The sequence below is a fragment of the Phodopus roborovskii genome, unplaced genomic scaffold (assembly GCF_943737965.1).
Source record: "Phodopus roborovskii unplaced genomic scaffold, PHOROB, whole genome shotgun sequence".
In the NCBI taxonomy this organism is placed as follows: Eukaryota; Metazoa; Chordata; class Mammalia; order Rodentia; family Cricetidae; genus Phodopus; species Phodopus roborovskii.
This window is the reverse complement of record NW_026126434.1, coordinates 30,968,615-31,034,600: the sequence shown is the minus strand read 5'-3', so window position 1 is coordinate 31,034,600 and position 65,986 is coordinate 30,968,615. Positions and strand designations below refer to the sequence as shown.

The 65,986-nt window shown below is 42.3% G+C and overlaps 2 protein-coding genes across 2 annotated transcripts in view; both read left to right on the top strand.

Annotated features, from left to right (window-relative positions):
* The first annotated feature begins 6,171 nt into the window (after window positions 1-6,171).
* On the top strand, window positions 6,172-22,130 carry Mog (myelin oligodendrocyte glycoprotein). The gene is made up of 8 exons (XM_051187446.1): window positions 6,172-6,410; window positions 8,698-9,045; window positions 12,882-12,995; window positions 18,184-18,204; window positions 18,528-18,548; window positions 21,034-21,150; window positions 21,433-21,453; window positions 21,969-22,130. Exons 1-8 carry the CDS (start codon window positions 6,323-6,325, stop codon window positions 21,980-21,982), a joined length of 744 nt encoding a protein of 247 aa, XP_051043403.1. The 5' UTR covers window positions 6,172-6,322; the 3' UTR covers window positions 21,983-22,130.
* A 36,330-nt stretch (window positions 22,131-58,460) lies between these two features.
* The window catches only part of LOC127224408 (popy Class I histocompatibility antigen, A-1 alpha chain), a 13,137-nt gene continuing 5,611 nt past the window's right edge, over window positions 58,461-65,986 (top strand). Inside the window, exons 1-5 of the mRNA XM_051187455.1 lie at window positions 58,461-58,583; window positions 58,757-59,026; window positions 59,216-59,491; window positions 60,048-60,323; window positions 60,455-60,562. Coding sequence (XP_051043412.1) covers window positions 58,511-58,583; window positions 58,757-59,026; window positions 59,216-59,491; window positions 60,048-60,323; window positions 60,455-60,562 — 1,003 coding nt within the window. The 5' untranslated portion in view covers window positions 58,461-58,510. The remainder of the gene's footprint in view (window positions 58,584-58,756; window positions 59,027-59,215; window positions 59,492-60,047; window positions 60,324-60,454; window positions 60,563-65,986) is intronic.

The following is a 65,986-nucleotide window of genomic DNA, read 5'->3' as shown; positions in this document are numbered from 1 at the left end:
GGGCACCCTTGGTACAGGGTTCAGACAGCTTTTATAGGGTTACAACAAAGCCTGTGCATTATAAACCAATCATCTCAATAGCATCCAGTGTGGACCAATCAATTTGAACTATCCAAACCCGCACTTTGCCCAGGAAGTCATTCGCTGGGGCTCCTGGGTAGTGTGACAAGCCCACGCTTAGCCCAGGAAGTCTGCTTTCGATAGGACTCCTGGGTAGTGTGGCACGGCTCATTTCCTGTTCTCATTCACTCGCAGGTGCTGTCAGTAACCCACCCTGTGGTAAAACAGTCAAGAATGACCTTTTGCCTACTCACTGCTATGGGGGCAGAGTCTAGGGAAAATTGGGCTAAATTTTTCCATCCTTACAAAAGCAGGGTTCAAGAGGTCAGCATTGGTTGTGAGGAAGACAGGGCTTTAATAGATCAGGGGTAGGGGGTTTACAAATAGGGTAAAATAGGACAGGTTATGGGAACAGACCATAACAGGTGGCCAAAACAAAGCAACAGACAGTTATAGAATATTATTTTAAGATGTGTTACATTTGTTTATGCTTTGGAACATTTCTTTAAAGATGCAAATATGTGTTGCACTCTTTTATGTTATATTTGTTTTACTCTGTGAAACTTTGTGACTTTGCCTGTCTAAAACACCTGATTGGTCTAATAAAAAGCTGAATGGCCAATAGCAAGGCAGGAGAAAGGACAGACAGGGCTGCAGACAGAGGGAATAAAAAAAGAGAGCAATCTGGGAAGAGAGAAATAAAGGAGCAAGAAAAAAAGGAGGACTCCAGGGGTCAGCCACCCCTGGCATAGCAAGCCACCGAGTAAGAAGTAAAGAGGAGTATAGACAAAAATAAAAGCCCAGAAGCAAAAGGTAGATGAGATAATTTAAGTTTAAAAAAAAAAGCTGGCTAGAAATAAGTCAAGCTAAACCCGGACATTCATAACTAATAATTAGCCTCCATACTTGATTTATTTGGGAGCTGGGTGGCAGGCCCCACAAAGAGTAAAGAGTCTAAAACAACCAACTACAGGTAGTCATAACAGGGTAGTCATGGGTGGTTGTATGACCTTTTGAAACAAAGGTAGGGTTGCAAGATGACTATAAACATCTTTTTGAAACAAAGATATGATTGCCATTTCTGGAACAGGCAGTATAGAACATTTTGTAGTTAAGGTCACAGGTGGGCATAGCCCAATCCTTGAAAATAAAACAGAAAGAACCTCATTTATCTTTACAGTAAGGTGGCTTTTAAGCCTATGGTGGAAGCAGGCTTGTTCTTCAATAGTTTCCATTTGATAAATATAGAAATTAATGTTTCTTTAACCCATGAGCAGGACCCTTTAGCTAGTCTCAGACATTCGTCATCAGATAGGAAGGTGTAGACACATAATCTGCATCTGAGAATTCCACTTCTGACAAAGAAACAAGGTCTCTCCTATTAGAATAAGAATTCAAAGAGCTCTAGGAATTCCAGACCGCATAATTACCCGGTTATATAGTTTTCTCTACTAGGAAGATAGACTGGGATGGACTGTAATTAAGAGGTAGAGTGCCTGCCTAGTCTATTAGATCCTGGGTCGATCCCCACAAAAGAAAATAACGGGGAGAGCCTGTAAGGTTCCAAGATGGTCTGCAACGTGACAGCTGCTCAGCTGGGAAACCGCCCTCGCACAGTCGCTGGCGTCAGAGCCACTGTGGTGACTGACAGCTCACTGGGAGTCAGGCCTCCCCTGCTGGGTCTTGATGACCCCCAGGTCCACACTGCACAGAAACAGAAACGAAGAGAGCAGTAGAGGAAAAGCAGGTGACCAGAAGCGGCAAGTCTGAAGCGAAAAGGCCAGGGAGGTCTTGCCTAAGGGGACAGGTGTCACAGTAATGCTGGCAGACACTGCAGGCCCCTCCTAGCAACCAATTCTGGTGGTCAGGCCATGGGCATCAGCTGTTGCTGGGCAGACTAGAAGCTTCTTCTGTCCCCTCCCAGCAAGCACCCGATGTTAAAGCTATCTTGGAGATGCAGAGATGGGGAGGACAGGGAAAAGATACTGAAGGAAAAAGTTCTTTGCTGGTTTTCCGATCCAGAACGGGAAGCGTCTTCAGGCAGTCTTTTCCCACGGTGGCTGCAACTCCAATAAAGACCAATAAAGAAATTCCTTTTTTGTTTGTTTTTGTTGTTGTTGTTTTCGTTTGTTTTGTTAGAGACAGGTTTTTTGTTTTTGTTTTTGTTTTTTTTTTTTCCCTGTGTATCCCTGGCTGTCCTGGAACTCGCTTTGAAGATCAGGCTGAAGAAATTATTTACACTGTGAGGAATAAATAATAAAACGTGCCTTCGAATTCTCATACTCAGCGGTCCTGGATATTCCAGATGTATCCCGCCCCCACCTACCCAACAGCCAATTGCTTCTTTCACAGGACAACCTTTAGTATTGCTTAAAACCCTCACTTCCCCCTCCAGCCACAGTCCCCATTTAGAATGGAAAGCAAGCAAGCTCTTATCCCCCTGACTAAACTATACGATTTTCTCTATAAAACATAAAAATGTGGTAACTTCTCATAATAGTAATTATTATTACAATAGCAGACCACACATACATTTCTTTTTGGTTTTCATTTGTTTTGTTTTATTTGGGGTTTCCGTGTTTTTTAGGCTCAGGCTGTCCTTGATTTCACTGTACTTTGTAGCCAAGTATCAGTTTGTTGCCACCACCATGTGCTGACATTATAACATGCACTACCTTGCCTGCCTTGCTGAGAACACTTGAAATGTAACGTTTTAATCATTACTAGATGTGATGGTTTGAATAAGAATGGTTCTCAGAGGCTCATAGATTTGAATGCTCAGTCACTAGGAAATGGCATTAATTGATAAGGATTAGGGGGTGTGGTCTTGTTGGAGGAAGTATGTCACTAGGGGTGGGCTTTGGGGTTTCAAATGTTCAAGCCAGGCCCAGCTTTCCATGGATACAGATGTAGAACTCAGCTACCATGTCTTTCTGTGTACTGCCATGCTACCTGCCATGCTGATAATGGATGAACCTCTGAACCTGTTAAGCCAGCCCCAATTAAATGCTTTCTTTTATAAGGGCCACCTAGGTCATGTTGTCTCCTCACAACAATAGACCACTAAGACAGTAGAGCATAACTGATTTTTTTTTCTGATTTTCTACACTGAACTTAAAAAACACAAGATAATGAAAGCACAGCCACCCACACACTCACCCCACTTTCAGGACAGCAAGTATCACACTACTATTCTTTTCTTCCATCCTTTAAACCCACTGAATAATTTCCTTTTGTTTTAAAAGAAGTTTGGAACAAACCGACAAATGAAAATAGATTTATTTACAGTTTAGCCAAAGTGCATCTATGACTATCTTAAAATGTATTAAAAGCTGTGCAACAAAGGCTAAGAATAGCCAATTAACTGTGAGATAGGGTAATTTGTCCTTTCCTAGAAGGAAGGGGACCTGGTTGTCTCTTAGACAGTTTTCCAATTTGAGTCCTGGCTGTGGGAAAGAAGTTCTTAAAAGCCCCTCAATTTGAAAAGCAAAAAGTCAGGTTTTGTCAGATAATAGCAGAGTTGTTTTATATATAATTCCATTCCATTTGATAGTTAGAGAGCTTGTGTCTTTTATTTGGAGGTTAGCTTCAATTCCAGACTCTCCATTGGTATTAAGTGTGAAGTGGGAAAAGGTGACACTCAGACCTGTCAAGCATGGTAGTATATTTCTGCAATCCCAGCATCTAGGGGGCAGAGCCTATAGGCTCAGGGAACCAAGGTTATCCTCAGCTACAGAGTGAGTTCCAGGCCAGCTTGGACACAGCAAAAAAGTGACAGTCTGGTAACTAAAGGGAAGGGCATAATTGGAGAGTCACCACTTCCTACCATATGCAGCATCTAAGTGTCTGTTTCTCAAGTACTTGATAGGAAATTGCATCAAACTGGTTCACATTGGTGTATAATTTCTCCAGCAGACTTATGAAGCTTCTGGCTAAATGGATAGCATGAACCTCTGGCAGTCTATCAGTCATTAAGTCTCAATGTACTCTTCAGATTCAAGCACACCAATATAACACAAGCAAAGTAGGCTTCATAGGCATGTTGTCAGGGCAGTTGTTCAGGGTCCCATTGTTAGACAGCTGTTAACAGATTGAAGACATTAGAACTGGACTCCTCCTTCATAATAAACATCTTTATAAGCCTATGACTAGGAACTTCAGGACTCTAATTACTGGTCAGAAGAATGGTACCTGAGTAATTTCAGTCCCTGAAAGGAGACTGGACATCATAATTGGCTCAGGGGGTCATTAATGCATTTCTCTCTTACCCTGCTTCTAGGATCCCTAAACCCTACAAGACTATTGTATTTTATTAAGCCCAGTATATACTATGCTGTTAAATGGTTATTAGTTTAAATTAACCAAATACATTTTTGTTTTAGTCTAGCAAATTATTTTTAATGGAAACAACCTAAACATTGTGGAACAAAAATAGCAACAAACACTGTCTATGATATAAGAAAGAGGCATGCACACACAAATGATAACAATAATAATAATAACAACAACAACCCAACATAATTCTAGGTTTGAAAAAGCAAATAGGCACAGGCCTATAACCCTATCACTCTGAAGACTAAGGCAGGAGGATCATGGGTTACAAGCCAGGTAAGATCCTGTTTCAAAACCATAAAACAAGAAGGTCATGTCTTCATTACAGATACCATTTTCAGCTGTGAACAATACCAAGGCTGGGCATGTGTCTGCATGATGGACCTGTTCCTGCAGCCCATGTTGCCTGACAGTTGCTGAGTCTCTTTCTCATCAGTCAGAAGACTCTCTGGGCAAAAATGACTATCAGCTCTTAATGTTCACCTTGTGACTTTCTCAAATATAATCTTTGAGATCTGGGCACAATGATTCATACCTACAATCTCAGCACTAAACAATTAGAGACAGGAAGATCCCTGCAAATTTGAGGCTAGCCTTGGCTACATAGTGAGTTCCAGGTAAGCCTGTGCTATAGAGTAAGACCCTATCTCAAAATGAAACAAAACAAAAGAGCAATTTTCAACAATAAAAAAAATCACATACATCCTTTGCTGATAAGAAGCTGGCCAAACTCAAGTAAACTTTTCATGTCCAAGCATAAAGATGGGAATTTGGATCTGCTACAGGAGACAGCATGTCTGATATAGAGGACAGACTGGTGCCAGGCGTATGACTCAGTGGAGAAAGCACTCGCCATGCAAGAACAAGGACCGAATGGAGTTCAGATCCCCAGTGCCAACATTTAAAACACTGGACAGATATGAGGCCCTACCTATAATCCCAGCTCAGCAGGTGGGTGTAGTGGGAGACATAGCTCAGTAAATAAAATGAAGAGTGGTTGAGGAAAATATCAGATGTCAACCTCTAGCCTCCACATTTAGGCATATACATTTGAACAAACAATAACAGATACATTTATATCACACTTATAAATAGCTGCAAAAAAAAAAAAAAAAAAAAAAAAAACGAGGCTGGGCATGGTGGTGCACTCCTTTAATCCCAGTACTTAAGACACAAAAGCAGGTAGATCTCTGTGGATTGGAAGCCAGCCTCCAGTTCCAGGGCAGCCAACCATAGGGAGATCTTGTCTCAGAGTGGGGGTTGTAGAGGAGGAAGAGAAGACTAGGCAAGGTGTTATCATCTTAGTAGTCAGGATATAAATACAGGAGGATGGGTAGTTAATGGTCATCCTGTGCTATATTAGTTTGTGACCAGGCTGGTATACATGATACTGCCACACACACAAAGACAATAGATACAGCAACTCAAGACTGAATGGTTTTTGGGTTTTTTGGGGGGTTTTTGTTGTTGTTGTTTTGTTTTGTTTTTTTAAGTCTTCGGTAATCACTCTCCTCCCCCCCCCCCCAGGTAGCTTTTGGCAAGAGGAATTAAACAAACCTTACAGACTCCACAAACAAATCCCTCTGATTACCACTGAGCAGCCACTACATGCCCTTCCCAAGACTAGATCTGGGGAGGGGAAAAGGGAAATGACCCAGTACCAGTCAGCCACTGCTCCAATGCTGTGAGGGGGGTAGAGAGGCAAACCCTGGTCATCAATGGATCTGTAGTCCTTTTGTGCAAATGTCTGGCAGGGGTGACGTGGGGCCATTCCTCTGGGCACAGCTGTGGTAATACCCGGATGGAGGTAGGGCCTGGGCAGTAGTGCCCTCCCAGATTCTCCCTTCAGGCTTCTTGGAGTGAGAGACATGCATCCTGAGGGTCTCAGCTTGGCCTGACCCTGCAGCCAGGGACACGGTCCCCAGTAACCATGAAGATGGTCAGTTTGTGGAGCTTTACTCTATCCAGCTGCCTCCTCTCCCTGCTCATTCTCCTCCAGCTGTCACCCAGCTATGCAGGTAAGCATGCTAATTCCAGCCCTACTTAGACCTAAGAACAGATCTACACTTAGGTCTGCTGGCATGGGTTCTCTCCTTAGACACCTTCCTGATTTCTTGTGGAATCAAATTCAAACTTTCCCCCATTCGTATAGTGCTTGGAATCAAACTCAGGGCCTTGTGCAAGCTAAGTTCATACTTTACTACTGAACTCTATCCCCAGTCCTAGTTTTGGTTTTTCACCTTTCAAAAGAACAAAACAAAATAAAACAAAAAACCCAAATTCTTGGAGTTACTGTCAGAGGTTTTTTTTTTTTTTGCTTGTTTGTTTTTGGATTTTTGAGATAGGATTTCTCTGTAGCTTTGGAGCCTATCCTGGAACTCTGTAGACAAAGCTGGCTTCAAACTCACAGAGACCCAGTCTCTGCCTCCTGATTGCTGAGATTAAAGGCTCGAGCCTCCATGCCCCACCTGCTGTCAGAATTTTAAATGAGAGAAAATGTTTTGTATATTACTGCAGTGCCTGTTTGTGGTAAATCTCAATAAATGTTTGTTGAGGATTAGTAAAATGGCTTGGTAGGTAAAGGTCCTTGCCTCTAAGCCCAATGAACTATCTGAATGATAAAATAAAATAACACAAATAAAATAAAAAAAATTTTAAATAATTGAGTCATAGCATCTCATTGCATTTGAGACCTTGCTCTGCAGAATCAGGCAGCAGTAAGTTTTTATACAGAAACCTGTGCCCCAATTAGGAGGAGAAATAAAAAAGCAAAAGACAGAGTCCTACCTCAGGGAGCCATGTGATTGATGGAAGCCTAGCCCTTGCACCCCCCTAAGGACACCCTGGTATTAGGAAGCTGAGCTTTGCTGGGAAGAGGCTTAGAGAAGGGTCCAGAGCTAGAGTGAGGCTGAAGGTACAGATGATAAAGAAGAGCGAAGCAACTGTTTTCCAGAGTGCATAACTTCACAGTGACAAGGTGTGAGGACAGAAGCACTTAGAAGGAGTGGGCCACATCCCAAGGTAGAGGCAAGAATCAGAGCTGGAGTCAGAGAGGAGCACACCTTCTAGAAAAGTGGAAGCCATTGTCTAGATGGTTTCACGTCATAACACTCTATCCTAGACATTCAGCACATATCTTTAACTAGAGATTGCTTACTTTGTATACATTCAAAGTTTTAAAAGAGTGGCCTGCTGAGGCCCTTGAATTCTATTTAAACTCCTCAACCCAGCATGATGGAAAGCCCCTTAATCACAACATTTGTGAAATGAGCACAAGGACCAAAAATTCAAGTCACCCTCAGCTACATGAAAGACTAAAGCCTTCTTGAACTACAAGTACCATGTCTCAAAAATGGAGAGGAGGCACTGAGGAGATGGCTCGGAAGTTAAGCATGCTTGCTGCTCCTGCAGAGGATCCAAGGTTAGATTCTCAGCACCAATATCCATGAGGAAGCTCATGGCTATCTGTAACCCCAGCTCCAGAGGACCTTACAACCTCTTCTAGCTTCCAAGGGTAGTCACACAAAGGTGACATACATTCACCCACGCTGGCACAGACACAAAATCTTTAAAAGAAAAAGCTGATTTTCTAAGCCAAGCATGGTGACAAATATTGGTAATTCCAGCACTTGAAAAGTTGAGACAGAAGTCGGGTGGTGATAGCACACACCTTTAATTCCAGCATTCTCGAATTCTCGAGGCAGAGGCAGGAGAATCCCTGTGAGTTCGAGGCCAGGCTGGTCTATAAAGCTACATAGAGATACCCTGTCTCAAAAAATAAATAAATGAAAGAAAGAAACAAACAAACAAAAAAGAAAAGTTGAGACAGGAGTATTGCTGTGAGTTCAAGGCCAGCCTGAGCAAGCACTGTATCAGAATTAATAAATAGGGGCTGGGAAGTTGGCTCTGTAGTAAAGAGTATGTACTTCTCTTTCAAAAGACTGGATTTTGGTTCACAATACCCTGAAACTACAGATCCAGAGGTACCAAATGCCTCTGACCTCTGAGGGCACCTGCATTCATAAGCATTAATATGAGTGCTGATGTAGACAAACACACACACACACACACACACACACACAAAATAAATAAAACAAATCACTTGATCCCAGCACTTGGGAGGCATAGAAAGGCAGATATCTGAGTTCCAGGTCTGCCACAGCTACATAGTGAGACCCTGTCTCTAAAATAAGTAAAATAAAAATTAAAAATTGAGTTTCTGTCTCTTATCTATTTTGAAGTAGCTTTCCTTTGATTAACTTGTTACATCTGACTCGTGGTTTCTTCTCTTTGGTGTCTTGACAGGACAGTTCAGGGTTATAGGACCAGGGCATCCCATCCGGGCTTTAGTCGGGGATGAAGCAGAACTGCCATGCCGGATATCTCCTGGGAAGAATGCCTCCGGCATGGAGGTGGGGTGGTACCGTCCTCCTTTTTCTAGAGTGGTTCATCTCTACCGAAATGGCAAAGACCAAGATGCAGAACAGGCGCCTGAATATCGGGGACGCACAGAACTTCTGAAAGACAGCATCAGTGAGGGAAAGGTCACCCTCAGGATCCAGAATGTGAGGTTCTCGGACGAAGGAGGCTTCACCTGCTTTTTCAGAGACCACTCTTATCAAGAGGAGGCAGCAATTGAGTTGAAAGTGGAAGGTGAGTCTGCCAAGGTAAAATGTAGTCCTGGCTGGCCTCAAACTCACAGTGGTTCTCCGGTCTCTTGGCTCTTAAGTGCTAAGAGCTGGGATTAAAAGCATGTGCCGCCACAATTAGTGTATATATATCCTTGGGCAATCCTCCAGCTACAGCCTCTGGTGTGCTGGGACTAAAAGCATGAGTCACCATACTCAGCTTAAAATGATTGTTTTAGAATCATATCGGATAGCTTGGGTGCTTCTCGCGAGAACTTGATGGGTGACACAAGCAAGTCTTAGAATGTAGGGAACAAAAATATGTCCCTGTGTTTGTGTGTATTTACATACATGTATACACACACACATATACTCTCTGTATGTGTGTGTGCATTATATGGCAGAGATATAATTTACATATATATGCATATATGTGTATATATTATATGGCAGGGATATAATCCCCCCCTGTGTGGTGTGTTTGTGTGTGTGTGTGTGTGTGTGTGTGTGTATGTGTGTGGTGTGTGTGTGTGTGTGCATATATGTATGGAAATATATAGCAGGGATAATTCAGTTAGTAGAGTGCTTGCCTAGAATTCAAGTAGACACTGGCTCAGTCCTCATCACTGCATAAACTGATCTTAGAGCCTAAAGCCTGTGATCCCAGCACTTTTAAAGTTTAAAGTCAGGAGGATAAGAAGTTAGACACCAGCCTAGGTTATAAGAGACTGTCTCCAACAAAACAAAACAAAAAAGAGATTGGAAAGATAGCTCAGTAGTTTTGCAGTTCTTCCAGAGGACCAGAGTTTGGTTCCCAGTACCCACATAACTCCAACTCTGGGAGTCTGGATACCTTCCTCTGGCCTTCAAAGGTACCCACACATACCTACACACACACACACACACACACACACACACAATCAAACACACACATGGGGGTGGGGGAGGCCTGCAGTTTTGTCACCATTGCTTCATACTCATGATTTTTCATTTTTAGTGTGTTTTGTGTGATAGCTGATTTTAGAGTCATTTATTATTTGTCCTGCCTTGGTGTGGTTAAAGTGTGGTTAGGAAAATAGAGGGAGTTTTGGAATTTAACTGCTATGTAGTTGAAGAACAAAAGTGTTGTGAGTGCTGGGCCTCTGATCCTTTCCCTTCCTCCTCACCCACCTGCAGCACGAACATCAGACAATCCATCATTTCTGCATCTGAAGTGGGGGTGACTGTTGCCAGGCTGAGATCAGAAGATGCATTGTATGCCCAGTAACAAAGCACTATTTCTAGAGACAGCTTGCAGGGACATGAGAATAGCTGTGTGCTACAGAATGTTCTTCAGACAGCTGTTTTTGCTGGGGAATTTTTACTCACAAAGTAGAGGGTCAGAACTTCTGCATACAGATTTTCCCTCTTCTGCTAACCAAATTCCCAGGTCAACGGCCAACTCCAGCAAGGAACAGAGATGAAAGGGGGGGGGGGGAAGAACACCCTCTACAAACTTTGCCTCAGGGGAGAGTGCTTTTCTTTGAGGGATTTCCACATTCTAAATCCCTCCAGTCATCTCCTGTTTTGCTTGGGGAACAGTAGCATAGACCTGGAATCCCAGCATTTAGGAGCTAGAAGCTAGAGGACAAGGAGACTTCAAGACTTGACCGGTAAAAAACAAAAAACAAAACAAAACAAAAAAAAACCCAAAATCAATAACCACATTATCCCTCTCTAGAAACATGCCCACTCTATTAAATATTAAAAAAAGAAAACAAGAAAAAGAAAAAAGAAAGAAAGGAAGAAAGAAAGAAAGAAGAAAATCCAAGCTTGTTTTTCTATTCTATATTACTTTTTTTTTTTTTTTTTGAGACAGGTCTTGCGGGCTGGCCTGTGACTTTCAGCAATCCTCCTGCCTCAGGTTCCTGAATGCTGGGATTACAGGCTTGTGGCACCATGCCTGGATGTGCCAGCATTGTGTGTAGTTGAACCTTTTTGCTAGAACCACCAACTCCCCAGTAATGACAGAGAGACATATTATTAATTATGAAAGCTCGGCCGGTAGCTTAGGCTTGTTACTAACTAGCTCTTACAACTTAAATTAACCCGTTTTTATCAATCTACTTTTTGTCTTGGGGCTTTATAACCTTTACTCTGTATGCCCATGCTGCTTCCTCTCCTGTCTGGCTGACAACTCCACCCTTCTTCTCTCCAGTGTCCTCTGAGCCTCAAAATCCTACCTAGCTAATGAACATTTAGCTTTTTATTCAGCCAACCAGAGAGACACTGTTAGTATTCAGGCACCTGTGCTGGCCTGGCCTTGGTGTTTGATAGGATGCACCCTCAGCTGCAGCCACTGTGTTCCCACCTCCCATCCTCCTCTCTTTCTTTCTCTCCCTGCCTCTCTGCCTGTCTCTTCTGCCACTCCTATTCCCAGAGGCCAGTACCCTCTCTCCCCCTCTTCCCTTTTCCCATTCAATTTCCACCAATTAAAAAAAAAAAAAAAAAAAACCCTCCACCCAAGCTCTGTCACACGGTGTCTTTCTCTCGAACAGTACTTTTTAAAAATTACAACAGACACATCTTCACAGCATACAAAAAGATTATTCCACATTTCCCCTTTTTTGTCTAATGGAGTATTTTATCCAAATATGCCAAATATAAATGGACTGGATATTTTTACTTTACATATTGATCCCAGTTCCCTCTCCCTTCCTCCCTCCCTCTCTCTCACCCTCCCATGACCCCAACCACCCTCCCATCCCATTCCCCCCACTCACATTCCACATGTACCATGATGCCTTCCAGGAGGGATCATCTAAATCTGTCAAGTCATTTGGAGTAGAGACTAGGCCCTCCCTCCTGCCTCTAGGCTAAGGGATTATCCCTCCATGGGGAATGTGCTCCCATAGTCCTTTTGTGTACCAGGGATACATCCTGGTTCCACTGTCAGAGGTCCCTTAGACTGCCCAGGCCTTCTTACTTAGACCCATGTTTAGGGGGTTTGAGTCGGTCCAATGCTGGATTCCCAGCTGTCAGTCTGAGGGCCCATTAGCTCCTCCATGTTCAGGTCAGCTGTCTCTGTGGGTTTCTGTAGCCTGGTCTTGTCCTCCCTCTCTGCATCTGGATTCCAGTTCAGCTCAGTGTTTAGCTGTGGGTATCTGGACTGGATATTTTAAATGCAATTCTTATTTTGTTTTGTTTTTCCAGACAGTGTTTCTCTGTGGCTTTGGAGGCTGTCCTGGAACTAGCTCTTGTAGACCAGGCTGGTCTTGAACTCACAGAGATCACCTGCCATTGCCTCCTGAGTGCTGGAATTAAAGGCGCATGCCACCACCACCTGGCTTAAATGTAATTCTTACCTGACAATTGTTCTTATTGTATGTAGTTTTACTATGTTAGAGTTAAAACCTTTCCTTTTTTTTTTTTTTTTTTTTTTTTTACATTGTGAAGATTTGTCACTTGGATTGGTTTAGTAAAAAAGGTGAACAGCCAATAGCTTGACAGACTTTTCAGGGCACAGAGGACACTGGGAAGAAGAAGAGCAGAGGTGTGGAGAGCCAGAGACAGTGCAGGGAAGCCGCACAGGCACACAGGCATACACAGTAAAGGTAATGAAGCCACAAAGCAGTAAGTAGGTTAATAAATTAGTTCATTTCAGTTATAAGAGCTAGTTAGAAACAAGCCTAAGCTATTGGTCAAGCTTTCATAATTAAAAATAAGACTGTGAATCTGGAGCTGGCAGGAGGGACAGAAAAATCCACCTACAATTTTGTAAATCTCAAGGTTTATTCCCTTATTCAACTCAACTTACTGCAGCACAGGCTCTGTGTAGGATGTTGAGGAATCATGCTGGATGATGTTACTTCTGCCTTTCAGATCCCTTCTACTGGATCAACCCTGGGGTTCTGGTTCTCATCGCTCTTCTGCCTGCACTCCTCCTGCAGATCTCTGTAGGCCTTGTGTTCCTGTTTCTGCAGCACAGACTGAGAGGTATGGGCAGGGGTTGGGTCTGTCAGGGCCTTTCCTGGTCCTTAAGGGACAGTCCATTGTTCAGGCTTCTGAGCTCAGAACTACATAACAAGTCTTACCGAACACTTTCAGATAGGACTGTGAATTTTCCTGTGAAGTAAGGATGACATGTAACAGCCTCATTGCTGAGAAAGAAATTGAGCCCAGGTGAATTGCTCAAATAGCAGGTTACAGATAGTGGAGCTTAGCCCTCACTACACCTTAGCAGCCTCATGAAATTGGAAGAGTAGTCTTTTCAAAGTCAGATAGGTCAAAAATACTGGGCATTTAAAAAGAAAATCTTCAAGGCTGGAGAGACTGTTCAGTGGTTTAGAGTAATTGCTCCTCTTCTAGAGAATTTACAACCATCTGTAACTCTGTCTCAATGGGATCTAACATTTCTGGCCTCCTCAGGCACCTGTACTCTTGTGTATATACCTACATGCAGACAAACATACCTACACACAGTTAAAAACAAAATAAAATTTAAAATTTTCAAACCTATTTTTGTTTGTGCGTGCTTGATTGTCTGGATGTGCACACATATGTACAGGTGCTGTAAGAGGCCAGAAGAAGAGGTCAGAGACCCTGGAATTAGAATTACATATGGTTGTAAGATGCTCTATATGGATACTAGGAACTGAACCCTGGGTCCTCTGCAAGAGCTACAAGCATTCTTAGCCCTTGAGTCATGTCTCCAGCCCTACTACTTTACATTTTAATAAGGGATTCAGAAATGAAAGTCTTTGCCATATAGAGTGCATTTAAAAATTGTTTCTCCTGTCTTTTCCATTCAACTGTGGATGCAAGTTCAGCTGTTGAAATTTTCTTTTGTGCCCAGAACCTCCAGACAGAGTCTTTCCAGTGCTACAGCATAAGGTCTTGTGTTCCCACCTCCTCTCCTAATAAGAGGGTAAGGCAACAAGGAGGGTTTAAGCCATAGAAAGGAGACAAGTATCAGATCAACAATGGTCTTACCTTGTACATAATAGAAAGTGCTCCACAGTGTACTACATCTCCAACCCCACAGTGAGGTCTTTTCTTTCACTTTAAAATCATCCCAATGTTTGGTTGCTTGCTCCTTATCAAAGAAAAGCCCTCTGCCATTATGGCTCAATAGAACATGAAGACAGGGCTAGGCAGCTTAGGATCCAATTCTATTGTAGACAGCAAACTATGAGGAAAATTCTTAGGTTCTCCAAGTCTCCAAGTAGGGTAGCATTTTCCCTCTTAAACTGTGGGAAGCTTACAATAGGATAATATGGAAAGTGCCTAGTGTAGATGCGCTAAATGTCACTAAATGTCTAGTTCTTCCTTCCAGTAGGGTATAGTGTTACGAGAACTTTCCTGCCAGCTAGGTCCCACAGCCGAGTCAGCCCTAAAATAACATACAGAGACTCTATTAGTTAGAAAGCTGTTGGCCAATGACTAGAACTTCTTATTGACTAGCTCTGTCTTAGCTATTAACTATATCAACCTAAGTGTTTCCACATTGTCTTACTGGGGAGAGAGAGTCCGGACCTCTTACTTCTCTCACGTCCTACATCTTGACTCCTCTTTACTACCTCTCCCAGAATCCTCCTTGTCTCCTAGTCCCACCTATCTTGCTTTCCTATTGGCCAACAGTGCTTTATTCATTAACCAATAAGAGAAACATATTTACACAATGACATCTCCCATCATCTCCTCTTTTCTGTCTAAAATAAAAAGAAGGGTTTTAACTTTAACATAGTAAAATTACATATGACAAAACAGTTTTCAAATAAGAACTATAGTTGACAATATTTAGTCCATTAACATTTACCCTATCTTTGTGAGTCTAAAGTCTTATATGTAACTTATCTTTAGTCCTAACTAAGGAAAACTGTAACCATAGCTATCTGTCTTCAACTCCATCAAAGACCACAGAAGGATAGTATATAAACAGACAACTCCCTGCCTGGTCAGTCACCCAAAGTTCTTCTGTAATGTTCCATCTTCAGCCTATAGGCCGTGGTGTGTCTGGCAGACTCCTCGGCAAAGCAGGAAACTTTAAATTGTCCACCTGTATTGGCAGTTTGTCATTCACTTTTCTCTGTGTCCTGCAGAATGTCTGACAGACGCTTCCATGAAGCAGGGACCCTGTAGCACTGTCCATCTTGTTTCAGCAGTCAACAGTTTTCTGCGGGTCCTGCATGTTTAGTTTATATAGCATAAAGTCAAACAGTCCAGACAAGAGTAATTTCTCATCCACATGAGAATTTTTTTTTTTTTTTGCCATATAGGGAATAAACTCCATAACGAGTTTCTTTGATGTCCATCTTCCTTTGTGACACAGATGGTGTTGCCAGGAGCAGTTATGTCTTACTGTCAAGAAAAACCCTAAACCATTTTAAATGCCATATCCATATTCTGTACATCTTTGAAAGGTTTGAAGAATGTCTATCCAATTGAAATATATGTCTATATATCTAGAAAACATAAACAACCTAACTATAAGCTTTGACTATCATAGGTAACTATTTACAATCTGTACTTAATTACACATTACATTTTTAAATGAGTTATATAAACACAATACCTAAAGAAGAGAAACTGATCTTAAATTTGTATCAATAAATGAAAATCCATTCCAAAACAAAATATTCATTCTATACCATAATCCCCTTTTTACCTTTAAAAAGAGATTGGTTGTGCTCATTAACCATTTATAACCAAGCCCATTTAAATGAAAACAAGCATTTATAGACAATGTTTGGGAACTTGAGTGTCGTTCTTTCCAAACTATTTCCTGCTAGTTGGGGACACTGTAATAGCATGGGACTCATAAGAAGACTCAGAAATCTTGGCTGTAGTCTGCAAGTCTGCCTTGTCCCAGCTGTTTTGAATGTTGGATCACCTGGGATGCTGTTTTAGGGGGTCTTGCTTGATCAAACCATGTTAGTCTGGAAGGAATCCATAGCTTTTCATTTTCTGTGGAAACAAAAATAGAAATTCTTTTCCTCAGTAACCTGTCCTTAGACTTAAATTTTGAAGTCAAAGCATTGTTAAAATATATACACTGGATTAATTTAGCAGCGTTACTAATCAAGTGCATTTTAGCAATTGTTATTCCTTCCTTAGCAATTGAGCAAGTCCAGAACAACACAATAGCATACAGTATCCTGACTCTGTGTATTTCCCATCTTTAGGTGGCTTTTTTATTATTCTATTTCTTTTATTCCTTTTTTTTTTCTTTTTTTCATTTTTTGAGACAGGGCTTTTCTGTGTAACTTTTGCCTGTCCTGGAATTCACTCTGTATACCAGGTTTGCTTTGAAATCACAGAGATTTGCTTGCCTCTGCCTCCTGAGGGCTGGGATTAAAGGCATACACCACCACTGCCCAATCTTTTTTTTTTTTTTAACCAAACATCCTTTTTATTTTCTCTCCCAAGTCTGTGTATATTTTTAACCTTTTAGGTTTTACTTCATCTGAATCTGTCTTTACTGTATATCTCTACCTTTTTTTCTAGCCACGAGTCTTGTATCTGATAAACAGCATTGCTAAAATTAAAGCAGCATCTGTTTGGGCGGCTGGCTTTTCAGTATGGTAGGGGTGCATTTACTGCCAGCACTGAGAGCTGTGCTCACTGCCTTGGTCTATGCTGTCATCAAGCAGCATGCTGCCAGCTTGGAGATGTGGTCACTGCCACTGCCAGCTGCTCGTATACAACATTCTTGTTTGGTAGTAGGGCCTCTTAAAAGAGCCCTGCATTTGTTTTGTTTTGTTTTATTTGTTTGTTTGTTTTGTTTTTGTTTTTGCCACTTTTGCCGAGTGAGGAAGACTCCCTTAAAGGAGCCACACAAGTCTGCTTGTCTTTAGCAAAACAGAGCCCACAAGAAAATGCTGCTACCAAGAAATCTTGCTTGTTGCTGTTGTTTTGTTTTCAAAATCTCTTTTTAAGCTTTTGTCAAGTTTTAAGTGGAATCCTTAGTGCCCACATTGCAGGCGCCATTTTGTCATGATCACTTTTCCACCAGCCTGGTCCCACAGCTGAGTCAGCCCCAAAATAACATACAAAGATTCTATTAGTTATAAAGCTGTTGTCCAATGGCTAGAGCTTCTTATTGGCTAGCTCTGTCTTAAATATTAACCCGTTTCTACCAATCTAAGTGTTTCCACGTGGTCTTATCTTACCAGAGATGATCTGGACCTCTTCTCTCATGTCCTATATCTTGACTCCTCTTTACTACCTCTCTCAGAATCCTCCTTGTCTCCTAGTCCCGCCTATCATCATGCCTTCCTATTTGACAACAGTGCTTTATTCATTAACCAAAAAGAGAAATGTATTTACAGAATGACATCTCCCATTAGTATGGCTTTATATTTTCAAAATAGTGATCTGCTCAGCCATGTGAACTGAGCAAGGAGTAATAGAAGTACTAAAGATTTGTGATACAAGGCTGGAAGGACAGTTCAAGGGCTAAGATCTGTACTGCTCATACAGAGGGCTCAAACTACCCATAATTTTAGGAGCTCTGACAACAATTTCTGGATTCCAGAAACACATGTATTCATCTGTACATACACACACACACACACACAGAGAGAGAGAGAGAGAGAGAGAGAGAGAGAGAGAGAGAGAGAGAGAGAGAGAGAGAGAGAGAGAGAGAGAGAGAGAGAAGAAAAAAACATGATGACATTTGATGGTTTGAGTATTGCTGTCTCCTGAGGAATAGTCCTGAAGACTTTTGCATTCTTGAATGCTGTTTTGGAGGTTCTAGCTAAGAAGTTCCACTATATAGATACCTTTGACCAAAGAACAGCAGGCCCTATCTTCTGCAAGAACATTCTCTCTAGCCAAACAATCAGTTTTGTGAGGGACACATACGGAGTTGTAAGAAAACAAAAGAAGAGAACACTCACCTGGCCAGCTGGATCACCATAATCTCATGGCAATCACTGGGATGATAGACAGCATAGCCAGGTTGCCCTCACACCGGGCTCTTGTTTTCTTTTTTTTCATTATTTTATTTAGACACCACAGAAAGAGCCTAAATCCTTGGTTTTAAATCTAGAGCTCTTCCCAATCTCCAAAGATGCTCCCAACCTATCGAGAAGTTGTCCACACAAAGTCCAAGTGCTGGGTGCAGAAGGGTCCTCATTCAGTAGCAGACCCAGAACTAAAATGTTGCCTTTTTCTATTTTAGGAAAACTTCGAGCAGAAGTCGGTGAGTTCCAGGCACACCCCCTCACCAATTCCTCCTATCTGATCTTTTAGCTTATTCAGAATGTCCCTTTCTTCAGACCATTTCTACCTCTCCCCCAATGATCTGTGCTCCCTTCAATTGGGAACATCAATATTTAAAACTATAAGCATCAGAAAATTGGGAATCTTGTTTCACCTGAGTCCAGCTAGTATAGACATTAAATCCTCTAGCTTGCTTTATTTTGTGTCAGGACTAGAGCCAGCTCTAAGTGGTTTAAATAGATCCAGAGTAAGAAGCCCCTTTCAGTGCCCAGCTGAATCCATTTTCATCTGTTCCTCTTTCAGAGAATCTCCATCGGACTTTTGGTAAGTGCAGACATATCCCTGCCCTCCCAAGTCACTGTGGGATTTCACTTGTGGCCTAGGGGACTAGGACCAGTAGCTCTTTGTAGGGTCCCTCCACCTTTTTTTCTTTGCATTTAAGATCTATAGGAATAGCAAAAACTTATTACCATATTCTAGTGTCAGGCACTGCACTAAATTTCACAAATGTAAACTCCTCCTTATATATATATTTTTCATCTTGTAAATTATAAAAGGAAGGTAAACAGATCCTTTGACTGTGAACTTGGTTGCTTAATGGGGAAAAATATATTGCCTGAAAAAAGATACAACTACTGTAGCTAAAGACATGGCTCAGTGTTTAAGAGCACTTGCTGCTCCTCTGGAGGACATATGTTCTATTTCCTGACTCACAGCAGACACCTATATACACAAGGTATACACCCTGGCTAAGCTGAAATTCACTATGTAGGTCAGGTTGTCCTTGAGCTCACAGAGACCTACTTGCCTCTGCCTCCCCAGAGCTGGGGTTAAAGGCATATGCTGCCACACCCAGAAAAAATACATTTTTGAAAGACACCCACAAAACTTATAAGGCTTTCATGAGTACAACCCAGGCACATGGTTTGTCAGAGAAAACTACTTTGAGGGAAAAGTAAAGCCACACTAATACCTTTTCGTTTTTGAGTGTCTCATGTGGTTCAGGCTGGCCTCAGACTCTATGTCATGAAGGATGACCTTGGGCTTCTGATCCTTCTGCCTTCACCTCCCAAATGCTGGTCAATGCATATGCAACCATGCATGCTAGGTCACCACCCTGGCTATTCTTAAGGTTTTCTTACAGTAATAATACAAACAGCAAGCTAGGGATGTGGTCCGGTAGAGCACTCATCTCACATGGAGAGGCCAGTAGGATCAATTCTCAAAAACACACAGTATTAGCACTGGCTGCATTTATGATTTCAAGATACATGGGAGGGAGGAAGGGGGGAATGGGAAATGGAGGGAGGGAGGAAGGGCGAAGAGAAAAGGAGGGAAGGAGAGAGGAAAGGACGGGGACCTGGGATTGATGTGTAAAATAAGAAAAAAAAGATAAAACTAAAAAAAAAAAAAAGAAAAACGTAATGCTAAAAAATAAAAAAAAATTTTTTTTAAAAATTAAAAAGATACAAAAATAGTTAAGAATTTAGGCATTCAAATCTTATAAGTAAAATCCCAGGGGCTTTTTAATCCTTCAAGAATCATCTTTTTGTTTCTTTACTTCAGACTGCACAGTCCCTAAGGACAACACCAACAACAGAAGAATACCCAAATGTTTGCTGAATAAATTCTATACAAACTAGAAGACAGCATTCGCAGAGCACAGAAAATCCTTGCTCTGAGCAATCTTCCTAAACAGCTTTTCTTTCTGAGGCCAAGAGCAACTCTGTTTAGTTCTCCTGGTACCTGGCACACACCCTAGCATATGACATTGGGCTAGTGTGTGACTGTCACATATGGAGTCTTTGAACAGTCAAAGAAAAATGTAATTATTTTTCATTGTATGTGTGTAGGGGTGAGTGGGTGAGTGGGCAGGTGTTCACACGGAGGTCAGAGGACAATTTTGGGGACTTGGTTCTTTCATTCCATCATGTTGGTTCTGGGGATCAAGTCTTCATGCTTAGCAGCAACTAAGCCATCCCTCTGACCCCATTCACTTATTTTGAGACAGACTCATATATTTCAGGCTAGCCTCAAACTTGCTATGTAGCCAAATGTTACATTGAATTTTGATACCCTGCCTCTACCTACTATGTTCTGGGAGATTATAGATGTGAGCCACCAAGCCTAGTGTATGCTGTGCTGGGGATGGAACTCATAAACTCTATGCATGATAGGCAAGTTACAAAATTGTAGCTCTACAAACTGAGCTACATTCCCAGCCCCTGGGATTTTACTTATAAGATTTGAATGTCTAAATTCTTAACCATTTTTGTATCTTGAAATCATAAATGCAGCCAGTGCTAATACTGTGTGTTTTTGAGAATTGATCCTATTGGACTCAACATGTGAGATGAGCGCTCTACTGGACCACATCCCCAGCCTGCTGTTTGTATTTTTACTGTAAGAAAACCTCAGGAATAGCCAGGGTGGTGACCTGTAATCCCTGGGAGGCTCAGGCAGGATTTCTCAAATTCAAGGACAGCCAGGGATACATGCAAGACACCATATCTCAAAAAAAAAAAAAAAGCAAACAAAAAAGGATAGAGGGAATGGGAGAGTGGGGGAGGATAGTGAGTGGCTGGACAATGTATAAAAATGGGTGCAACCCATTATTTTGTGTGCTAAATAAAATCAGTTAAAAAAGGAAAAAGCTAAATTCGATTAGAAGTTAGTGAAATAAAGGCACACTGCACCTCATCCAAATTTGTGGACTCTAGTTTGTCTTCAGAGTCCTTCGGTATTTGGGGGCTTCAGGTTAAAAAGAGTGGGTGTGGCATAGCAGAAAATACTCTGTTCTACCATTCAGATCCTCACTTCCTGAGGGTGCCCTGCTGGAAGATAGCACTGTTTGTTATTGTGCCTGTTCTTGGACCCCTGGTTGCCTTGATCATCTGCTACAACTGGCTGCATCGAAGACTAGCAGGTGCAGTGTCTGGGCAGCAAAGAGTACTACCAATGCAGCAGGGAACTCAGGCAGACCAGAATAGGAAAGGGTAGAACCAAGGCTCTACACCCCAGGGCTGGGATTGCCTTCCTCCCGAGTCCCCATGTTCACCATCAGAGTCCTCAGAAAAATGAGAGGATCTTAATGAGATGCATGGGTCTTTTAGTGAGGAGGGAGGGTTATCTAGGGAGGATATAAGTGGTGTTGTGGGGGAGGGATTTCCCACTGATCACCCACCCACTCATTTCTCTTTCTTTGCAGGACAGTTTCTTGAAGAGCTAAGTAAGTTCTCCCCAATACCCTTCTCCATTCTTGAGACCAGTCTCAGTCTGCACCTCTGGACTCACTGTGTAGACCAGGAATTGATGGCAATCCTCTTGCCTCTGTCTCTAAGTGCTAGGGTCATAGGCATGTACCACCATACCCAATGTTTTTTCTTTCTTCTAAACTGAACAAAAAAGTCAGCACAGGGAAGATGGTTACTGAGGGACCATAATCCCAGGAAGGACTGGAAGGACTCTTGTGAGGCAAGCTGGAGGGGAATAACAAGTTTTCAGTGCCAGAGAGGCTGCTGGGCCACTCTTACCTGCTGACTTAATATCTTTCAGTGCCCCTTGGCCAGAACCCCACTTCTGCATTCTCCTTTGACATTCTCCATAATAGTTATCCTGAACTTCACCTTCAATACCAACCAAGGGTGTGGGAAAGGCAGAGATAACTTGATCCCTGGGAACTGTCTATCTCCTGGACTTAATGCTTCACTGGCAGATTTTTGAACTTACTTGTCTTTCTTCTAGGAAACCCCTTTTGAGTGATGGTGCAACTTCCTGGCATGAAGGAGAGCCTGGCAGGCCAAGAGACAGGTTGTTGGGGATGTCTCACTGGCCTCTTTGCTGTAGGCACTTTCCAATCTACATCTACAAAAACACTCTGGACTCCAAACAGAATTTGATTTCCCTTAAACTATTTTCCTTTCTTTGGCTCCTTCCTTCTTCTAATTCTGCCTCCCACATTTTTTACTCCTATCCCAGTCTTCCTCCAGGAAGCACCCCATGGCTAAGCCAAGCCATCTATCAGAAGATACCTGTGTATCAGAGTAATACAGGAGCGATTCTGTCAAACAGCATATCCAACACCTCTACATGACAAACTACAGAGCGTCAACTGTACAAATAGTGGATGTTTCTTTCAAGACCACAGCCTTGACTAGGAAGAACAGCAATGTAGATAGTAGGGGGTCAGTGACAGCAGGGCCCACAATATTGAGGAAGCTACATGAGCCATAGTATGACTATGGAGCCTGAACCCAAACCTGAACGTGGGATCTAAAGGATGATCAGAGCACCATCCTGCTTGGGCAGCCTGCGGATGGGAGGACCTTGAGGAACAAGGGTTGAGAACTGGGTATCCTGTCTTTTCCCACCTATTTCCCTTTGCATCCTTTATATTCCTGCCTCTCATTTTCTCCCATCTTTATTCCCCTCAGAATACCCACTGTTTTATTCAACAATTACTACTTGATGGTCCATCAGACACAAACAAGCTAGGTGCTAATTAATAATACAAGTTTCTCTGTGTACACTTCTTTTCCTTTCCTTGTTGAGTCTTTCATCATCCACTCATCTCTCCTATTTGAACCTCCTGAAGCCAGAGGCCAGTCTTCAGAAAAATCAAGATGTAAAGACTGAAATGACCCCCTTTTTGTAGTTTTAAAAATTATATTTATTTTGTGTGGTGGGGAGATATGTGGGAGGTGGGACATGTGTGAGGTCAGGAATAGGTTCTTTCCTTCTGTCACAGGGGTCTCAGGGTTCAGACTCAGGAGGTCAGGCAGGGTGTCAATTTCCTTTGCCCACTAAGCCAGCCCCAAACAGGACTTTATGTTTCAGGAGTTCTCACTGCAATGAATGTTTCATTTTGTCTTCTGGGCTTTCATTTTTTCATCTTTTGTTCTCCTGAGGACTCCTTTACTTTTGAAACACTTCTCAGCTTCAAGGGATCAAGAAAGACAAGTGCACATGTCCCAGGATTCTCCAGCATTTAACGGGACTCCCTGACCCATTTTTATAGCACAAGTAATCCAGCAGACTTTCCTTCCCTCTAAAGCAGATGTCACAGGCAGGGCAACAGTAGATATTTTGCTCCATGTATGTGTTTGGATGATAGTCTATGACCATGGATGACTGGGAGAGATCTTCACTACTGAAATGTTGGGTGGGCTGATTTTGTAAGTGGGACTTGAGGTGGGTTAATAAACCAGTCTTGGTGGGGGAAATGCTTGAAACAATAGGAGCAAATGGTCTTTCCTATTGAGCCTTTCACTGGAATAGAGTTGGAACTGCCATTCAGGGATGAGGCTCTGCCATTACTTGCCTTAGTCCTGGCCACTGACTGGTCCCTGGATCACTTTCACACACTTTAAGATGGGAGCTTGGGATCCAGGTGATGTAAGTGGGACCTCAATACTATGCTCCTGGTTGCCAGCCACTGGCTTCTTGCTTTGGTGTACCTTCTTGTGGCTTTTCACCTCAGACTGATTCCAGAAGCATTTTCCACACTCTGAGCATGAACTTGGCCTACTATAACATAAATGAGTACGGCGGTGACAGCTCATACAGAACTACCACAGTAACTCTTACCACAGATCTTGCAAGTGAAAAACATCTCTCTAAAATCCTGGGGCTTGGAGGCCAGGGCTTTGTGGCTAGTAGTCTGCTGGGCCTTCACAGGAAACTGGTGATGAAAGATGTTGATGAATGTTTTGTAACAGTTGCCTCAGGTCAGGCAGAAATAGAATGATCTACTTCGGAACATTCCTGTGCAAGGAAGGGAGGTTTTCTTCTCATCATCAGTCTCTTCATCTTCCAGGTTGGAGCTAGGTTCTTGAAATTTCCTCTTGCTTCTTGTGGTAGAGGTGGGAAAATATACAGTTCAATATGGCAACATTACCAACACAAGGTTTTTTTACTCAGTACAAGTCACTTTTCCATTTTCCCAACCTTTAAAACTCAACCATTCACCCTTGGCTCTTATAGGCTAGAAACAGGAAAAAAACAGTAAATAAAAACAACAATAAAAGCTAGTAAAAATTTCATAGGAATCTTCTATGACCTCAAATATCTAAATGCTAGCTTACATCTTTGAAATCCATCTTCTCATTCTCAATATTGCTCATATTTCCACAGATGACAAGACCACATAGTAAATAGTAATCTCCCTTCATCTCTGATTTCACATGTGTTAACCACAGTCTAAAAATATTGAAGGGGTAATTCCCTAGTGTAGGACCATATTCACATAACTTTTAAATATATAACTATTCTAATTTCATTAGTATTTTAGTTTAATTTATTGCTGTGTCTAGCATAAAAAACAGGTCTCAGGGGCTGAAGATGTAGCTTAGTATTAAAGCATTTGCTCCCTAGTATACATAAAGCCCTGGGTTCAATCCGCAGCTCTGTAAAAACAAAACAACAACATGAAACACACACACATACTCACAAGTGGGCCCAGGGCTATGTGTGGTTGTAGCTTTGCAAACCACTGAAACAAAACCCCTTTAGAACAGAGAACTCACCCCAGTGTTGGGGAGGCAAACCATGCATGCTAGTGCTCTACCAGTGAGCTAGCCCAAGGGAAGACTATCCTATCATGTAAATTTGAAGTTAAAAGTGATGTTATTAATTATTAATAATTGAACTTGGAGAAGAAGCAACATAGCATGAGTGTCTCAGAGACCTGGAGTAAAAAGGGCCTTTGGGGTCCAGTCCCACTTCCTCTTTAGGGTTCAGTTCAGATGCTACAAGAAGTGAAAGGAATTTAGGGTACCAAGGGCTAATGAACTCTCCACACAGTGCTATTCCAAACAAGTCTCTTTGTTCTTATGCCTCTATTCTAATTCTCCTGTCTTAATTTTAATTCCTCCTAGCTTCTTTTCCTCTAGCCTAAAAACTATCTTCATACAGGAGGCTTGGAACAGTGAAAAAATTACAAGAGTTACCACTAATTGGTCAAAAGCACATTCCTAGGGTAAGTGATAAGTAGCTGAGCCTTTTACCATGGCAACACATGTCTCCAAGGTTATAGGAGTAAGACTGTGACCAGACAGGGTAGGACACAGTATCCAGTAACAAACTTTGAGATATAGGTCTATTGTCTGCAGACTTGAATTGGCATCCTTTCCTTAGGGTGCTTTGTATAGCAATCTTGATTAGATACCTGCAACTCTGACCTTGTGCACAGATGTAAAGCTTTAAACTTTGATCTATTTACAAAACAAAAAACAAACAAACAAAAAACTTTAGTCTAATCTAAACTTGCTCTAAGGTAAAAGTGAGCTAATTGTGTGTTGTTAGTCTGATCAAAAGGAACAAAGCTGGCTTTTAAGTGTCTATAGTCCTCATGGAACAAATAGATCTCATTATTAAGCATGTCCTAGTATGTTTCCTATATATTAAAATTATACTGCTAAATACAAAGTCATCTTTCTGACTATCTACAGATATTTGTGCCCAAGATTGAGATGCAATCATGAGATTACACACTACAATGAAGATATTGGGGAGACACCAGGCTGCTTTAGCAAAAGTGAGCAGCAGTTTCCAGAGTCAATGGTCCTGCAGGCCTTGCTGGACAGTATTAACCTCCATCAGAGTCACTCTGGTGGGTTGACATCTGAACACTAGTTGTCACCTGCAGTAATTCTCATGACCTCTGACCCTGGTGTAATCAACCTATATTAGCATTCTTCTCAATTCCTTACTCTTATCTCAGGAACAAGCTTATCCTTCTCCAGCTTAACATTGTTTCTCCACTTTCCATTGTTTCTTGGGAAAAACTTGTTAATCAAAAGGTAACAAGGACATAAGCAACCCACATGTAATCTCTCAATTCCTAGAAACTAGATTCCTTGTTTTGAAAATCTTGGCTATTCTTTATGAAGTCAGTGACTTTAAACATTCAATCTCAAGGTTTCTTCTAGTCCCAAGTCTAATTAGAATAGAAAGGTATAAAGATATTGAGATGGTATGCTGAGCCTGGATCCTCTAGTACAGCTCACCATTCTACCTTCCTCTCTCCTTTGCATTTTTTTCTATTTTAAAATTACACTTTTATTATTTTGTATGCATGTGTGCATGTATATACATTGCTACAACATGCTTACGGGGTAAGCAGACAACTTGTGGGATTGGTTCTTTCCTTCTACAAGTCACATTCCAATTGTGAGTGTTGGTAGCAGGCAATTTTAACCACTGAACCATTTTGCTGGCCCTTGGTTTTGTGAGGTGATAGGGCCTCAAATACACCATGAAGCTGAGGTGTCAGAATTACAGATTTAAGCTACCATATCTCTATGGTGATAGAGATAAAATTGTCTTGGGGTTGGGGAAGTAGCTCAGTAGATAAAGTGTTTGCCATGCAATCATGAGTTCTTGAGTTTGAGCCCCAAACTCACTGACCAGTCATCCTAGCTGCATCAGTGAGTTCCAGATTAGTGAGAACATAATGAAAATAAAAAGAACAGGGTGGATGGTATCCTGAGGAGTGAAGGCCCAGAGTTGGCCATGGCCTTCACAGATATGAACACACACAAAACATTCTTTGTCTTTCTACAGGATGTTTTTGTTTATTTTCAGGTTTATTGTGTGTGTGTGTGTGTGTTGAGTGTTTTGCCTATATGTATATGTTATGAGTAAGATTTTTCCTGCCAGTCTGAACCCACTACTGCAACAGCCCCAAATAACACACAGAGACTCTGTATTAGATATAAATGCTGTTGGCCAGTTGTTTCTTATTGGCTAGCTCTGTCTTAAATATTAACCCATTTCTATTAATCTAAGTACTTCCACATGGTCTTATCTTACCAGAGAGAGGGACTGGCGTTCTTCTCTCTCCATCCTCCATCTTGGATCTCCTCCCTACTACTTCCCTCTCTCCTCCTCTCTCCTCCTTGTCTCCTAGCCCCACCTATCTTGCTTTCCTATTGGCCAACAGTGCTTTATTCATTAACCAACACGAGAAACATATTTACAGAATGACATCTCCCATCATGTATATATACATGCCTGGTGCCCACAGAAGTCAAAAGACAGTTTAAGACCCCTGGAACTAGAGTTAACTGTTTGTGTGCCACCATGTGGGGGTTGGGAACTGACTGAACTCAGGTCCTCTGCAAGAACAAGTTCTCTCTCAATCCCTGAGCCACTTCTCTGGGCCTATGTAGATTTTTTGTTTTGTTTTGTTTTCCCTTGTAGTCCAGGCAGGCCTTAAAGTTCCTATGTAGCTGAGAATCACCCTTGACCTGGTCTTCCTACCTCCTCTTCCAACCCTTTTGTTTTTACCCCTGAATTTTGTGACTCAGATCTTCCAGGTATAGAACTAGGAACCAGCTTTGATCTATGGGAGTAAAAAAAAATCAATCATATATTCTACAGCTATAGGACAGGGAGAGTGCTGTGGGCCACTTACTCACATATGCCCAGTTCCTACAGAGTTCTGATTGCTTATTCTGGTAAAGGGCCTTCTGCTCATGACTCAAATATTTCCATTCTTCCTGGGTGAAAATCAGTGCTATATCCTCACAGGTGATTTGATTCTGGAGTGGCTAGGCTAGGAGTGGACTTAGGAAAGCAAATACAGAGACTTGAAGTGACTGAGGTAGCCATCTTGTCCTGACTTTGTGTCTACTTAGGGACCCTCTAAGCAATCACATCAGCCTTAGCAACACATTTAGGATTTTCTATGATCCCAACCATAACAAAAATGCATAACCAAAATGTCTGCTGAAGTGTGTAGCCAAAGCAAATATTACCAGGTTCTCCTAACTTATACATGATAATGTGGTTTTTGCCTTTATAATCACAGGATCCTGAATATCCATGCCAAGAGTTTTCCCAAGGTGCTAGCCTGCTCCTGATCACCAGTTTAAATGAAGGACTCTTATTTGACCTTATAACCATGGCAGTGTGTCATGTTCTCACCTTGACTATAAAATACTGACATTCTCAAGATTTAGAGAATTCAGACCCAAGAGAAAGGCGAGACCATGAAAGGAAAGAACAACTATGAAGAGAGGCACAAAGACCGGACCTGTGATCTATAGAAAGAAAAGGTGGGACACGGAAAAAGGAAATCACTGAGCATGATTAAGAGAAGTGAAGGAAAAGAAATTGCTACTCTTATAAAATCTGTGAAGGATACTAGGGTAGTACGGGAGACAGACAAAATCATGCAATTTTCCCCCTATTGTTTGGCCTGGAATAATCTCAAGTTCCACTACATCCACAGGCAGGGGAGTGGGAAAAGACCTCACAGAGTCTAAGGCCTACCATTTCTCTACCTGATCTTCTCCTTCCCTCTGTTGGATTTCACTGGTAATCTCTGTGTTATATTCACATGTGTCTTCCTCTACCTTAGTTGTTTTGTTTTTGTTTTATTGAGAAATCTATCATTGAACCTGGAGCTCAACAATTCAGGAAGAGTATCTGACCAGAAAGCCTCAGGGGTTATCCTGCTGCACCTAGTTTTTTGTTTGTTTGTTTTGTGGGGTTTTGTTTTGTTTTATGTGGGGACTGAAGATCCCAAGTTGGGTTCTCATGTTTGTACAAGTAACTTTACACACTGAGCCATCTCTCAAACTCCTCCACTATATTCTTTCTTCTGGGCTTCTATAGAGCAGCTAACATACACTTCCATGAAGAAGCATGTCATTCGTTGTGTCTCTTTCTGGGTTTAGTCACTTTTGACCTGGTCCCCAAAAGTAACAGAACTCCCTGTGACTCTCTATCTCCCAGCAACTAGGCAAATAGAGAGGTCCTGCAGGGGCCCCAGCATTTGATACTGCTTCCTATAACAGAAGTGTCTACTCTAGAAGACTGTCTTCCTTGAATGTTCAGCTGTCCAAAGTCTCCTCTTTCACAATTGATAGCTTTAGTGGCCTCACTAAAGTAGAGTGCAGGGCTCTTGTTACTTGTCTCTTAGCTTCCACTGTTTGGTAATACCAGGCTGGTGCTAGGCATTTGACATCTATTCCAGACTGCTTCTAGCCACTGTTGGTTGGTGTCCATTTCTAGAAATCTGAGGTTAGGGGAAAATATACAATATCAGCAAAAGGATAAGAAGCAAGTGCTTCCCTAACACAGTCACTAACTTCCTGCCTGTGATGGAACTTCTCAGCAGTGCCACTTGAGTAATAGTTAATGGATCCATCTTCACAAACCTCAAGTGAAGAGATGTTAAGTTACTCATTCAAAGACATTTGATTCATGGGAGAGTTGGGCTTTTAATCTATTTAATCTAGATTCAGCATCACTGAAGAGAACATACCTGAATTTGTCACAAACCTCTTTGAGTCTGTCTCTTCATCCTCCCTGACTTGATTTCACTGGAGACATGAAAGCAAGTATCTCTTCCAGGACCCAAGATTAAAACATAGATTTCTGCGACCTGACTATGTGTAAGGTACCCTGGGGCTCAGACCCAGGGGCTTGTGCATGCTGAGCAAGTTCTGTATACCCCAAGCCTTATGTATACCCCAAGCTCTATGACTTAGATTTTTAATATATAGACACGTCATTTATAATCATTGAGTTATCCCCTGATGACCTCTTAAGCTAAACTATATTAGGTCATACATACAAGTAATGCAACTACCTACAGAACCTCACAGCTTAGTAACATAGCACACAGGAAAGTGTTTTGTTTCCCCTTCTAATCTGTGACCACATAATGTTAGTCTCAGAACAAATTAAATCAAACCCCAAAATACAAACCGAATGAATGTGTAAGGCTTTCCCATCATTTTGAACCATCTTAAGTCTTGGAATCATGAGTCAGGTATCACTTCTACAACAAGGCCCTTGTAAAGCACAGTGATAATAATCCAAACAGCATTTAAGTTCCCTGTTCACTCTGAAAATTTTATGCTCCGGTTTAAAGAAGAATGTGGGGGGGCTCTTCCTGTGGACAGCCACTCACCTATTTCTCCTCTCTCTACATGTTAAGGAAAGCATAAAGGCATAAAAACATGTGGCCCTTTCTTTTCCACTCCTTTGATTGACTGAAAATACCATCAAGGAACAAGGCATCTGAGGAATTGCTAACTGAACCCCCAAGAAGTTGCAGTCCTAGGAGCTTGAGTTGATTCTCTTCCTTCCTTCTCTGTCTTCTTACCTTTCATTGCCCTCTCCCCTTCTTTTAAGATGATTTGCGACTATTGTTTGAGATGTGCAGATCTAGCATCACTCTCCCATTTTTCAGCCATCCACATTGCAAACAGCTCTATACTAGTGTTTTCAAGGGCCTGCCCTTAAGTTTTCAGGAAGACCCTTGCTATCATGAAGTCTTCACAATGGCAGGAAGATGTGAGCATTGTGATCCAGCCTATTTATTACCCAAACACCGAGAAGACTGAGACAGGACATCGGTGAGTTCTAAGACATGCTGGGCTATCAAATAAGTCTCAAAAACACAAAAACAAACAAACAAACAAAACACACACACACGATAGCAGGGAATAGTTCTCTGGGACAGCCTGAGCCTGGGTTACATAAGTCTCAAAAAACACAAACACAAACAACACACACACGCGCACGCACGCGCACACACACACACACACACACACACACACACACACACACACACACACACACACACGATGGCCGGGAGCAGTCCTTGCTACAGATTTAGGCAGCTTAAGAAAGCTAACAACTATTGCTTATCTCAACCCACCTCCTCCCTCTTTTACCTCCATTTGTAGTTTCCTGGTCCAGGAGCCTTGAGAGTGGAAGGAGACTGAAAAAAGACTTGGCTGTTAATTGGCAAGAGGTCTCAAGAGTGGCCTGGCCCCACCCTTCCATGGGGCAAATTTCTGGAGGGAATGTGCAAGCATCTCTCAATCCTGAGTCCACTCCTCCAACTAAAACGTATTCGTGGCTTCGCAAATCTGCCTCAAAAGCACAATCTTGTAATCCCTGGTCCTAGGAGGCAGAGACAGAAAGATCAGGCAGCCTGGCTGCAAGATACCTTGTCTGTCTGTCTCCCTTTCTCTAAATCGAGGCGACTAAATCGGAGGCCCCCACCTCTCTCTCATACACAAACCTGAGGAGAAATGCCCCCACATCGTGGGCTTTTGCTGGATGTGCCCCCCACCCCAGGGGTTCAGCTTTTCCACTGCATTGCCTGGTGGGGAGATTACTCCCAGCCAGGTGTGTGTCCCCTCGTAGCTCCACTCAGGAGTTCAAGCTCGAGGCCATCAGCCCTGTCCAGGGGCTGGGCATTCCTACAGTCCCACCTCTGGCATACACTCAACCCTGGAACTCCGTTCTTCGCCGCCGCCCCCCCCAACCGAGGACCGCAGCTCCTTGAAGAGCCCAGTGTGTTCGACCCCCACCCCCCACCCTCCACCCCAGGACAGGAGCACGGAGGCGTGAACTCAGGAAGCTGCTTCTGCCCCAAGTAAGGAATCCATAATGCACTGGCCACACCTTGACTCTCAGTTCCTCCGTTTCTGCTCCACAGAAACGGAGTGGCTGCCAGCCAAGGTCAGAAATTTAGATCTTAAGAAGCCCTGGCCTCTTTACCCCACCTATGATCTATCACCACTGGTCTCACCTGAGCTGTGAAATCCCATTGCCCAGAGTTAAGGATTTACTTCTGGGGTAGCATGGGGGGACAGGGAGGGCTCCTGGATGTGTGACTCAGTTTTGCTAATTCCAGTACTAGGTAGAAGTGAATTCCAGGCTAGCCTGGACTACACAGTTTAAAAAGCAACACTTAAAAGACACAACTACTAAAAGCTTTAGCTCTCTCCTGGTGAGACCGAAGGAATACTGGAGCACTTCGCAGACAAACAGAATGAGCTTGGGAGCAGCTTCGTAGGTAAAGTAAAAACCAAGAAAGCACACAAGGAGGCCATACTTGGCTGGATAGATGGCTCAGTAGTTAAGGGAAAGTTCAGATGCCCTAAGTTCAGTTCCCAGCACAGACAGTTTACAACCACCTGTAACCAGAGAATCCCATGCCCTTTTCTGGTACCTGTCCATATGTGGCATATACTCACACAGACAAATGTGAATAAAAATGTCATCACATAGACATCACACCAGGGTCAAGTCTTCCTAGCTCTTCACATAGCAAACTCGCTTCCGTCTCTCTGTAATCTTGTTTTTGTTTGTTTGTTTGTTTGTTTGTTTTGTTTTTTTTCTTTTAATCAGGTCAATTGAAATCACAACACTTAGCCCATGTCTGTGGGCTAAAGTAATCAAAGTATAAGAGTAGGTGTGGGGGGTGGCCCCTGATCCCCCTGCTCCTGTGTCCTGTCCCCATCGAGAGCACCCTTGAAGCTCTGATACACCCCCACCCATCCCCACTGCGAGCCTGCCCCCCCTACCCTGTGCCCTACCCTGCCCACTGTCCCACTGCTCTGGTTGAGCATTGGGACAGAGGGTGGAGCCAACAGTCCACACTACTTCGGGGACTTCTTGGAGCAACTTTGAACAAGGAGACCTGCCTATCCACCAGGGACCACCTGTAGTTTCTACCTGCTTGGTCTCTGACCCCCACCTCCAGCCCTCTGCTGGAGTCCCAGGCCCCTCCCAGAGATCCACCTATCTCTGCTGGTCCACTCTAAGTTCCCACCTGCAAGATCCTTGACCCACAAAGCAGGGCCTCTGCTAAAGAAAGAGGCCTCAGGCAGATAGTGCCAGTTCCCACTGAGATCCCACTACCTTGCAGAAACATCCCAATTACCAGCCCAGCTTTTGTCCTTTTCTGCCAGCCATTGGCTAGAGCCATTGGCTAGAGTCCATACTACTTCCGGGACTTCTCCAAGCGAATCTGAACACAGGAGACCTGCCTATCCACGCGGGACCACCCGTAAATTCTACCTGCTTGGTCTCTGACCCCACCTCCAGTCCTCTGCTGGAGCCCCGGGCCCCTCCCAGAGACACGCCTATCTCTGCGGGACCACTCTGAGTTTCTGCAGGCATCTTCTACTGGACCCTCATCCCTGATCCCATCCCTGGGTCCCTGTCTGCGGAGAGACCTTCTATAGAGCTTAGACCACCCAGAGCTACAGATATTGAAGCTCTGACCCACATAAGCCCACCGAGGAAGTACCACAGAGAGAGGGGGAGACCCCACCAACACCTACTGGAAGAAGCTATGGGAAGAAGGCAATACAAGAAATCACCTAACAACAGAAAGACAAGCATGACACCACCAGAATCTAGGGAATCTACACCAACTAGAACGGAACACAACAAAGCAGAGGAAGCAGAAGGAGCAACTTAAAAATTACCGTCATAAAAATGATAGAGGCCCTCAAAGATGTGAGAAAATCCCTTAAAGAAATGGAGGAAAAAACAAACAAAAAAGTAGAAGAAATGAAAAAATTCCTTAAGGAAAGTAAAGAAAGTACAGAAAGCCAAGAAAAAACAATTAAGCAGGTGAAGGAAACAGTTCAAGACTTGAAAACTGAAATAGAGAAAATAAAGGCAACACAAACCAAAGGAATGCTGGAAATAGAAAAACTGGGCAAAAAATCGGGAACTATAGACGCAAGCATAACCAACAGAATTCAAGAGATGGAAGAATCTCAGGCACAGAAGATAAACTAGAAGAAACATATTCATCAACCAAATAAAATCATAAATCCAACAAATCCTTAACACAAAACATCCAGGAGACGTGGGATACCATGAAAAGGCCAAACCTAAGAATAATAGTCATAGAGGAAGGTGAGGAAGCCCAGCTCAAAGGTGCCAAAAGCATATTCAACAAAATCATTGAGGAAAACTTTCTCAATCTGAAAAAGGACATGCCCATGAAAGTACAAGAAGTATACGGAACAACAAATAGGCTGGACCAAAGAAAAAAGACCCCTTGACATATAATAATCAAAACACCTAGCATACAGAATAAAGAAAGAATATTAAGAGCAGCGAAGGAAAAAGGACAGGTAACATATAAAGGCAGACCTATCAAAATTACACTTGACTTCTCCATGGAAACCCTCAAGGCCAGAAGGTCCAGGATAGATGTTCTACAAGTATTAAGAGACCACGGATGCCAGCCCAGGCTAATATACCCAGCAAAACTCTCAATCACTATAGATGGAGAAAACAAGATATTTAATGACAAAACCAGATTTTCCCAATACGTATCTACAAATCCAGCCCTACAGAAAGTATTGGAAGGAAAACTCCAACCCAAGGAAGGTAACTACGCCCACAAAGAGTTCACAGATAATCTAACTACACCAGAAACCAAGGGTAAAGCAGAACAAATATATATTGCCAACAACAAACCTAAAACAAACAAGCATCAACAATCAATGATCCTTACTCACCCTCCACATTAATGGTCTTAACTCACCTATAAAAAGACACAGGCTAACAGAATGGATACGAAGACAGAATCCATCCTTCTGCTGCATACAAGAAACACATCTAAGCTTCAAAGATAGACATTACCTCAGGGTAAAGGGTTAGGAAAAGATTTTCCAATCAAATGGAACCAAGAAGCAAGCAGGCATGGCTATCCTAATATCTAACAAGTTAGACTTCAAACCAAAATTAATCAAAAGAGATGAAGACGGTCATTTTGTATTCATCACATGAGAAATCCATCAACACAAAGTCTCAGTTCTGAACATCTATGCCCCTAATACAAAGGCACCCACATTCATAAAAGAAATGCTACTAAAACTCAAAGCTCACATAAAACCTCACACATTTATAGTGGGAGACTTCAATACACCACTCTCAACACTAGATAGGACCTCAAATCAGAAACTCAACAAAGAAACAAAGGAACTAACAGAAGTTATGTCTCAACTGGGGTTAACAGACATCTATAGAACATTCCATCCAAACACAAAAGAATATACCTTCTTCTCTGCTCCACATGGAACCTTCTCTAAAATTGACCACATACTAGGTGGCATAACAAACCTCAATAGATACAAGAGAATAGGAATAGTCTGCTGTACCTTGTCAGACTACCATGCTTTAAAATTGGAATTCAACAACAACACAAATAGCAGAATGTAGTAAGATAGTTACTTTGTCCCCTTCTGTGGCACTGACCACGCCCATTGGGGTGGAGCCATGGGCAGAAGGGACCTGTGAAAGCAGGTCTGAGGAGGAACCAGGGAATGCTCTCTTGCTGGTGGGACTCGGACAGGAGAGCATCCGGTGGAACTTGCTGGTGTTCATCTGTCTAAGTTGTAAGTTATTTCTCCCTGAATAAACATCTATTCGGCCTATTTGTTTATCCTGATCCTTATTTAACCGCAATATCTGGTGTCAGAAGTGGGATTACGATTTTCACGGGACCTGGGTTTCACCCAGGCAGCAGACGCCGGTCCCCTCCCCCAACATCCCCAACGGACAGGGTCCCTTGCCTAACCAGATGGACTCACCACAGCTTTGGGACATTTACCTCTTCCTTACATCTCCTTTTCCACCACAGTGGGCCTGAGAAGGCACTCACTGCTTCTCATTTTTTGCCCATTTTCCGCACTTTGCATTCGCACAGAGCCGCTTGGCACCCGCATTACTTGTGCGTTTCCCGCGGCTAGCCCTGCAGTCCTAGCAATTCCATAAGACTCCTTTTACTCATTTGTCTAACAAAATTTCATTTGCCATAGTTTGTTAAGAGCTATTCTACGGGGACCGGGATCAGAAGGATCATCTGCTGCCGGACAATATTTGGCGGTACACTTCCGGGCAGAACAGGGATCAGACGGGTCCTCTGCGGCTGGATGCTATTTGGTGGTACACCTCCAGGCGTAACTACCATAAGCTGAGATCTACAACTAAAAGCATCAAAGTTCCAGGACAGCAGAATTACACCTAAGGTAATTGTAACATCCTTTGCAATTTAAGCTGATCTAATATCTGAGGTCAATTGTTCCATAACTATGGCAGATAATTTTACAATGCGGGACTTTAGGAATTCTTTTACTTCATATATAGAAGGGATTTTAGCAGAAGAAACTTATGACTGGACCAATATGTACTTTTATTTTGTAATAGCAATGGGTTTCATCATTAACATGATATTCTTAAAGAAATGGTTTGAGATTACAGCAAACAATAAGGAACTTGTACAAACCATAGGAGACTTAGTAACAAAGATTCGAAACATTGAAAATAATAGAATTCAAAGCATAGAAAGTATAGAAAGAAAGGTTCAGAATATTGAAGATGGCATTGGAGAGCTGACAGGTAGAATACAAACCGTGGAACATAAAAATGACCAAGTAGAAAACAGAATTTGTTTCATGTCAGATACCTCAATAACCAGAACAGAAACAATGCAATGCATTAACATGCTAGCAGAAACAGCTCGTTCCTGGTCAGAGGAAGCTACTAATAAGTTTTAAAAACTGGAACATCAGATAGAAAGACTAGATGATAGAATCTCTTCCATGTCTGAGGATAATGGCAAGCTAGCAGATAGAACATTGTTTCTGGAAGGCAGTTTACATGCCATTCAGATAATATCTAAGGATGATAAGATTAAAACATGGAATCATTTGTAGTTGGAGAAAGTAAGAAACTGACTGATGCAATGAAGTCTCTAGAAAGTTATTTGATTCAAGAAGTTCAGACACTCAAAGAAACAATGGTGAATAGATTTCAGGCTTTAGAAGACCTTCAGTCTGATACATCAGAAGAACTACAGGTAACAGGGCATGAAAAAGACTTAAAATTTTCCACACCATTTAGGGTCGGGGGAGCTTTCCCTGTATCTGTTAATGAAAAACCAGCAACGAAGAAACATCCAAAAGGTGTTGTTGCATATCAGTGGGAACCAATACGTATGAAAGATTTAAAAGGTATAAAGGAAGTTGTAGTCTCTTATGGCATGCACTCACCATATGTGAAGCAATTAGTAGAATCATGGGCAAGGAATAACAAGGTAAACCCCTAAGGATTGGGATCAATTAATATCAGCTATCCTTGAAAACTCCTCTCAATTAGAATGGAGGGCTTTATGGAGAGAGGAAGCAAAAGCTCTTGAACTTCAGGGCTTAAAGAAAGGTTATAAAGATCCCCAAGATAAAATTCTTGGTGAGGGTCTTTATGCTGACCCAGAAACCCAAGCTGCCTATGATGAACATATCTTGTCTCTATGCAGTACAGCAGCTCTGAATGCTTGGGATAAGGTTCATGAATTAGGAGAGAGGATAGAACCCTATACCAAGATAAGGCAAGGACCTAGAGAACGCTTTAGTATCTTTCTAGAAAGATAATCTAGGGCAGTACAATTAGAGGTAGCATACATAGATTCTAGGTGAATACTCATAGAATCTTTAGCTTATGAGAATGTGAATTCTCAATGCAAACAGGTGCTTTGGCCTTTAAAAAATACGATCAGCACCCTTGGATGAATGGGTCCTATATACAGGAAACATTGAGTATAATGACAATAAGACTGAAGCATGAGGAGGAGAAGCCATATCTAAAGGTCAGAGAAGACATCAAGATAACAGAGTTCTTTACTATGGTGACTTAGAAGCTTGGGTAGGAGAAGCCACCTCCAAACATGTCAGATGTTATAACTGTGGTAAGATAGGACATCTAAAAAGAAATTGTAGGCAAAGCTTCCCTAGAAATAACATTCCCAGGAATGAATCAAACAGAAGGCCTCAGCCTCCTGGGTTATGTAGAAGGTATGGCAAAGGCAGACACTGGACAAATGAGTGTAGATCGACCAGAGACAAGCAAGGAAATCCTTTACCATCGGGAAACTCCTTGGGGGGGGCCTCTCGAAGGCCCCCATGTCACAGGTGGTCCGAACATTCCCATTCACAGTGGAAGACAATCTCCCACAGGACAATTAGAAAATTCTGTGCCTATTATAAAAACTCATACGGCTCTGGATAACAAACTAGTGATGGAAGTTGAATCATACATGACAGAAGGAAATAAAAAAAGTATATTTTGGCAAACCTCTATAAATAGTCAAAGGCCTAGATTGATAGTTAAGATGAATAATAGACTTTTTGACGGGTTACTTGACACAGGGGCAGATGTAACTATAATATCTAATAAATCTTGGCCTCGAAGATGGCCCCTGCATGAGGTAAATGTTCAATTCTTAGGGATTGGAACCCTGTCTCAGGTAAAACAGATCACGAGATGGATTGAATGTATAGGACCACAAGGACAGAGAGGAAGGTTGAGACCATATGTGGCTGACGTAGTGATACATTTATGGGGTCATGATCTATTACAGCAATGGAATACACAGATTAACATTCCTCCAGTATTAGATAGGAAACATAAATGACTTCATGGTTGTGCAAAAAATATAAAGTACTATATAAGACAGATACCAAATATCCAGGCTGCACAAAAACAGAATACAAGTGCTGAACAAACAGAGGAACCAAAAACCCTACCTTTGAAATGGCTAACAGAGGAATCTGTCTGGGTAGGACAATGGCCTATGACCTCTGAGAAGTTAGAAGCTTTAGAAAGCCTGGTTCAGGAACAGCTAAATGCTGGACATATCGAGGAATCAACCAGCCCTTGGAATTCTCCTGTATTTGTGATCAAAAAGAAATCTGGTAAATGGAGAATGCTTACAGACCTGAGAGCCATCAATAAAGTTATCCAGCCAATGGGCTCTCTACAGCCTGGAATGCCCTTGCCTTCTTTGATACCCAAAGAATGGCCTATTATAGTTATTGATTTAAAGGATTGCTTCTTCATTATACCTTTACAAGAACAAGATAAAGAGAAATTTGCCTTCACGGTACCTAATTACAATAATTCTCAACCAGGGAAGAGCTATCAATGGAAGGTTTTCCCACAGGGAATGCTAAATAGCCCCACCCTGTGCCAATATTTTGTACAAAAACCACTAGAAATCGTAAACAGTTTCCACAATCCATAATCTATCATTACATGGATGATATATTGTTAGCTAAAGGAGAAATATTAGAAAATATGTTTGATAAAGTAAATGAAGTTTTACCTCACTGGAGATTACAAATTGCACCTGAAAAAATACAAAAAGGAGAGTCTATCAACTATTTAGGATATAAAATAGGTCTATAGAAAATTAGACCACAAAAAGTACAGATCAGAAGAGACTGCTACCAGACTCTTAATGATCTTCCAAAATTACTAGGAGAGATTTCTCAACTGCAAACCATTATTGGAGTAGAAGGGCATGACTTGAAAAACTTGAAAATGGCCCTAAAAGGAGATAAGGACTTGAATAGTCCACGAATACTATCAGCTGAAGCTGAGAAGGAATTAGAATGGGTAGAAAAGAGGATACTAGAAGCACATGTGGACCGTGTGGATCCAAACCTAGACTGTATTCTGGTTATATTACCATCTAGAGAGTATCCTTCAGGGATTTTGATGCAGAGAGAAGATATCATATTAGAATGGATATTCCTACCACTTAAACAGAATAAAAAACTAAAAACATATATAGAAAAGATCTCTGACTTAATTATAAAAGGTAAATTAAGACTTCGCCAGCTAACAGGAAGGGACCCAGCAGAAATCATAGTACCTTTAACTAATGAGGAAATTTCTTCCTTATGGAAAGATAATGAATACTGGCAGAGAGCATGCAGTAATTTTTTGGGAATGATTAACAACAATTATCCCAAAACTGAGAGAATCAAATACATAAAGAAAACGATTTGGATCCTTCCACACATTGCAAGAAAAACACCTATTTCTGGAGTTCCTACATTCTACACTGATGCAAACAAATCAGGTAAGGCAGGATATAAATCAGGAAAAATTAGTAAAGTGGTTCAAAGTTCTTACAATTCTGTACAAAAGGCAGAATTGTATGCCATTCTCATGGTACTTATGGATTTTACAGAACCCCTCAATATAGTTACTGACTCTCAATACACAGAGAGACTGCAAAATTTATTCCTGACAATACAGAATTAACTTCATTATTTATACAGTTACAAGATACTATCAGAAAGAAGACTCATCCTATATATATAACACACATCAGATCCCATACGGGTCTGCCAGGTCCTCTAGCACAAGGCAATGATGAAATTGATCGTTTATTGATAGGAAGTGTGCTAGAAGCCTCAGAGTTTCATAAGAAACACCACGTGAACAGCAAAGGTTTAAAAAAGGATTTTTCTATAACTTGTCAACAAGCCAAGGAAATAGTAAGGAAATGTCCTACTTGCTCATTCTATAACCAAACATCTTTACCACCAGGCAGTAACCCTAAAGGTATAAATAGGAATGAAATATGGCAAATGGATGTGCTTCATTTTTTAGAATTTGGAAAACTAAAATATGTACATCACACTTTAGATACATTTTCAGGGTCTCAATGGGCCACTGCTCTGAGCTCTGAAAAGGCTGATTCTGTTATCACACACCTATTGGAGGTAATGGTCATTATGGGCATACCTGCACAAATAAAAACTGACAATGCTCCAGCATATGTCTCCAGCAAATTGAAACAGTTTTCTGAGTATTATAACATAAAGCACATAACAGGTATACCACACAATCCTACAGGACAAGCAGTGGTTGAGAGATCCAATCTTACTTTAAAAGAAACGCTCCATAAACAGGCAGGAGGAACCAAGACACCCAAACACAGATTACATAATGCTTTATTAACATTAAACTTTCTTAATGCTGATGAAAAAGGAAAAAACAGCTGCAGAAAGACACTGGTCAATAGAAAAAACTTCTGAACTAAATCAGCCAGTGTACTTCAAGTATGTATTGACCTCAGAATGGAAAGCAGGATATGTGTTACGTTGGGGTAGGGATTTTGCATTTGTATTTACAGGAGAAGAAAAACTATGGATACCATCTAAGTTAATCAAGATCCAAGTTGAACAAGAGAACCATTTTAATGAAGAGAAATGACAAGTCATCCAACAAATTAGGTCCCATGAAATGTGTGGAGACCTCTCAAAGGTAGGGGAAGTGTTCATTCTTGTTCTTACAGGAAAACAGAGAAAACCTATCATCAAATAGCCAAAAGACACTGAACATGTAGGTACCTACAGAAGAGAAGAGCTCTCCAGAAACAATCACTTAATGAAGCGGAATCTGATATATGGCAAAAATATTTAATTGTAGTAAACTATTTCTATACAGAAATCTATTTCTCTCTACTATCTAGTATTCCTGTAGTCCCAATTCATGTAAACCAATGCTGGCTTTAGAGATGGATTTGGCTTTCCTTCTCTAAATTCAAGCATGTTGTTAAGATTAAATTCATGGTTTCTGCCTTAAATCAAGAAGCCAATTGGTGTAAGGCAGAAGAAAACAAAATCTGGGGACTCTTTTCTTATACGCAATTTTCTCTCTGAAATCCTAATTTTCTCACATACATTTTAATGCTTACTGTTATCTTTCCCTAATGCATACCTTAAAACTTGAAAATTTTACCTTAATATTGATGATTAAGTTTTCCACAAGGAATAGTAACAATTCCTAACAGCAATCTTTGAACTCTCCGGAAAGAAGATGGGGCCCCACGTCATCATTTCCACTTGACTCAAGATGATGCATCTGAACTACAAATATGTCCCTAAAACCGGTTTGAGACTGTTTTGCTCGAGACAACTCATGACTAGCTAGCTGTAATGGTGCACCTTCTTATTTACACCCTGGCCAGAGTTTCAAATAGAACTACATTCAAGCATTTTCTGCCACACATTGATTAGCTACATATGTCACAGCCAGTTCTGTTGAGAAATTTGGTTGCTAAAAATTTTCTTCCTATAGGATCCATTGGAGCAATCATCATCCCATTTCAGCAGGAAGTAACCTTAAGATAACAACGCCCCCTTTCCCTACCCTTGGAATTTTGGGATAATAGTCATCTTCTTTGTGTTGGTTTTAGTTATTTAGGGTTGGGTATGGAAGGTGATGCTTACACTCAGGTTTATCTTTTAGACAGGAATAGGGTATGGTTGGGAAAGGTATGGTTTAGATGGGATATAGGTAGATTAGCCTATTTTCTTGTGAATTGGAGTAAGAGTGAGATAGTATTTTACAGCTTACATTGTTATATATTCTTATATGTGGTAAGCTATGTAAAATTAAGTTTACATTTTGTTATATTGTGTGAAATCTTTCCACTTATGATGTTTTATACACATTATTTTTACCATATTCTATGTATGTGTACTTTTACTTATGTTCAAGACATTTCATATTGATACAATTTATGCACATTTATTCTTGCCATATTCTATGTATGTATACTTTTCTTGTATTCAAGACATTTGTATATTGATACAATTTGGGATATTTATCATGCTGCCCTTTATAGTTCTACCTCTTGTCTTGATATTTCTACTCTACCTGTATTTTAGGGATTTATATGTATGTATATGTATATAGTTATATTGTTTAAGTATTTGTTCCTTCTTTACTCAGGGAAGTTTCAATCAGGTTTTTAGCTAAGTTCCTGAGTATTACAGATTATCTTCACTCATGTTTTCCTGTACCTATGAGATTAGTCAGATATAGATGCTTAATCTTCAATCACTTCATAGACATGCAGAACATGGCATTTAAATGTTTTAATATTAGTACTCTGTTGACATGAGACACTGTTGCTCCTGACAGCACCGTGCACTTTCCCAAAAATATTGGACACTGTTGTTGCTCCTGCTGGTGTTCATTCTCACCTCAGCTAATGGCCTGTTGGGCAAAGAACTGCCCCCACCTTGACCACTTATTTGGACATGCAGTCCTATGTGCTTACAGGAGACAAATATAGAAGACTGCTGGACCTTGCCAAGTCAGGGTAAGACAGCCATTCTACCTCCCTGCTGTCGTTGTGGTCTGTCAAGTTCTCTTGGTCTTAGCCAAAACTGGGTGTACCAATGTTGCTGTGAAACCTAGGGTGACTGTCCAGATGGCTTGCTGTTTCTGTCCTTGCTGCACCTTTTGGAAGTTGCCCATCCTCACTTCCTGTCTACCCTAGTATTGTTGTTTTCCTTCTCAGGTGTTAATGAGGTTGAAGATTAAACTATCACAACTATTATTCTCTCTTCCTAGTTAGATATATTAGGTACTAGACTTACGTTTTCCAGCTTAGGACAACTCTATTGTAAACTCCGTTATGCCTTCACCCTAGGACTAGATATATAGGTCATATTGTTCTCGATTTTCCTTTTCTTAGAGCACACTTGTTATTCACTGTTTTGTATATAGTTTTGTATTAAGTCTAAATCTTTTCTTTAGACTAAAAGGGAAATTGTAGTGAGATATTTACTTTGTCTCCTTCTGTGGCACTGACCACGCCCATTGGGGGTGGAGTCATGGGCAGAAGGAACCTGTGAAAGGAGGTCTGAGGAGGAACCAGGGAATGCTCTCTTGCTGGAGGGACTCGGACAGGAGAGCGTCCGGTGGAACTTGCTGGTGTTCATCTGTCTAGGTTGTAAGTTATTTTTCCCTGAATAAACATCTATTCGGCCTATTTGATTATCCTGATCCTCATTTAACCGCAATAGCAGAAAACCTCAAACTCATGGGAACTGAACAATGTGTAATTGCACCACACCTGGGTCAAAGAAGAAATAAGAAAGAAATTAAGGTTTTTCTAATATTCAACGAGAATGAGGACACAACATACCCGAACTTATGGGACACTTAGAAAGCAGTGCTGAGGGAAGTTCATTGCACTAAGCGCCCATATGAAGAAAATAAAGGATAGTCACATAAGAGAATTGACAGCACAACTGAAAGCCTTAGAACAGAGAGAAGCAAGCTCACCCCGTAGGAGTAGACGCCAGGAAATAATCAACTTGAGGGCTGAAATCAACAAAATAGAAACCAGGAAAACAAAAAAATCAATGCAACGAAGAGTTGGTTTTTTGAGAAAATCAACAAGATAGACAGACCTTTATCCAAATTAACGAAAAAGCAGAGAGAGAGAACATGCAAATTAACAAAATCAGAAACAAAAAGAGGAACATAACAAAAGACACAGAGGAAATCCACAAATTTTCAGGTCATACTTTGAAAATCTGTATTCCACAAAAATTGAAAATTCAAAGGAAATGGACAAGTTTCTGGATAACTATCACTTACCAAAATTAAATCAAGAACAGACAAACAACTTAAATAGACCTATAACACGCAATGAAATAGAAGCAGTCATTGAAAGCCTTCCAACCAAAAAGAGTCCAGGACCAGATGGATTCAATGCAGAATTCTACCAGAAATCCAAGAAGAAATAATACCACTACTCCTCAAACTGTTCCACAAAATAGAAACAGAAGGTTCATTGCCAAACTTTTTATGAGGCCACAATAACCTTGGTACCCAAGCCTCACAAAGGCACAACTAAAAAGAAAACTACAGACCAATATCCCCGATGAACATCGATGCAAAAATACTCAATTAAATACTGGTAAACCGAGTTCAAGAATACATCAGAGAAATCATCCACCATGACCAAGTAGGCTTCATCCCTGGATTGCAGGGATGGTTTAACATACGAAAATCTATCAACGTGATCTTCCATATAAACAAACTGAAAAAGAAAAACCATATGATTATCTCCCTAGATGCAGAAAAAGCCTTCGACAAAATTCAACACCCTTTCATGATAAAGGTCTTGGAGAGATCAGGGATAACAGGAACATAACTAAACATAATAAAAGCAATATACAGTAAACCAACAGGCAACATCAAACTGAATGGAGAGAAACTTAAGCCAATTCCTCTAAAATCAGGAACAAGACAAAGCTGCCCTCTCCATATCTCTTCAATATTGTACTTGAAGTTCTAGCTAAAGCTATAAGACAACAAAAGGAGATCAAGGGGATCCAAATTGGAAAGGAAGAAGTCACACTGTCTCTATTTGCAGATGATATGATAGTTTACATAAGCGCCCCTATAAACTCTACCAGGGAACTCCTACAGCTGATAAACACCTTCAGCAAACTAGCAGGATAAAAGATAAACTCAAAAAAAAAATCAGTAGCCCTACTTTTTTCAGACGACAAAGAGACAGAGAAAGAAATCAGAGAAACATCACCCTTTACAATAGCCACAAGCAACATAAAGTATCTTGGTGTAACCCTTACCAAACAAGTGAAAGGCCTATATAATAAGAACTTTGTGGCTCTAAAGAAAGAAATTAAAGAAGATACCAGAAAATGGAAAGATCTCCCATGCCCTTGGATAGGTAGGATAAACATAGTAAAAATGGCAATCTTGCCAAAAGCAATCTACAGATTCAATGCAATCCCCTTAAAATCCCACCACAATTCTTCACTGACCTTGAAAGGATAATAATCAAGTTTATATGGAAAAACAAAAGACCCAGGATAGCCAAAACAACCCTATACAATAAAAGAACTTCAGGAGGCATCACCATTCCTGACTTTAAGCTCTACTACAGAGCTATAGTTATGAAAACAGCCTGGTATTGGCACAAAAATAGACAGGTAGACCAATGGAATCGAATTGAAAATCCTGATATTAACACCTATGAACACCTGATTTTCGACAAAACAGCTAAAATTATACAATGGGGCAAGGACAGCATCTTCAACAAATGGTGCTGGCACAATTGGATGAGGGTGTGTAGAAGACTACAGATAGACCCATGTCTGTCGCCATGCACAAAACTCAAGTCCAAATGGATCAAAGACCTCAATATCAATCCAGCCACCTTGAACCTCTTAGAAGAGAAAGTAGGAGGTACCCTTGAACAAACTGGTATAGGATATTGCTTCCTGAACGTAACTCCAGGGGCACAGACACTGAGAGCAACAATTAATGAATGGGACCTCTTCAAACTTAGAAGCTTCTGTAAGGCAAAGGACACAGTGGACAAGACCAAATGGCAGCCCACAGACTGGGAAAAGATTTTCACCAATCCTATATCCGACAAAGGGCTGATCTCCAAAATATACAAAGAACTCAAGAAACTCGTCAACCCAGCAATCCCCCTCTTAGGCATATACCCAAATGATCCACATCCATGCAACAAAACACCAAATAGCCCTATTAAAAATGGAGTACAGAACTGAAGAAAGAATTCTCAATAGAGGAAATCAAAAAGGCTGAAAGACACTTAAGTGCTCAACATCCTTAGCTATCAGGGAAATGCAAATCAAAACAACTTTGAGATACCATCTTCAGAATGGCTAAAATTAGAAACATCAATGATGACTCATGCTGGAGAGGATGTGGAGAAAGGGGAACACTCCTCCACTGCTGGTGGGAGTACATACTCGTACAGCCATTTTGGAGACCAGTATGGGCAGTTCCTCAGGAAAATGGGAATTAGTTTACCACAGGACCCAGCAATCTTAGGCATATACCCAAATGATCCACATCCATGCAACAAAGACATCTGTTCAACTATGTTCATAGCAGCACTATTTGTAATAGCAAGAACCTGGAATAACCTAGATGCCCCTCAATTGAAGAATGGATAAACAAGATGTGGCACATCTACACAATGGAATACTACTCTGCAGAAAAAAATAATGGTATCTTAAAATTCGCAGGCAAGTGGATGGCACTTGAAGAAACCATCCTGAATGAGGTAACCCAGTCACAAAAGAGGAACATAGTATGTACTCACTCATATATGGATTTTAGACCTAGAGCAAAGGATCACCAGCCTATAATTCACACCAGCAGAGGAACTAGGATACAAGGTGTATTCTAAGCGATTCATATAAAGTCCCTCACAGAACTGGGAAGGGACAAGTCCCCCAGAGCTCAGGGGAAGTGGGGAGGCAGCGAATGGAGAGAGAAGTAGGAGAAAACGAGGGGGAGGAAAGGAAAACACGTGTGACTAGGAAGATTGAGGCCAGTTAGGAATAGAAGACAGGAGAGAGAGAGAGAGAGAGAGAGAGAGAGAGAGAGAGCGAGAGAGAGAGAGAGAGAGAGAGAGAGAGAGAGAGAGAGAGAGACATAAAAGAGGGAGCCAATATTGGTTTGAAGATAAAATTGAACACAAAGAAAAGTCTAGAGAACTACAAGACTGCTGCCAACTATCAATTTGAGCATCCATGGGAAGGCTACCATAAATGCCCTTCCCGGATAGTGAGATCAACAACTAACTTAACCATGGAGCCCTCATTTAATACCTGTTGGAAACAGGAGCAAACACCCATACCTAAACACTGAATCGAACTAGAACCCAGATGCAGATGGAGAGGACAAAACCAGGCTGTAGAAACACATAGAGACAGCTTACCTGAACAAGGAGGAGCTAACGGGCCCCCAGACTGATAGCTGGGAAGCCAGCATGGGACTGACTCAGGCCCCCCTGAATATGGGTCTCAGCCAGAAGGACTGAGCAGTCTAAGGGATCTCAGACATTGGAGCCAGGATGTATCCCTGGTGCACAAAAGTACCTTGTGAACACATCCCCCATGGAGGGATAACTGCCTTAATGTAGAGACAGGAGAGAAGCCCTAGTCCCTACTGCATATGACCTGTCAGATTTACATGACCCCAAGTGGATGGAATTCCCCTACATATGGAGTGGGGGTGGGGGATGGGAGGAGAGGGTGGTTAGGGTGCATGTGAGAGGGCAGAGAGGGTAAAAGTAAGAGAGGGAGAGAGGGAGGGAGGGAGAGGGAACTGGGATCGACATGTAAAATAATAAATTAAAAATAAATAATTAATTAATAAAGAGCAGGTGAGGAAGGTAACTGGAAAGTACAGAAACACTTGTGTAGGATTATTTACAAAATTGACCATCATAGTTAACTGATTTTGATCTTCAATTTTAAATAAACTACTTATGTGTTTATTTTGAGACAGGGTCTTGCTATCCAGTCCAGTACAAGCTGTCCAGGAACTTGCTATGGAACCCATGGTGGCCTTGAAGCATGGTCCTCTTACTTCAGTGGTTACATCTGTACCCCTGTACCTGGCTTCTGGTCTTTAGTTCTTTAGGTGGGAATAGGGATCTAGAAGATATGACTGAAACCACTGGGTTGTAAACACAATTTTGCCTACCAGGCAGCTCTGGCACACATTCTAACACAATAGGAAAAAAAAATGAAGCCCTTAAAACAGTTCAGCATTTTATGCCAACCACTTTATGGGCACCTAGACTGTTCCTAACTGATGTGTGATGTGCTAAGAACCTTTGAGGAAGCCCAGGTGCATTCTAGCCCACTGCAGCCCACGTTTATCTAGCTTGGCATCCCTTCTCCTGACTTGGAGTATCAGAATCCTCCTGTTTTGCTGATGTCTAAGAGATGTTTCTGTCTATAAATCTTTATAAACTGCACTCTATATAACCCCAGATGTGTCTGCCTCTCTCTTCAGTTTCAGTGCCTCTACACTAGGTTTTCCAGAGACAGCTTGGTTCAGATAAGTGAGGCTGTAGTATTTCAACTTGACACAATCTAGAGTCACCTGAGAGTAGGGAACCTCAGTGAAGTAGATGCCTCCATAAGATCAGGTTGTGGTCAGAACCATAAGGCATTTTCTTTATTTTCTTTCCTTCTTTCTTTCTTTCTTTTTGATTTATTTATTTATTATATATACAGTGTTCTGCCTGCATGTATGGCTGCACACCAGAAGAGGGCACCAGATCTCATTACAGATGGTAGTGAGCCACCATGTGGTTGCTGGGAATTAAACTCAGCACCTTTAGAAGAGCAGCCAATGCTCATAACCTCTCAGCCCCATTAAGGATTTTCTTAATTAGTAATTGATGAGGGAGGGCCCAACCCATAGTGGGTGGTGCCATCCCTGGGCTGGTGGTCCTGGGTTCTATAAGAAAGTAGGCTGAGCCAGACATGAGGAGCAATCCAGTAAGCAGCACCCACCATGGCCTCTGCATCAGTTCCTGTCTCCAGGTTACTACCCTGCTTGAGTTCCTGCCCTAACTTTCTTCAGTGATGAACAGTGATATGGAAATGTAAGCCAAATAAACCCTTTCTTCTCTAATTTGCTTTCTAGTCATAGTGTTTCATCATAGCAATAGAAACTTTGAGAGAGTACCTATGTGTGTTTCCCAACCCCTAAGCAAATTACTGTAGCCTAAGTAGCTTTAGTGTTGACAGTATTTAGATCACAAGGCAAGCATAGAAGGACTGAGATCCAAAATCTGACAAGTGTATTTCTGCTCCTCTCCGGAAGGCACCACCACAGCTGTCCACTTCTGGAAGGTTCCATCCCCTGCAGGCCTGGTCTCAACAAGGTCCATGTCCTGGGTCTGGTCCTCTTCATCCAGCTGCCAGATCAGGGTGATGTCTGAAGGGTAGAAGCTCAGGGTCCAGCACCTCAGGATGCTGTCTTCTTCGGGTCTGGGGTGAAGGGTCACATGTGCCTTTGGAGTATCTGAGGGGAAGAGAATGTTTATAGAATGTTTGTCTGACATACAGAAAGCCCTGGGTCCCCTCCACAGTACCACACACAAACAAAAATCTGAACATCAACTCTATCCAAACTCCAGGCTGGCTGCCTAGGTAAGTATTCATGAGTGTAGGGAAACCAGACCATACAGGAGGTCTATGCTTAAAAGGCAGAAACTATCCTGGTGGGATTTGCAAATCTGCACCTTTGTGCCCCCCACCCCTGCCCCATCAACACCTATTGAAGCAGAAAATGTCTTGATGAACAGCCAGGTGCCGGTCCCAGATACAATTACAGCACTAGAGACTGGATTACAGCACACTTGTGACCAGCCTAGATTACAGAGAAGAATCCTGTGTAAAATTACAATAAGCAAAGAACCCTTAATGGCATAAATCACTAACCTCCAAAATTCTTAGCTGTTAGTATGCTTGGAAATTTTGGAGAAATTATAGAAACCAGATGACCATAGAAAGGGTGGACACAAAAGCCTGAATAGAAACTGGCTAAATCTTTGTTAATCGCTAAATCACACAGACACTGAACAAACCACTTAAATACCCCATCCCAAAATGTAGCAACTGAGTACAGGGGAAACGGAGCATGGATGTCAGCCCCTGCACTGCTTTCCCAAGGCTGAAATGATGGTGCGAAGTCCAGGTAGGCTAACATGCATCTGGAGTGTAACACCTGAGGATGTAGCTCAGTGACAGGGCATTTTCTTAGTTTGTGAGATGTAAGAGCTCAAGTTTGAGGCTTGGTTACATAGGGACATCGTGTCTACAACAAACAAACAAAGAACCAAAATCCACTGCCACTCACCAAACAAACAAAAACTGTCAATATTAAGAAAAGCCTAAGAGAAATAGTTTCCAGATTTGTTACAATATAAAAATTCTGAGGGCTGGGGAGATGGCTTAGCCCTTAGGAGCACTGGCTGCTTTTGCAGAGGACCGGGGTTGAGTTCTTAGCATTTACATGGAGGCTCACAACCCTCCATAACTCCAGTTCCAGGGGATCAGACGCCTTCTGGCCTTAGAGTACCAAACATGCAAGTGTTGTGCAAGTATACGTTCAGGCAAAATGTATACCCATACACATAAAATACAATAAAAATAAATTTTATTTAAAATATTTTGATATATTTTGCCCCTCTCTCCCACTTATAACCTGACATTTCAGTGGGTCATATCCAAGTGAAAACTGGCACTCTAGCTAGAAGCTCCTAAACCTGTCTACAACTGAACCCACCCCTGAAGCATTATTATCCCTGTCTAGACTTCCTGTGACCCTTTCTCTCTGGTTTCTACCCACCATTCATTTCTTTTAGCCACCCTCCAGGTCCTTTCTGTCTTCCCAGGACAAAGCCCTGGGTCGTTCTGGCTTCTCCTTCATCTTATCTGTAGAAAGTTCTGGGCTGGTTTCCAGGAGAGAAGTCCCAGCACAATGGTAGCTACGAACTAGCTGTGTAGTCAACCTGGAGACTTCTATCGTGAGTCAGAACTCAACAGAGAGGATGCATCTGTGTTTGGATGGATTTGGGAAGCTCGCAGACCCTGAACCTGACACAGCTTTAAGTACTGAGCCAGGTCTAGTAGCTGAAAGCTTTAGAGACCCTGGGGGAAGTTTCTGTAGGAGGCTAAAGTACTAGGGTCTTCTGTCCTCAATATCATGACCACACGAGGGCGCTGCTGCTCTATCCTCTTATATTGTGTAAGAGGACAAGGTTGCCTGGGAATCAGCAGGAAATAGCCTACTGACGGCTGGGACAGAGTTTAGGGGATGAAGATGCTTCTGGGAGCCCGGGATTACACAGTAGTTGGAAGACAGTAGAGCTGTTAGAAAGAATCCTGCCGTATCCTTAGTATTCCCCTCTCCAACTCCTTGATGTTAACGCTACTTCCTCCACTTTCCGTTCCCTTTCTGAGGTTTGGTTTAGGGGAGCGAGAGGGTGAGCTCTCATGCTCATAGGTGCAGAACTGGGGATTCAACCCAGGGCACAGACTAAGCAAGAAATCCATCACTGAACAAAACACCCAGCCCCTGAAGATTATTTTCTAAACATGACCTTTTAAATTTTAGCATGTACAGGGGCCGGAGAGATGGTTCAGTGGTTAAGAGCACTTACAGTTCTTGCAGAGGACCTGAATTTGATTCTCCACACTCACATCAGATGGCTCACAATAAGCCTGTACCTCCAGCTCCTCTGTCACACACACACACACACACACACACACACACACACACCTTAAAATAAAATTTAGAATGCTTTTAGATTAACAAAGGTGAGGCACAGAGCCTCAGTTTCTCTGTCTAAAACATCCTACAAGGCTAGAGATACAGATCCATGGTTAAAAGCACTGTCTGCTCTTTCAGAGAACCCAGTTTTGGTACAACACCCACATGGTGGCTCACAGTCATCTCCTTCTGACCTCCTGGCCACTGCATGTATGCCCTCCCCATGAACTCATGCACACACACACACAAGAATAAACCTCACATCATCACACATTTATAACTCGTGAAACAATATTGACACATGCAGCTATACCTATATCATTTGCGCTCTAGTTATTACTAATGTCCTTTTCCTTTTTAAGGATGCTATCCAAGGCGCCATGCATTCAGTCTCAGCTGATCCTTGAGGCCCCTCTAGCTGTGACAATTTCTTACTTTCCTTGGTTTTGATAACCTTGGCACTTTTGAGTACTGGGTCAGCAGGTTGAAGAATATTATTTGATTTGAGTTTGACAGGGACCATGCTTCTAAGAAGCCCAGAGAGATTAAATGTCTCTATGTCGAGTTTGTATACCACACTCTTGGCTTGCCCTGGGTGCGAATGTCTCCCATGGCAGTGGTACCATTTGTAACCCTGCCAACAAAGAATGAGGGCTTCTGTTACCAACAATTATTACTAGTACTTGCTATAAAATTCCTTTTCTCCTCTCTGTAACCAAATATATTGCAAGAGGTGACAAAAGGGCGGAAAGGTTAATTTTGGCTCGTGGTTGAGTACAGTTCACCGTGGCAGGGAAAGCATGGCTACACCAACAGGTTGCAATGGTCCTGGTGGGAACTTGTTTCATCTGGGTGGATCAGGAAGCAAAGAAGGAAGGAATGGCAGAGTTCAGCTGCTTTCTCCTTTTCCGTTTTCATTCAGCCTGAGAATTAAGCCTGTATGATAGTGACATTCACATTCGGGGTGGGTATTCCTGCTTTAAAAGCTCCCTCACAGATATGCCCAGAGGGGTTGGTAAACAAGATTAATCATGGGGCTAGAGAGATGGCACAGTCATTAAGGGCAATGGTTGCCCTTCCAGGGGACTAGGGTTCAATTCCCAGCACTCACATGGCAGCTCACAACTTGTGCAACTCCAGTTCCAGGAGATCTGAAATTAAATAAGTTTAAAAAAATTAAACATAAATCCTTCCCATATCAACTTTACACGCAAAATATCACTTTAATCCATAATATTCTGCCCTTAGACCCCCCCACACACAAGATTCCAAAATTATCTCATAATATAAGATGTAGGAGTTGCTGGGAACAATATGGCTCCTCTGGAAGAGCAGTAAATGTTCTTAACACTGAGCCATCTCTCGAAACTCAGTTTCCAGTCTTAACAGCTCAAACACTCAGAAGTCTAACTCCAAAATCCCTTCTGACACTCAAGTCACACTTTTAACTGTGATCCCTGTTTAAAAACAACAGGGGGGGGGGCTTAGATACTTCAATATTAGCATAAAGCAAATATTTCCATTCCAAAAAAAAGAGGAATGGAAAGGTAGGGGGGGGAGGGGAGATTGATATTTTGGTTTACCTAAAACCCAGCAAGGCAAACACCAACTACTGCAGCTCTGTGCCCAGTGTCCCGGACCCCTGATGGCATCCAACAGCTTGTCTCCTCCAGTCCAGCCAACATTGGCATAGAACCTGCACTAATGCCTCTTGCCTGACCTCCACAGTCTCAGAATTACAGGTGTGAACTGTGACACCAGGGGTAGAAATCTCAGTTGTGATTTGTTTGTTTACCTCAAGGATTTTGTTAAAAGTTTATCAAGTTTTTCAGACATGTTTGTATTAGTCCCTGAGGAACCTGAACATAAACTGTTTTTTCTCATTTCCATTGTGGTCTGAAATTCAGTTCCTGACATAAAGCAACAGACCTAGAAAAGCATAGTTGGCCGAACTGTTCCGTCTGTAAATACAGAGAAGTATGGATGAAAGTGAGGGCATGACTGCTGCTCAGGACGTTTGCACAGAAAATTTTTTATTGTCCATATGAGGGAGAGTTTAGCCAGATGCATCTGGAAGGGTTCAGAGTAAACCAGGCCAACAGACTGAACCGGGCCAGGAGGGGGCGGGCAGGACCCAAGAGGCAAAGAGTGATCCAGAAAACCTAGTGTGTAGCCAAAATGGCTGAGTTACATAGGAAAGAGAAGCTGGGGAAGGGAAGCTAAGCCCTAGGTTGAAGAGGTTGGTGGTGGTGCTGGGAGGAGCCACAGGTACTGAGTAAGATTTGTCTTGGGCTTCTTTGAGACCTCATAAAGTAACCACACAATTCTTTAGAAATGGTATGTAGGAGAACAAGAAGTGAAAATAATGTGGGGATGGGGAGTTGAGACAGGGTCTTACTATGCTGCTCTGGCTGTCCTGGACCTCACTATATAGACCAGATTGGCCTCTACCCCTTGGAGATCTGCCACTGCCTCCTGAGTGATGAGATTAAAGATGTGCACCACTATGGCTGTCTTGGAAAAGAATTATCATCTATGTATCTATCTACCTATCTATTGTAAGGAGTAAGGTTTTTTCCTCCCGCTGCTGGTCTTGTTGCGCCGCCACACCAACCCCAGTTAACACACTGAGACTCTGTATTAGATATAATGCTGTTGGCCAGGTACTTGTTTCTTATCGGCTAGCTCTGTCTTAAGTATTAACCCATTTCTGTTGATCTATGTATTTTCACGTGGTCTCCTTACCAGGAAGTGGGCAAGTGTCTGGTCTCCCTGGTCTCTCCATGCTGACTCCTCCTTACTACTTCCTCTTTCCTCCTTGTCTCCTAGTCCCTCCTATCTTGCTTTCCTATTGGCTAACAGTGCTTTATTCATTAACCAATATGAGAAACATATTTACAGAATGACATCTCCCATCAATCAATCTATCTATCTATTTTGGTATTTCCAAGACAAGGTGTCTCTGTGTAGCCATGGCTATCATGGAACTCTTGTCTATAGACCAGACTGACCTCAAACCCAAAGATCCACCTGCCTCTGCCACCTGAGTTCTGGCCTTAAAGGCGTGCATCACCACCACCCATCAGGAAAAAAAAAACTTTTTAAATAAATGAATTTTGGTGCTGGAGAGGTGGCTCAGAGATTAAGAGCACTTATTGCTCTGACAGGATCCTGGTTCAATCCCCAGCATCCCCACGGTGGTTCATGACCATCTGTAACTCCCGTTCCAGAGGGTCCTATGTCTTCTTCTCATCTCTCTGTGTGTAAGCATTCACATTGTGCACATACATGCATGAGGCAAAACATATAAAATGAAGTGAATAAATCTAATTTAAAATCACTGCTGTTTAAAAAACAAATCTTGCCTTATAGATAGAATCTTATAGACAAAAACAGCATTGATGCTTTTGAGGGTGTCAATTAAAGGGTACACTCCTTAAAGATCAAGACTCTTCAGGGGTTAACCACACATACACTAATGGGTCAATAATCTTTAGTTACATCCTAGAACTGAAAACAGAAGATTCAGAACTGGAGTTTTATCTACATAGGTGTGCTTTTCTCTACTCGGGTGGTAGAAATTGTGAATACCTAACATTTCTGATTTCCTTCAAGCTGTTGGAGTCTATGAGCAAATCGTCCAACTGTCACAGCCCACTCCACAGTGTCAGGCACCCTTGGTGTCCCAGGCCCTTTGGGTCTCTGACTTCTCACCAGAGTTTTAGAGGGGATTTTGCTATATAATTTTAATGTCACAATTAAAGGAAGTGTTTTTATTTCCATGTCCTCAGAGCAAACCTCAAAGCTACCTATTTTATTACCTTCATGGAAATGTATCTAGTTTTAATATCTAACAAAAGAACAACATGTGACAGGAAGTTTCATCTAGCTCTAGTAAGTTTCATCACAAGCTAATGAGGCTGGACTGGCACTGACCACAGACCCTTAGCCCTTCCTCAGAAGGAGACAAACCTTTCCCTTTAGACAACCAACACCACCTCTCAAGATTCAGCAGAAAGAACCTGTAGTAAATTCCCCTTTCCAAGTGGATTTCTGTTTCCACTTTTTCACCCTATAAATCTTGTCAGTAAAGGAAGAAGGAAATTAGATTCAGAGATTCAGAAAAGAAATACATTGATTTGAAAAAACAAAACAAAACAAAACAAAAAATTCACCTCCCACCAAAAAACACCTAAGTGCTATGATTCTTTGTATTCCTCATGATGCTGTGCCCCAGTTTACAGCAATCAGCCTCTGTTCATCTTTATTTTAGTTTCCCTCGCACCCAGGCTTGCTATTTCGCTTTGCAGTTACATTTAGAGGGCAAAGGTTAGTCTGGAGTCCAGTAGCTTGGGAGTGTGAATTTCCCTCAAGATTTTCTTCAATACCTAAAGATGTTTTAGATTCCATTGCTTTTGCTGAAGGCTCCAGGCTCATGCAATATGCTGATAATTTCATAACCAGATAAAAAAGGGTGTCCTTTATAGACATTATTCAGAAAGTTCCTTCAGATCTAAATGTCAATGGCAAAAATCTGCTTTAGTTTGAGACATGAGCTACCTCAAGGTCTCTAAAGCTTAACTCAAAACACTTTTGGCTTTGTCCAAACTATTCCTCCAAAGAAGCAATTATGTACATTTTGGGAGCAACTGACTGCCACCACCATGGGATTCCTAATGCTGCCTCTTTCTGTGTGCCTGCCTCTCATTCTGAAGCCCATTCTCTCTCCCTCAAAGGCCATAACTTCCTCTGAAACCCACACCTAACACTGCCCATACCTTAGCTCTCCAGATTACCTGATTTTGAGAAACCGTTGAACTGTAGTGCCACAAAATGGCATGGGATTACTAAAGGCATTATGGAACAACCTCTCCACCTCCACTTTTTTTTTCTTTCTTTCCAAGAGAGGGTTTCTCTGTGGCTTTGGAGGCTGTCCTGCAGCTACCTCTTGTACACCAGGCTGGCCTTGAACTCACAGAGATCCTCCTGCCTCTGCCTCTGTACTGGGATTAAAGCCATGTGCCACCACCGCTCAGCTTGGAACAATCCTTTGCCTCACAGATCCACACTATGGCACTTTCTTCATGCTGACTGAACCCTCTGACAACAGGCATGCCCCAGGCCCAGGTGTACTGACAGTCTGCCACCCCCGTCTGCCAGCCTCTTATACTAAGTTCCACCTCTGTCCTGATGCTCTTCATGTTTGGTTTGGTACTGCCCTCTGAAAGCAGGAGGGGGGACCTGTTGGTAAGCTAAGGCATAACCAATTATTCTCTTTCCTCTAAAATTGCTTTCCAAGAGGCATCGTCACCAAGCAATGTTGAGTTATCTGAAGAGGTGTCTGAAAATCTCTGTGGCTTCAAAGCCACTCCTATAGATCTGAGTCAATCATGTGGGCAGAACAGGAATCTCCAGTGATCAGGGGCAGTTGGATGTATAGCTGGATGTGAAGTATAACCGTAACAAGATAAGCTTGTGGTCCACTGACACTGAGGCCTGACAGAACAGCAGTTTTTTGGTTTGAGTTTGTTTGTTTGTTGTTTTTTGTTTTTGTTTTGAAATAGCCTTGGCTGTCCTGGAACTTGCTCTCTAGACCAGATTGCCCTCAATGAACTCACAGAGAGCTGCCTGCCTCTAATTTCCTAGTGCTGGGACTAAAAGTGTGAACCACCATCCCCCAGCTGAGAACAGCAGTTTTTAAAGCATGTTCTGTGAAACTCACAAAGTCACTTAGATGCTTTCATGGGGTCCATGACATCATAATATTTTCATGTTTTTATAATCTACTTACCATATTTACTACACCACTCCTGACAATGAATTGATCTGTTGATAAGAAACCCAATTGCAACTATTAATAACTGTATTATCCAACACCAATTACTTACAGGACAAAAAGAGCAATTCCACTTTTTAAATGTCCTGTTTTGTTTTCTGGTTTTTGTTTGTGTGGAGACAAGGTGTCATATCGTCTACAATGGTCTCAAACTGTAACAAGCCTGTCTCAGCTCTCCAAGTGCTGAGATCAACAGGCCTGCACCACTACACCTGGCCTATTTTTCAGTTTAAAAAAAAAAAGGTTTTTTTTAATGTGTGTATGTATGTGTCTACTTGTCATGTGTACCAATTGTTTACAGGAGCCTGGGGTGGCCAGAAGGGGCGTTAGAACCCGGAAACTGGAGTTACAGGTGGCTGTGTTCATATTCCTGATCTCCAGATTATTTAATTTTGAGGAACCTTCATTTACATTGCCACAAAACAAAATTGCCCAATATGGAAGTTGGAAACGCAAACCAGGTCTTGTGCATTTCACCAGTCCCCATTGTTCAGGGTTTTTAATATGATAAACGTGGGCGGATGTAACATGCAACATCTCTCTGAGGACCCCATTTATTTGTAAAAGCATATAGAAATCCTGAAAACAAAATGTTGAGAATTTCACACACAGCTCCAGGCACTGGGTGCAGGGGGAAGAGGGTATTAAATTCCCTGGTCTCAGGTGTGACTCTTAGGTCTGGTCTGTAAAAGAGCTATCTGTAACAAGAAGCCAAGGGTAAGGGATTTCTCCTTACCTTTGAGTTCCTTTCACCAGCTTACCACCTTTGTCTTGGTCTGTCTATCTGAACACGTGTTCTCACTCCCACTGCATATCTGAATTCTGGAGGAAGCTATTCAGTCACCGTGGTCTCTCCGGATAACCCACAATGCTATACGATCCACAGAGAGGAACAAGGTCTCAATTCCTCTAAGCCTTCTAAACACCCAAGATGGGAAGCTCCAAGCTTTCTGCCCTCCTACCGCTACTCATCCTAGCTTTGGCCTTGACCCAGGTCTGCGCAGGTGAGTGCTGGTCAGAAACTGCCAATGCCAGGTAGAGCTAGGGCGATTTGCCCAGCCAGACCCTCCCGCTCCTTTTTCTATTCTGCATCCTGAGCACCCTGCTCCCCTCCTGACCCGAACACCTCCACAGGTCCCGGGAGGTGGGTCTGGATCTCACCACCCTCGGCCGCCAGGCTTCCATTCCTTGCAGTTTTTTGCTACCGTCGTGTCCCAGCCTGGCTTGAGGGAGCCTTCCTTCATCTTCGTCGGCTTCGTGGACGACACACAGTTCCTGTGCTACAACAACCAGGCGAAAAGTCAGAGAATGGAGCCCCGCGCGCTGTGGGTGAAGCAGATGGGGCCCGAGTATTGGGAGCGGCAGACCCATACCGTTAAGGACATTGCAAAGAATTCCCGAGTGAACTTGCGGGAGGCCATGGGCGTCTACAACCACAGCGAGGATGGTGAGTGATCCCAGGCTGGGACTGAGGTCACGACCCCTTCACATCCTCACGGGCGACACCGAATTCTCGGGTCCTCGGGGAGAGGTTTGGTCCAAGGCTGCGGGATTTCCGGAGACTCTGGGGCGCAAGGGACTAATGACGGGTTTTCGTGTACGGTTTTTGGTTCAAATAAGCAGGGGGCGGGGCCAGGTTCTCATGTCTTTCAGTGTGTGTCTGGCTGCGACGTGGGGCCAAAGGGAGTCTTCCTCAGAGGATATGAGCAGCACGCGTACGACGGCCGCGATTACCTCGCCCTAAACCAGGACCTGCGCTCCTGGACCGCAGGCGACTCGGCCGCGCAGATCACACTGCGCAAGTGGGAGGAGGCTGGTGTCGCAGAACAAAGGCGATCCTACTTGAAGGGCGAGTGTGTGGAGTCGCTCCGTACATACCTGGAGATAGGGAAGGAGACTCTTCTGGGAGCAGGTACAAGAGGTCGCAAGGGATCTCCTCCATCTATCCTCAGGCTGGGGTTCCAGTCTCCCCAGAAGGGAGGAAGATAGGTTGAGCAGGAATACTGCTTGCTTCTCCTTTTGCATTTGGAGAGGAAAGCGTGATCCCGGGTTTCCTGATCAAACTCCAGGCGGAGAGACTCTCCCGAGGGATCAACCTTCTCTAGGTTGAGAGTCTGTCTGAGGAATGCAGGAGAGATGATCCCTGAATAGCCAATTTCAGCTCCCAGTCTGCAGCTCTTTGGGATCCATGGTCTCTCTTCCATTGATGCCGAGTCTCTCAACTCTCACCCAATCAGGACCAGAAGTTCCTTTCTCCCCTGAGAGTCCTGAAGTCTATCTTGTCTGCATCATCATGATCCTAGAGCTTTCCAAGGAGTTGTTATCCCAGATGCCTGAGTCTAGACTTCTGTACTGTGCTTAAATCCCTCCAGCACCAAGTTCTTCTCCAATCCCAGGATGACCACATAAGTAGTATGCAGTTCAGGGAAGAATCATACGTGCCTGAATTGCCCAATTCTTCCCCTCAGATCCTCCAAAGGCACATGTGACCCATCACCCCAAACCTGAAGGAGACAGCATCCTGAGGTGCTGGGCCCTGAGCTTTTATCCTTCAGACATCACCCTGACCTGGCAGCTGGATGACGAGGACCAGACCCAAGACATGGACCTTGTTGAGACTAGGCCTGCAGGGGATGGAACCTTCCAGAAATGGGCAGCTGTGGTGGTGCCTTCAGGAAAGGAGCATAGATACACTTGCCATGTGCTGCATGAAGCACTAACCCAGCCCCTTGTTCTGAAATGGGGTAAGGAGTGGTGTGGACACAGAGGTGGTCATTAGGAAAAGTGGGATTCCTTCTGGAGACCCTGAGAAGGTCATGGCTAAGAGCAAGGGGCCAGAGCCCACACCTTATTTTTCTTTCCCCTCCCTTCCCAGACCCTCCTAAACCCACCACCCCTGTCACTGGAATCACTGTTGGCCTGGTTCTCCTTGGAGTTGTGTTCACTGGAGCTGTGGCTGCCATTGTGATGAGGAAGAGGAGAGGTAGAGAATGGGTCTTATCTGAGGGATTTGTTTTACTGTTACTATAAAACATGTGTGATTATCCAGTCTAGGACCCATGTTCTAATCTTTCTAAAGCATATTTGAAAATAAGTGACAAATATCTCAAACTGATGTGACATGCTGGTTGGGACAGATCTCCCAGCTGGGGCTTGGGCTTTTCTTGCATATCTCTCTACTATTTCCTGATTTGGCTCTAGGTCTTCAGATAATAATTCTAGAAACATTCCTGAGGTTCTGAACTCAGCAATTCTGCTAGGGTTTCCTTCCAATCCTGTATCTTTCCCCATCTTTTTCTTCCTACAGATAGAAAATGATGTGGTTACATAACCTATTCTAAGAGTTGACTTTTCCCATGTTATCTCCACCCCTTAGCTACTTGTCTCTTGAATTCTCTTAAAGTTCAGGGGAATACCCCTCTGAGAGTCTAGAAAGGAAGCAAAGACCAGGTCCCTCCATCACCTCCCTAAAAGCATTTCTTCAGCTGAGCACACCATGAGTCCTTGGTTCCACCAATCAAACGACCACTTGCTGGACTTTGGCTCAGCACGTGGTGACAAGGAAATGCTGGAACTTCAGAGGATGCTTTGGGCAAGTGTAGCATTGCCACATCATTTCCAGGAGCTGCAGGGAAACTGTCCCAGCCACAGTGACCAGCACCTGTGTCCAGTGGCAGGAACAGTCTGCCCTCTGTGGCATCTAGCATTAATGGGCATGTGTGTTCTCCTTCTAGCTATGAATACTCAAACTTGGTTCTATAATAAAATAATAAAATAACCTTCCAATGTCACATATACAATTCCTTTATGTTTAATAAGTGACAAGGATATGAATTCTAGTATCTTTATCTAAAAGTAAGAAATAAACCAGGGGATTTTCAGAAAGCAAATATTGGGAGGTTTCCATTATATAAATTGTTTCTTAAGTCTTCCACCTGTAACTAAACCCCATGGGAGAGAAAACAGTATGTATCTGCCAGCATGGCAACTCAGGGCTGATTAGAAGTTCTTTCTTACTTTCTCAGGGAAGAATATTATATTCCCATTTGAGATTGTTCTTCATTGTGGATGATGCTCTGATGATGGACATCAGTGACCATAAATCTTGTTCTGAAAATACTCAGGCTTCTTCACAGACCCGTCTTAGATAGTTGAGCATGGAGCCCAGACAGTGCTCCCTCCTTGACTTGAGAAAGGCTTTAAAAAACATTTTCATTATTTATGTGTATCTGTATATGGGGTATATGTATGCATTCTGCCTGCATGAAGGAGCCTTCAGAAGTCAGAAAACTTGTTGGATCCCCCAGATCTGAAGTCAGAGATAATTGTGAGCCATGGTATATTGCTAGGAACTGAACCCAAGTCCTCTGCAATAGCAGCCACTGCTCTCAACCACAAAGCCATCTCTATAGTCAGTTATTTATTTACTTGTTTGTTTATTTATTGAGACATGGTTTCTCTGTGTAACAGCCCTGGCTGTCCTGGAACTCACTTTGTAGGCCAGGCTGGCCTCCAACTCACTGAGATCTGCCTGCCTCTGCCTCTGCTAGTATTAAAGGTGTGTGCCACCACAGCCTGGACAGTCAGTTATTTTTAATATGGATTTGTTGATCTATTTTATTTTGTGTATGTAAGTTTGCCTGCTTGTGTTTATGTGCACTATGTGTACATCATCATGAGGAGACCAGAAAAGGACATTAGATTCTCTGGAACTTGGTGGCACTTTGTGAGACACCATGCAGATGGTGGGAACTGAACCTTGGTCCTCTGCAAGATCAACAAATGTTCTTAACTACTGAGCCATCCTCTAGTTCTCCCCCCATCTTTATTTTGGCAGGGTCTCACACTGTACCTCAGGCTGGCCTGGAACTCGCTATGTAGCCATGACAGCTAATCTTCATTGTCAACTTGAATGGATTTAGAATCCCCCAGGACTTGCAGTTCTGGAAGTGTCTGTGAAGGTGTTTCCAGAGAAGATTAACTGAGGAGGGGAGAGCTGCACTGAGTGTGGGTGACACCAGCCCATGGCTTGGGAGCCCAGACTGAAGAATAAGGAGGAAAAGGAGAAAGCCAGATAAGAGCCAGCATCCCCACACTCTGCTTCCTGATGCATGGAGATGTGAGTCCTCCCAGCCACATGTTCCAGCTGCCCTGAACTCCACCATGCCTTTCCTGCCAGGATGGATTGTTCCTTCTTAAATCAAACAACAAAATAAATCCTTCTTGTTTTAAGCTGCTTCTTTCATTTTGTTTGTTTTACATTAATGAGAAAAATGAGTGATACAACAGTTTGGATTGACCTTCTACTCCTGTAAATCTTCAGCCTGCCTTAACATGAGTGCTGGTATTACAAGTGTGGGGAACACAAGCGCCTCTAAATTGTTGGGGTGAATTGAGACTGTGGGAACATGTCAGGGAAACCAGGCCTAATAACTTATGGGGCACACCCATAAGTACACCTCTTTCATCAGAATTCCAGAAAGATGTGGACCCAGCACCGTAATGTCATTAGCCCCACACAGTGTCATTTGACACTCGGTGTGTGCATCAGTCACTGACACAGAACTCCAGGCAGTCACTGGGGCTTCAGCTCAGTTGTGCTGATGTGGACCATTTGACTATAATTTATTCACCCTCCTTTCACTCATCTATATCTCTGTCCATCCATCTGTCCATTCCTTCCCTTAGATCGGATCCCACCTTTTTGTCTCTGCAGCAGGATTCATTTCTCAGGCTCAGTGTCTGACTCTATAGCAGCAGCTTCGTCCATGCAGTGTTTGGGACCCCTATCATATCAATTAAACTCTATTTACATTTCTTTAAAAGGTTTGCTTTTATTTTCTGTGAATGAATATTTTGTTTGCATGTATGTCTGTGTGTCAGCTATATCCCTGGTGCCTGCAGAGGCCAGGAGAGAGTATCAGATATCCTGGAACTGGAGTTATAGATACTTGTGAGCCATCATGTGAGTGAGTGAGCTAAGAATCAAACCCAGGTCCTCTACAAGAGTAATAAATGTTCTTAACCTGAGACATCACTCTAGCCCTATATTTACATTTCCATAAGCTCATTCTAAAGCATCATGAAATGCTACTGAGGCCTCCTTAACCTTTGTATTTATTCTGTAACCCTCATAATATACATATATTTACTGTGTGATGTGTCATATTTCAGTTAATATTGGAATTAAGATTGGAATAAAAGAAGATGAGTTTGCTTCAGTTAGATTATTTAGGAAAGCAAGATTATCTTCCAAATTCCTTAAATGGAAACCATCACACTTAATGAATTTATTGTTATTCAATTATGACATTGTAGAATGTTGGCTGTTCAAAAAAGAAGACTCACCTCAGAATGTAATTTTAGGCTTTCTGGCAACAAAGAGGAACAGTTTCTGTGAACTAAACCTTGAAACTCTGTTCAGGAACATATTTATTGATTTACACAAAGATTGTGTTTGGGGTACAACAAGTTCCTCATACCAAAGCCCCTTTGGTCTCTATGTTCTCTGAAAGAAATCATGACACCCCCAAAACTTTAATCCATATTGTGTACTATTTGCAGTACCCAATAATCTAAGTCCTCTGTTTGCAGTAACCAATAATCTAAGACCTCCAAATGTGCCCAGATAGTCTTGTGACCAAAGTCATGCAAGGGATGGAAAGCTTCTCAAAAACCTATAAATTATAGAAAACAATCACTATTCTCTACTATGATTTCTTTAAGGTCTAGATATCTTCAAAACACACACACAGAGAGAGAGAGAGAGAGAGAGAGAGAGAGAGAGAGAGAGAGAGAAACAGGGTTTCTCTGTGTAGCTTTGGAGCCTGTCCTGGCACTGGCTCTGTAGACCAGGTTGGCCTCAAGTCATAGAGTTCCACCTGCCTCTGCCTCCCAAGTGCTGGGAGTGTGTGCTACCACCACCTGGCTCACTAATACATTGTTGTTACCCTAGATATAGAAACAACTATTATATTCTGATGTTTACCTTAGATACAATGACTCTACTACATGGAAAGATATAAGCATGCTCATCTATGTTTCTTATGTAGATAGAATATTCATGATACACCGTTAATGTGAAAAATAAAAACATAAATCCCAACTCAAAGGGAATAAGAGAGTATATTCTGGAGCCAAATGTAAGTGACAATAAATAGCCCAGGACACAGATTTCAGTTACTCCAAATTCCATGTCCTAAAATGGTAACAGCTTTATTAAGTTTTCATAGTTACAGAACAACAACAAAAGGCATAAACCAGACATCTTAAAAACACATTAATGGAGACATCATGCAGGAAGGTTGTATCAATGCAGGGAAATCTCTGTTACAGACCAGCTATCTGATGACACAGGTTGGTGGAAGCTAGGAGTCTACTTGTACATTCCAAAATTATTTACCTAATAGTCACAAGAACATCAGGTCATACACAGAGGGGAGCAATAATGGATATTTAAGGGGCTAGGATAGCCCAAGATAATTTGGCTTTCTGTACCATGACAATCTAATCAGTCCACAATACTGACATTCCTTTTAAAAAATTATTTTTATTTTTATTTTATGTGCACTGGTGTTCTGACTGCATGCTTTTTTTCCTCCACACTTTCTACAGCTGTTTACAGTCCTTCATTACTGACACTAACTCTCTATATTACTCTCCTCTCTATATTACTCCAGACAGCAGCTGCTAAGATTATGGCTTGTAGGTGCTGTTATCCTCCTACCCCCACCCCCAACTCCTGCTAAAACTAAGGAAATTGTGCTTGAGCGTCCTTCTGAGTCTGGTTTGTTACTGTTTTTATTGTTAGCCTTAATTTTTTTTCTTTTTTCTTTTCTTTTTTTTTTTTTTAATCAAGAATTCACAAATGGAAACCCGTTATTCCCCAGTAATGTTTGAACACCCACACGTTCATTTGGGCTGTATGAGAGAATTTTGAAGAACCATTCAGAGTCCTCGTGATCCGTCCCCCACACACCCACAACGCTATAAAACTCCACAAAGAGGAACAATGACCCAATCTCTTAAAGTTTTCCAAACACCGAAGATGGGGCCCGCGGTGCCAAGGGCCCTCCTTCTGTTGTTGATGGCCGCCCTGCCCCCAACTCAGGCCCTCACAGGTGAGTACGGGGTGGAGAAAGAAACCGCCTCTGCCTCTGCCTGGAGCAGTGAGGGCACCTGGTGGGGACTGCACCTAGAAAACCACGTCTCTACCCCCGCCCAACCAGGTCTCCCCGCTTCCCGAGGTGGGCAGCTCCTGCCAGGCTCCCTTCTCCAATCAGCATCGGGAACCCAGCGTCCTGTACCCCTCCCAGCGGGTGCACCTGTTTCCCGATCTGGCCTAGTGCAGGGTCAGCGTGCAGCATACCCAGGCTCACATTCTCTGCAGTATTTCACGACCACCTTG

What these genes read in the sequence shown, in the direction of transcription:
- Mog (XM_051187446.1), top strand. Translation starts at nt 6,323, where the DNA reads ATGAAGATGGTCAGTTTGTGGAGCTTTACTCTATCCAGCTGCCTCCTC. An exon ending in AAAACTTCGAGCAGAAGTCG is followed by an intron (nt 18,205 to 18,527) that starts GTGAGTTCCAGG and finishes TTCCTCTTTCAG; the next exon opens with AGAATCTCCATCGGACTTTT. An exon ending in GCTGCATCGAAGACTAGCAG is followed by an intron (nt 21,151 to 21,432) that starts GTGCAGTGTCTG and finishes CTTTCTTTGCAG; the next exon opens with GACAGTTTCTTGAAGAGCTA.